Source organism: Phyllostomus hastatus, unplaced genomic scaffold (genome assembly GCF_019186645.2).
Source record: "Phyllostomus hastatus isolate PE091 unplaced genomic scaffold, TTU_PhHast_1.1 phas_contig_17, whole genome shotgun sequence".
Taxonomy (NCBI): Eukaryota; Metazoa; Chordata; class Mammalia; order Chiroptera; family Phyllostomidae; genus Phyllostomus; species Phyllostomus hastatus.
The window spans coordinates 24,826,508-24,896,402 of record NW_025333664.1 but is presented as its reverse complement, the minus strand read 5'-3'; the positions used below and the strand labels follow the sequence as shown (position 1 = coordinate 24,896,402).

Sequence of the window (69,895 nt, the reverse complement as noted above, 5' to 3'; positions counted from 1 at the left end):
TCCCTTGTCTCAAGGGTTTTTAAAAGCAGGAATTTTAGGAGAGGTCCCAGGAGAGGATCTCAACAGACTGTTCATCTGCTTTCCAGGTGTGTTCTTTCAGGGTTGTGGTCTCCACTGATTGGTTGACACTAGGGTAGGGGGTCATTAGTCATGGCAGCTGGTCCTGGTGTCAGCCATGCATAGCATTGTTTCATCTGTTTTTGTTGTTCTTCTGGGCCTGGAGCTGAAACACAACTGAGGCCTAGATGTCATCCCTAGTTTGACTAAAAATCTGTCTCTGTGGTCAACAGACCCAAGGCTCTGTTCCTAAGATTATTTGATGTGGGTCAGACCCTCATTGTCCTGAGCGCCCAATGCTGGAGGGAGTGGTCATATGAGGGCTTGCATGGGAGTCATCTGAGGCTATTCTGCAGCCCCCTTGCTCCTCCTCTAAAGGGTCTAAACCACATGACTAGTGATAGGCCAGGTGAGAAGCAGTCACTCTGGGGTAAGGTCCTAGCCCATCATACTTGTTTTCCCAGTTTTGCCCATTGCTAGACACCTGGGACTTCCTTCCCTGGTGACATTGCCTGTCTGTCCTATTGTTTCTGCTCTGCTCATGCCTGTCTAACTGCAGACTCTAAAACTTCCAGGATTCTCCATTCACATGACTCCACCATGCTGTCTGCCACCTATTTCTAAACCAAAGGGGTCCCATATCTCATTCCTGAGAGAGACTCAGATAGGCCTCACTCATCTTTTGAACCAAGCCACATAGGCTGGTCAGTGACCAACCAATGGATTGACTGATTTGGGGACAAATCTGAATAGCTGGGCAGGCAGATGGGAATGGGACAGATCACATGGCACAAAACACAGCTCACTGGGTACCAGTGTCTGTGGATACAGTGATTCTCCCAGATGGGGTAGCAGAGGAGCAGGTAATGATTGGCATCTCCAGCACACTGGATCTGTTGAGAATGCAGCTGCAAGTCATCAGGAAGCTGATCAATAGCTGACTAAACATGGGCTATTAAACATGGAGAGAGATCTATCATGGAAACAGAGGCAGGACACACAGGGAGGTGGAGCCCTGGCCTGGGGACCGAGCCCCATGCCTGGGGCACTCCCTCCTTCCATCTAAAAGGCTCATGCTTCAATCCCAGCCTTTTGCAGTCAGAGAAGACCAGGCAGAGTGGGGGAGTATGAGATGAAGAAGGTGATGGCAGCCTTCACCTGGGTCCACTGGGCTGTGTAAACCATGGCAGGACTCTAGGTTTCCCTCCGAGTGAGGTGGGGCCATAAGAGGGCTTGGGGAGAGAAGTAACAGGACCTTACCTTGGGTGAACAGGGCCACTCTAGCTTTTGTGTTGAGGGAAGGAAAGAGAAAGAGACCAGAGCAGAAGCAGGAGAGCAGTTAGAGGGAGGGTGGCAACCACAGCAGTCCAGGCAAGAGATGATGGATATTTGGCCTTTGGCCACAGGGAGGGACATAAATGATGAGAAGAGGTCAATTCTGGAGATTCTGAAGATGGCATTTCCATATGACACACCGATGTCCACCAGTCCCAATCAACCGTCAAGACCTGCTCACCTTATTAGGAACCCTTAACATGTCAGGAAAGATGGATTTCCTGCCCCTCCCTCATCTCCCCCTAAATTTAAGCATTTCCTAAAGTTCTACTTGGTTTCTTGTCTTTACTTCTTTTTTTTCATTTCTTTCCTCAGTGCCACCCATAGGACCATCCATGTCCCAAATCCACCTTTCCAGCCCCAGCAATGTCTTCACTACCTCATATTTACTTTGGTAAAACATACAAGGTTGACTCTGATTGTCCATGCACAGCTTTTCTCCCGACTCCAGTACTGAAGCTTGTGCACACAGACAATGTTGGAAAGATTTGTTTTAAGTCACAGATAGAGACTTCCTAACTTAAGGTGGCATCCTACCAAGCCCTTTATAAGACCCCTCCCCTTAAAACACCAATGAAAACCTAAAAAGAGGATAAAAATTCCAAACAGGTCAGAAAAGTAAGGATATCTATCAGTCAACCATTTGCAAACAGTGGGGACTCCAAAGCTGAAGAAGCTGCATTGACAAGCTCAGGGGCCCTGCCAGGGTTTTGCCTCCCCATTTAAGGCTCCACCCATTCCCCTGCATATCCCCCACTCCCCACCCCTAACTCCAAGAAGAGCCTTCCCAGTCATCTGATCTCTAGCCCCTGTCCTACTGCCCAACAGCTGCTTTCTGAGTAACTGAGGAGACAGTGACCCTCCCCCATCTTCCCAGTCCCCTGCTGGAACTCTCTACCTGCTCTCTGGACTATCCAGGCTTGTGGGTCTGAGGTCAGAAGGGACCTTGAGAGCAGAGCAGAACAGTATAGTTCTCAGGTGATCCATTTGATGGAAAAGGAATAGACAGCAGCTCTGAATTTTTAGAACAAAGTTCTTCCTCATTAGCTGAGGATTGGGCAGTGAGGAGTCGAAGATTTTCCTCAGTCTGATAGAACAGAACTAGAAAAATGCCCACTGGCTTCTGTACCCTCCAGCTCCTTGAGCCAGAGTCAAGCCATGAAATGTATCCTCCAGGGACCTAAATCCCTTTGCCCTTTCCTGCAAGGCCCTTTGCTGGGACAGAACCCCCCATAAATTCTAGGTGGCTTCCTTGTCTATAGGTCTATTGCTTACTCTATCACTAATGCCTAGAAATGTCCCTTTGGGGCTGGATGACTCCCCCAAGCAGAGGTGTATCAGTCAGCTAGTGCCATGATAGTGCCTCAAAACAACCCACCTCAAAATTCACAGGTTACAGGAGCAAGCATTTGCTCTCTTGCCTATGCTTCTGTCTGCAGGTCCCAGGTTTAGCTTCAGGCTTCTATGGGCTCAGTCACACCTACTCCCCTTCTCTCTATATTCTCCCCAAAACATCAGCTATCAAGGTATGTTATTCTCAAGGCAAATAGTAAGTACACATGGTGCCAAGCCTGTTCAAAGCTTCTGCTCATACGGCATCATGACTGTTCACATTCCGTTGACCAAACAAGTAAGATGGCCAAGCTCAACGTCAGTGGGCCAAGAAAATAGACTCTGCTTCCAGAAGGAGAGGAAAGCTATAGAATATTTGCTGAATAATCTTTCAGTCTAGCTCAGAAAGCTGGGTTAGGACTTCAACACATGAATGGGGGTATTGCTTAATGCAGCTCCTAACAACCTCTTTAGTAGGAGGAGATGCAAGGTCACAAGGCAAAGGGACCCCCTGACAAAGCCCAGTCAATGCAAATACAATACAAAACAACAAATCTGAAACAAAAAGGGAATATAACTAAAGTCACAAGAGAGACTTGTGTACTTGAGACAGAATACATACTTGAACAAATTTTTAAAAAATTTTATGTATTTTATTTTTAGAGAGAGGGAGGGAGGGAGGGAGAAAGAGAGAGAGAGGAACATCAGTGTGTGGTTACCTCTCATGCACCCCCTACAGAGAACCTGGCTTGCAACCCAGGCCTGTGCCCTGACTGGGAATCGAACAGGACCTTGAGGCCAGCGCTCAATCCACCAGCCAGAGATACTTGAAAAATTTTAGACCGGTAAATGTTTAAACTAACACAAAAAGGACAATTTTCTAATAAAATATAAATTGCCAAAATTGCATCTCACTTCCAAAAGTAGAAAATCTTAACAGAACATTAACCGTAAAAGAAATTAAAACAATAGTCAAAGATCTATTTCCAAAAAAAATGAACTGAGTCCAGCGAGTTTTCCAGATAAGCACTTTAAATTTCCAGGAAACGGGTAATTAACATTTTGCACATATTTTCCCAATGTATATAGTAATATGTAAAACTACCCAAATTGTTTTAAAAGCCCAAGAGGGAGGGGAAAAGGCTCTGGAAAACCCAGGGAGGGAAGTCTTAGGTCACTTGTGAACATAGATGCAAAGGCCTAAATAAACATGAAATCCAGCAAGACCAGTGTAGTGGGTTGTGTCGACAAAACATTCGCTGCCCCAACTTGCTGGATACTTTTTGAAAGAAGATTATGTGCCTGTTCACTGACCTCAAGCTCAGGCACTGGCTTGATCTGGCCGATGAGATGTGGCTAGAAGTAACACACACTACTTCTGATCAGAAACATTAAGATGTTCCATTACCTCTCTTTTTCATCTACCGTAAGATGCTCCATCAATGTGGTAGAATTAAAAGGATGTAAAATTAATCCTCTGGGCTCATGTGAGATGAATAAGAAATAAACTTCTGTTGTAATTTACTAAGATTTAGGAGTTGTCTGTTAACAGAGCAGAACTTAGCCTAAGCTGACTAATAGAACAAGGCAAAAAATGTCCCCAAAATACAAGAAAAACATTAAAAATTTCATCAATGTAATTAACACATTAACAGATAATAGGAGAAAATTCTATGATCGTCTCAACAGATGCAGAAAACATAGTTGATAACATTCAATATTCATTCAAAATAAAAATTCACAAACTAATACAGAAGGAAATTTTTTTAACCTGATAAAAGGCTTCCAGAACCAGTGCAAACAGGATACTTATTAGAAATGTTATAGATATTCCCATTAAGTCAGGAATAAGGCTGCAATCCCTATATCATTCTTTCATTCCACATGGTACTGGTAGTTACACTTAATGCAATAAGAAAAAGGGAAAACAAACAACAGGCGTATTGACAGTAAAGGAACTTGACTATCAAACTTTGCAGGTAATGTGATCTACCTAGAGAACCAAAGAAAAGTGATTGATAAATAATCCAAACTAATAAAAGAGTATGCAAGTTAGCCACATCTAAAGCAAAAACTAAATTCTTCCTATTCCCCACCAGTTATCGTAGATGCCATTTTCAATCAATGGGGAAAGGGTGAATCATCCAACAAGTAACATTGGGATGAACGGCCCTGCCTGGTGTGGCTCAGTGGATTGAGCGCCGGCCTGCAAAACCAAAGGGTCTCCAGTTCAATTCCCAGTCAGGGCACATGCCTTGGTGCAGACCTAGACCCCAGTGGGACATGCGTGAGAGGTAACCACACACTGATGTTTCTCTCCCTCTCTTTCTCTCTCCTTTCCCCTCTCTCTAAAAATGAATAAATAAGTAATCTTTTAAAAATAAAACAAAACAAGGAGAGTCAGAGAAAATGTCACAACCAAGAGGGAACAAACCTAAGGAAATAATAACTAAATATAACATGGTTTCCTGGTTGGAATTCTGGAACAGAAAAGGAACATTAAGTAAAAACTAAGGAAATATGAATAAACCGTGGACTCAGCTAATCATAATGTTCCAATATTGGTGTTTTTCTTAAAATATTTAAGTATTTATTTTTAGACAGAGGGGGAGGGAGGGAGAAGAGAGGGAGGGAAACATCACTGCGTGGTTGCCTCTCACGCGCGCCCTGCAGAGGACCTGGCCTGCAACCCAGGGTTGTACCCTGACTAGGAATCGAACCAGGGACCCTTTGGTGAACAGGCAGGCACTCAATCCACTGAACAACACCAGCCAGGGCCCAATATTGGTTTATTAGTTCTAACAAATGTACCATATTAATGTAAGATGTTAATAATAGGGAAAATGAGAGAGACTCTATATACTTACTTTTTCTGTAAGTCTGAAGCTATTCTAAAAAAAATCTATTGGTGCAAAAAAAAACTGACAGAGCTGAAAGGATAAATAAACAAGTACACAATTATAGTTGGACACTTCAACACTATTCTCTTAACAGTTGATAAAACTAGGCAGAAAATTGGCATGGATATAGAAGAAATCAATAACACCACCAACAAACAGGATCTACTCACCTTCTATACAGCACTCCACCCAACAACATCAGAATGTACACTCTTTGCAAGCACCATATATCATCTACCAAGACAGACCATATCTGGGCCATAAAACAAACATCAACAAATTTAAAAGAAATCATACAGTAAAGCTTCACTTGGGAAACGAAATAAATAAGTTCATAATCTTTATTCATTTACTTAATTACTTAGTGAAATTATTTATTAGAGCATAATTAAACTTTAATAGCACAGAAGCTGGCATACAAAACGAAACCACTAAAATCTGGTGAATGAATGAATGATCAAACATTCTTATCTTAACTGTTTTTGCTGTTGAAATGAAAAAAAAGGATACTCTAGAATAAGTTACAATCTTATTTTGTTCATTTATTTAATATTAATTTAAGGTACTTTCTGTGATTTTTTGTTTTATTGTTTGTTTGCTTTTTAATTCAGAAAAGCTCACAGAAGCCTAAAAACATTCTCCAAGCAGCAAGAGAGCTATAGTTCAGTTTGGACAGCAGATGGCAGCAGAGAACATGGCTCGGGGCACGAAGTTGTTCTTGCTCAGAGATCAGGGCACCTTCTCCCAACCCGTCCCAGCCATGGTGAGAGGGGGAGCTAGCCCAGCCCTTCCTGTCTTCCTCAGCAACCTGAGACTGCCCCCTACAATATCGAGGATGAAGACAGTGAGGATGCAGAGAGAGCATGTGTAAAAAATGCTAGTGTGAAGCTTGACTCTGAAGGGGAGGCCAGGGAAGGTGGTAGCACGAGCGGGGCGGGTGAAGGGAAAGACACAACAAATACGTTGACACGAGGATGGGAAGGACATCCTAGAGAGCAGGGGGAGAGGAACAGATGAGGCGAGTCCCTGCGTTTGGGACATGGGACACACAAGGAGGGCCACAGGCTTCCTTTATATGGCAGTGAGGGGTGAGGGGAGACTGAAAGGACCCGTGTGAAGGCTGGCTGTTTGTGGACTTGGTGAGGAAGTTGCCTCCAGTTGGTTTCTGTTCTGTCTGGGACGCAGGAGACCAGGTCGCCTGCTGACAGTGAAGAGGCAGGAGAGTCAGAGGTGGACAAGGGAAACCCAGGCAGGTTGCCAGCCAGCACCAAGCGTGGGAGCAGAGGCTGGCGCCATTTGGTTTGACTTCTTTCTTCGTTTGTTCATTCATTCTGCAAATATCTGATTACCTACTATCACACTGGGTACTATTTTGGACACAGCATCTTACATTTAGCAGGGTGTGGAGTGCAGACAAATAAACGTATAAATAAACAAACAAACAATGACAAAAGAGAAAGAGAAGGGCTATGAAGAAACAGGCAGAGGGAGGGGGTGGGGTACCAGACATGCCATGAAAATGGGGCACTTAGTCTTCCCAAGGAAGTGACAGCTGAATAGAGATCTGAACACAGTGAGGGAAAGAGACTTGCAAATACCCGGGAACGAGCATTCCAGACCAAGGGGACAACCAGAGCCAAGGGCAGGGGGCAGGAAATGGGAGCCAGGAGATCACATAAGGTGCCGGAAATTACCTTTTATGCTCAGAGTGGTGGGAGTCCTTGGAAACCAGGGGAGCACATGACTGGATTCATATTTTTAAGGGATTGCACTGGCTGCCGGGTAGAGACCAGGCTAAGTGGTGAGTGTGGGAGAAGGAACGCCATGCAGGAGGCTACTGCAGGCATCGATGGCAGAGATGAAAGGAGCAGGGGAGAAGGTTTCAGGTGAGCATATTCAGGATGTCTTGTAGATAGAGCCAACGCTTGCTAAGGGCAAATCTGGTGATCAGATGTGGAGTATGAAAGGAAAAGGGGCATCACTGTCTCTGGTGTTTGTCCTGAGCCAGCGCTGGGACCACTCACTCAAATCAAGTGGAGTAGATAGGGAAGGAGCAGATCAAGAGTTCTGCTTTGGACATGGGAGTCCATGGAAAGCTCCTGTAGGTGGTGGTGTGTTTGCTCTGCTGTGCTGTGTTTCTGGCCAGCAGGTGTGGCTTCGTGTTTTTCTCCAGCAGTTCCTCCTGGTGACTCAGACATAACTGTGGAAAAAGCAAACAAGAGATCCATACCTGGGCTTTAACAGAGCAAATGGCACAAGAATTAGGATATTGGAAAGAGATCTAGTGAAATGATACAGAATTGAAAAGTCCCCCGCCCTGGAACCACTTTTAAATTAGTCAGGACTAATTAAGTTAATTTAACACTAGTTATAAAAGCCTAAACCAAGCCAATTAACCAAGAAGGGAACTAATGACTTGTGTAGTTGGGAAAGGCAGTGAGTAGCCCAGAAATGGGAAGGAAGAGCTATAAGGCATCCGGTCTCAATCATGGCCTTGAACTAGGCCTAGACAGATAACTATGTGACCCCATGTGCCCCATATACAAGAGGGGAAGGTGACAGATCCAAGACAAAAAGTAGTAATGGGCTCTGCAGTGAAATGGAGGGAAATGCCCAGTCCAACAGATCAAATACTGAGCTCACTGAAATAAAATATGCCTGACATGATCGCCTAACAGAGGTCCAGGTTTTGAACACTCCTGCGAAACCGGTGTCCAACAACCACCCTCAGAACCACGGGGGCGCGAAGAGCCTTTGTGTCCATCACCTCCAGTGAAGCGGGGCTGTGACTGGCCTTTTGTTTCTTATGTGAAATAGCTCACATGAGCTCACTGTCCCCGATGCCACCTTGGTAGGGCCACAAATCCTTCTGTTTGTTGACATTTGATTATCCTACACAAATCACGAGTACCCCCCACAAAGAGCCCAGCCAGTCATTATGAGAAAGCATGGCTTCATGTGAACGCTACCATTATGTTTAGCAGACCGTTCATTAGACAGGCCTCGCTCTAGAACTGAACCCGCCGCCTACCTCATTCTGAGCCTCAGGGTTACCCTTGGGCTCATCCCAACGGGCCCAAGGGAATGCAGGGTGACTCAAACCAGAGACGCTTACTCCTGCACTTGTGGGCAGGCAGGGCAGACATTCCAAGTGGCTCCCAGGACGTGGGAGCTCACATACTGCTCACCTGTCCAGTAGCAGCAAAGGTAAAAAGAGATAGTACCTGCCAAGTACTCCAGGCCCCTTGAGAGAACATCTCTGAGGCTTCCACAAAACCACAACTGAACACCTTGCCCGAGGATCCACTGATGCCGACAGCACAAGAAACAATGCAAACAATTCTACCTAGAATCCGGTGCCAGGAAAAAACTTTCCTCTCAAGTGACCTTCCGCAGGTGATAGGAATTGGATAGCAGTGGTTGGCCCGCTGTGGGCCTGAGCATGCCACATTTTCCACCCCTGATCGAGTCCTTTGGGTTTCAATCAATGTCAAGGCTGTTTCAGAAATAGCCGCAGCAAGGACCTTATGCTGGCTTCCTGGTACATCTAGTCTCTCCCCGCTCCTGAATGACTCCTGCTTTTCTTTATCTGGTTTGAATCTGCTTTTGAAGCTGAAACTCGTAAGTGCTACCCACATTCCACAATTGCTCAGTATGGAGGCAGTGCACTGGAGAGCTGACTGCTTTGGCACACTCTCCAGGGCCACCCCTCCTATACCTGTCCCCACCTGGGTCCCCGAGGCTCCCCCCACCCCCATTCCAGGGTTGCTCTCTTCCCCTTGAGGTGGCACAGCCCCACACATGTCCTTCTGGAAACCTGGATTCCCTCGGCTGGGAAACCATCCCTGCCTCCTTCATGCGCTACAGATGCCCAGATGAGGGGACACAGGTGAGGGATCTGGTGAACAGTGGCTTCTATGCAAATGCAGGCCAATCCTTATCACCGGAGAGGCAGCAGAGCATAAGTAGGTCATTCCTCCCTTCACCTGCTCACCTCTGTGGCAAGGAAGAAATCCACTGGGCCAACACAGCCCTGTTTGGAGATGGGCGGGTCAGGGGAAGGGCAACCTCAGGCTCTTTTTTGGACTTTTTAAACTGAGTATATGACACCCAGAGAAAAGTGCATACATCTTCAGACCCACTGCGTTTAGACTGACATATATGCCCATGCTATCCATGCGACCACATCTGGGTCAAGCAGTGGAACATCCCCTAACCCAGAAATTACCTCTACACACACCCCTGCCCCAGGCACGACCCCACCCCCTCATCTCTAACGCCATGGATTAGGTCTGCATGTTCTTGAACTTCATACAAAATGATATAGTATATATGAACACACCTCCTAGGAGATGTTACAATTTGGTTCAGACCACCACAATAAAGCAAATATTGCAATAACACAAGACACAATCTTTTTGCTCGTGGGGGCTTGCCTTCAATTTGTGAAAATTTGAATTGCAATCCAGTGGGGCGCAACACAACAAGGCATGCCTACAGCCTTGTGTCTGGCTTCTTTCACTCAACGTAATATTTTTGAGATTAATAGATGTTGCAAATATTAACACATTTTATTCTGTTGGTACATTAGCATTCCACTGTATGAGTGCACTGGTTTGTCCTTTCTGCTGATGGACATCGGAGCTGTTTCCAGTTTTTAGCTATTGCAAACTGTTGCTATGAACGTTCTAGTGCGTATTTTTGGTGGGTGGGCACATGCACGTGTTTCTCTGGGCTGGGCACATACAGGAGCAGAAGTGCTGGCAGGCATGTGACCAACTGTAGTCAAACCTGCCACACAGTCTCTCAGTGTCGCTGTACCTATTTCCACTCTTTCCAGCAACGACCTTGGGTTTTTTGTTTGTTTGGTTGGTTTTTGTGGGTGGTGTTTTTTGTTTGTTTTTCGGTGGGGGGTGGAACAAGCCTCTTTTTATTGTGCAGACGAATGAGCCTGCACTGTGAGGTCGGACAGACTGCAGTTCAAGTCCCAGCATCACCATCTGAGCGACACTGGGTGGGCTACCTAACTCTGGGGGCTTCCGTTCCCCCATGGGGATGAACGGCCCCCCCCCCAGCCTGCGTTTCATCCACATCCAATCCAAAGTGCCCAGCATTTACAACTGGCATCTTGCCTGGCAGGTGGTCAGCACTAAGCAAACAGTCTCTCCCTCCCTCTGGCCCACACCTGAAGCGCCCAACATGCAGATAGCAGATACACATTTCTGGCCTTTTCATTCTCATGGAGTCCTTTAAAATTCCCACACCGGAGATCCCGAGAATCTACTTAATGACTTTCTTCCCCATTACTTGCGTGCTGGGCCACTCCCGTCCGTCCCATCACAGTGAGTGGGGGAAATCCAGGATGTGGGGAGGGTTCACGCCGGACCAGAGCCTCCCAAGGTGAAATTAATAAAAGGTGCTTCCCACAAAGTGACTTGGGGCCAGGAAATAGACGAGTCCAAATTTACATTGTCTGTTTACGTAATTATGGAAAGAGCTCCACCATACCTTGACTAAAACAAGCAAAATGAGGACAGGAGGAAGGGTTTGTCACTTTTGTATAAAAAGGGCAGTGCAGGGTATGTATTTCTGTTGAGTGACATCTAGAAATGGACACACGGACTCCCACCATGGGGCTGTGAGGAGCAGCAACGGCACTGCGGGCCAGCCTCCGGGGAGATGCTTCAGAGCAACCTTTGTGACTTTCGAGCTTAAAGAACCACATCTATAGATCCTCTATTCAAAATAGCTTTAATGTGTATACTTATATATTCTCAAGATATGCACCAGGTGAATATAAATTCCTGACATAAACCCCATGGAGATGTCCGGTGGATCTGCCCTGGCAAAGCAAGCTGCCTGGCAGATGGGCACGTGCAGGTGAGTGTGCAGGTGAGTGTGCAGGCCAGGACATGCAGCAGGCATGTGCACAGCTGCGCTTGCACGTTGGGCAGTTCTGTCATATCAAAGGCAGTGCCCTGATGTCCGGGCAGGAGAGCCAGCTAAGCCATACCGAGTTAGAGCAGGGGGCCCACCTGGCTTTTCACAACCTCCTCTGCCACCTAACCCCTCAATTCTATAGAATTCAAACTCTGACAGTAGAAATCTTGAATTTAAAAAAAATTGACTAAATATCCTTCCAGGTCCAATGCACATGTGTGTAAATGTGACTGTGTGTAGGCGGAAGGGTTTGAGGTATGTGTCTGTGGGAGTGTACACGTGTTTGTGGGTAAATGTACCTAAGGGGTGTGTTTATGTGGGTGTGTGTGTGTGCACTCAGCATAAGGAGCAGAAAAGACCACTCTCCAATAAAGGGTAGGCCCTTGAAACACAACAGTGGGCAACACTTAGGGATATACATTAAAGTGGTCAAAAATATATATATACAAAAAATGGTCAATTATCCACTTTCCCAAAATCAACAGCAGCCACCCAAGGGCCTGACCTAGGGCCCCAAGGCCAGGTGATATGATTAATAATTAACATAGCTGAGTCTGGCATGGAGTCACAACAGGTGTCCCCTACCATGGAATTCCCCTTTCACTCCCCTTTCACTCCAGGTGGCCACGTCACTCAATTAGGCTCTTAAAAGTCCAGGAAAGGGCCAGCAGGCACTTCCAGGCCTGTCCTGAAGGAGCTGTGGCTGGAGAGCAAGGAGCCCCTATCTCTGAGGGGTCTCTCTAGCAGGAGGGCAAACCCCCACACACAGAATAGGGTGAGGAAACGTCTCTTCCAGTAAAGGCAAGCACCTTCCTTTCCAGGGGCACAGCCAGGCCACAGCTCCCCCTGCCCACCCCCGCCCTCATTACCCCCTCAAAGGAACCGTCACACACACACACACACACACACACACACACACACACACCTGAGAAAAACAAGAGAGAAGCTGAAGAGCACAGGAAGGACAACCCTTTTTTATTATCCCAAAATGCAAAGTGTTGAAGGCACTTACAATAACAAGGCAGGAGGGGAGGGAAGAAGAGGGGATGGGAGAGGGGGGAGCATGGGAGGTCGGAGGTCAGAGCACAGAGGTAAATCAACAGGCCCCACCCTGGTCACCACTGGACATGGGGGAAAGGAAAAGCTACAGGGCCAGGTCTGAAGCCAGTCAGGGTGTCTAGCTCTACCAAAGATACAAATCCATTCTACAGAGGATTAGGAAATTAGGAGCACAGGGCATCAAGGGTCAGGGCTGGCAGTCACGAGTTAGTGGTTCTTCAAGGAACACGCTCAGCAGCAACACGGGCCCTCAGGGCCCCTGCTGGAAGAGGTCTCTGTACATCTCGATGAGACGAGCGGCTTCACGCTGTCCAGAGAGCAGAGCACCATGGGTGGTTGAGTAGTACTTGCGGTGGGTGGCCTCACCCGAGAACAGCACCTGCATGGGCTGGGCAGGAGATAGAGAGGTTGAGGGTGGAGGAGCAAGACAGGCCAAGAGGCTACCTGTCTGCCCCAGAAACCCCCATCCATACTATAAGTCAGAGGACTGAGCAGGCATCTGAGATGCAGGTATTGCTGCTTGCACAGGATGAAGGGTTGCCCACCCCACCTGGCCACCTTCCCCTGCTTCTGCCCCAACACCAGGCCTCAGTTCTGTCCGCTCCAAGGCTTTTAGGGGTCCTGGCTCTGCAGTCACAGAGGCTCACTGTGCCTCTTTAGCAGTGAACTCAGGGAAAGCAGTTTAACCTCCCTAAGCCTTGGTGTTCTCATCTGCAAAATGGATTTATACCACCTGCTTCCAAGGGTGGTAGGAGGATTAAGTGAAATAACGAATCTAAAGCACTTAGAACCTGGAAGAACATAAGCACTCAATAAAGTTAGGCGGCAATTTAACAAACCTTTATGGAGCCCCTGTTAGGATCCAGGGACTGTTCTGGGCACTTGGAAGATAAAAGGTGACCAGGCTGCTGCTTTGAGGAGCTTCCTTGCTGGTGGGGAAGCCAGACACGAAACCCAATTATTAATAGTGTCATATGTGACGTGATGGGTGTTTGGGTGAAGTGCTGAGAGCCCAGAAAAGAGGTTCATGGTTGGGGGGACACACTAAGCTTCCCAGAGGACAGGACCTTGGGCTGCTTCCTGGAAGACGGTAGATAACTAGGCAAAGAATGTTTCAGAAGTGGGGGCAAAAATGCACCAAGGCAGGCCTTGCTCAGGGCACAGTGGTAATTCTGGTACAGCCAGATCTCAACCTTGAGAACACAGGCTATCTAGCTGGGGTCCAGGCAAAGCATAAGCACTCGTGTTTTCAGCTTGAGTTCAGACTTGACCCCAAGGCATCTCGAACTGAATGTGCAAAGGCGCCAACTGGGGTCCCTGGCAGGTCTGGAGTGGGCTGGAGTCTGTATTTCTAACACGTTCCCATGTGATGCTGGAGCTGCTGGTCCACGGACCTCCCACGCTGAGTAGGGAGGCTTTAACCCACCAAAAAGGAGCACACAGAAGTGGTAAAACTGAAAGGGGGAACTCACATTATGGCACAGGGCAAGGCTGCCTCCTCCCACATCCATTCTCCTTTCTCCTCAGTAACAGAGCCCTGCTTTTAAACTGGGCCCACGGCCACCCAGAATAAAAATGATGTATCCTCGCCTCTCCCACAGCTGGAATAGTCATGTGACTGAGTTCATGCCAGTCAGCTTCGAGGGCACTGCTGCTCAGAAACACTGATGCAGCCCCGAGGGTCCCCTTCCTTCCAGCCTAAAATACGAACACGAGAGCAGCAGCCTCTGCAGCCCCCTGGGACCACACAGAGGCCTTGAAGATGGCGCAGGGTGCCCGTGATGTGAGGTCCTGACACCTGCCCTGGATGTCCCTTGCTGTGACACAAGTAACCTTCTGCCTGGTTTAAGCCACAGTTGATTTGGTTTGGTTTTGCTGTTTAAGAGGATGGCTGCAGCAGCAGTGAGGGCCTTCTCCTCTCTCCACCCGGGCACAGGGCACCTTGCTGGCTGTTGACTCCACACCCGCAGATGGAGAGAGGCTGGTGGAAGCACCAATTCCACACACAAAAAAAACTGTTTTAAATGTAATTTTGTTGGGGTTTTAACATTTATTGTATGTGCATGCTTACACGGAGGGATTCGAAATCTACTTTATGGGAGCAGAAATATACTTAATTATTTCTCTCATATTTAATATTTACCTTACATATTATTTATTATATAGTTGACATAATTTGGGGGAGGATAGGTATTTTCAATTTTATATTTTAAAACATTGAGGGCAAAATGGGAAAACACATCAGGAAAACTTGGTTGCCCCGGGCCGATGCTGCCCAGTGGAACTTTTCATGAGGACAGAAACGCTTGCTCCAGAGCCACACAACCTAACGTGGCAGCCACCAGCCACTGGTGGCTATGGACCCTGAAATGCAGCCAGTGCAGCTGAGAAACTACAATTTTAATTTATTAATTCGTATTTTAATTGACTTAAATGAAATGTGACTAATGGCCACCAACTGGCCCGCACAGCACTAAATGGCTCAGTTTTCATAACCTCAAGAAAGTGTTTAAGGTCTCAGGCCGATCCCATTTTTTCTTCCAGATGTTAAGTGCGCAAATTTGTCTTCTCTTCCATTCTAGGAGGCCCTCCACCCATCTCACCTTGCCCGCCCTCGGTGGATGCCACCCTTCTCCCTCCTCCTCCCCCGGGGCCAGCACATGTGCAGGCATGCACACCCACCCCTCCCAGACCATCCTCACCCTCCCCCCCACCCGCCCCACCACAGACAGCGCACACCCACACTCACCGCTGTCTTGGAGCTCTCCGTGTACGGCAGGGGCTTGGCCAGCTTCTCCACGTCGGCCCCGCTCGAGCCCACCTGCGTGTACGAATAGGAGCCTCGGAAGTAGGGGTTGCTGCCCCAGGCCGAGCGCAGGATTCGCCGAGGTTTGGGAATGTTGGGGTTCCCTGTTGGGGAGTCAGGAGAGCCAAGAGGAAGGAGGATAAGAAATGGCCATACGTTGAAGACGCCCTGAACAGAGCACCCCCATCCACCTCCAGGCTCCCACGAGGGCCAGGCTGCTGTGGGCAGGCTGGGCAGATGGAGGAGGGGGAGGCTGAGGTTCAAGCTGGGTACCCCTCACGCCCCCTTGTGACCCCAGAAAACCACCGCATCTCCCTGGGCCTTAATTTTCCTATCCGAAAAACATTCTAGAGAATCACGTTTCCTTCCAGCTTCAGGGGTTCTTGTGGGACTTCCCAGGGATAGTGGATGAACGATGTTCAACCAAAAGAATCCAACAATAAAACACAAATCCATCTCTTAGCAGGGCAATGAGGGAGATATGGGCAATCTGAGGTTTGGCGGTGACATCTCAGTCAGGACCATCAGCCCTCAGGGAAGAGAAGACAGAGCCTATGGTTTTGAGCGTCTGGAGCTCCAGCCAGGCGAGAGCCCGCAATTTAAGAGCCTGAGGCTGAGACGTGGCACCGGGTGGCAGCTCTCCCAGCGGCGGCGCCACCCCCAGTTTCACAATCCGTGCAGAGGAGAGCTACCCCAGGGCTCACGGGATTCGGAGGCTCTGGCAGGGGATGGCGGGTGGCTGCAGAGACGCGGGTGGCTGCAGAGACGCGGGTGGGAACGGGCAGCGGCGGCGCAGGCCCGCACCTGTGAACTGCCGCAGCATCTCCGTGCAGATCTCGGCCACCGCCTCGTCGTCACACTTCTCCATGACGAGGGCCTCCTCCCCGCAGATCCAGCCACTGAGCACGTGGCCGTAGCGCTCGGGCGGGTAGAGGACGTCGAAGCCGCAGATCTTGCGGTACCACAGCTCGGGAGGGTAGGTGAGGGGGCGGCTCTCCGCCTCGTCCTCCCACACAAACTGTAGGCTATTGCACTCAGGGCCCCAGAAGGGCTCCTCAAATTCCAGAAAGATCTTGTCGGTGGTGCCGATGCCCAGACGGTGGATGGCAGCCACCTTCTCGGCGGGCAGGCCCGGCCGGAAGAAGCTGGCGTGCTGCTTCTTGAGCACGCCCAGAGACACGGTCACGATCACGTGGTCCGCCGGGATCACCTCGCAGTCCTCGCACTCCACCAGCACCGGCCACTGCTCGTCTTCATCCCGCCCGTCTCCCAGGGGCTCCCCTCCACCTTGGCCACCCTCCCCGGCGTTGTGGTTGTGGTCACCCCTGCCCCGGGGCTCGATCTCAGGACCCCGGGGACGGCCCGAGGCCTGGTCCCAGTGCACGCAGCGGACAGGTTTCCCCAGCTGGATGACGTGGGCCGGGATGCCCTCGGCCAGCAGCTCCACAACACGCATGAAGCCTGAGGGGATGATGTGGTGAGCCCCGGGGATCTCCGTCCACTCCCCAAAGGCGCTCAGGGACACCTCGTCCATGCTGTGCGAACTACTCTCACAGCTCTCCACCTGCGGAAAGAGCCAGAGAGAAGCCAGGTAACTCCCAGGGCTGGCCAGGAGTCCGAGCTGGACTTCAGAACAGCGTGCCCTCCTCGGACCCACATTCCCCAGAATGTCTTCCTCACTCTGGCACCTATACTCAAATAAGCTCCCCCACACAGAAAGATACCTTCAGGTACTGCTGGATCATGGCGAGCTTTAGGCGCTTGGTGTCCTCCGGGTCGTCAGGGTCATCCCTGATGCGGTTGCGCACCTCCTCCCGGGTGAACACCCCCACGCTGTTCTGACTCTCAGCGTTGACTGGTTTACCATGCCGGAAGAACTCCTGGGTCAAGTTATAGACCTGCCAGAGAGACCCGGGGAGACTGAAAACATATGCCCTCATCTCACCTCCACCTCAGACCTAAGGGCCCCGATACTCCCCAGGTGTCCCCAGATACACCAAGCCAGCGGCCCCTCTTCTCGTGGTGCTCAATGCCGCAGTGGGACTCAACAGGGTCATGGTTGGAGGGTGGCAAGCTCCCCAGGGCAACCAGCCTCCTCCAGGCACCAGCCTCCAAGGCCGCCTGGGCTGTGAGGGAGGTGGGATGGGCCCTGGAGGCCGTGTTGCTGAGCCCATGCTTAGAAAAGTGAAGTATTTGGTGCCTGTACAGTTTGTGGGAAAGGAATCACCCCTCGTGGGTTCTACATGGCCAAGCGGACCGCCGCTTTAGCGCCCAGGTTTCCCTTTTCCAAGAACCGAATGCACAAACCCCGTCCCCGCCACCTCTGCCCAGGCATGTCTGCTTCACTCTCACCCAAGAGGGCAGTCTGGAATGGTGACCTGGCCAGTATGTTTGGGTTGTTTTTTTTTAAACCCTTACCCGAGGACATTTTTTCACTGCTTTACGGGAGACAGAAGGGGAGGAGGGAGACAGAGAGAGAGAAACACTGATGTGAAAGAACACTGATCAGTTGCCTCTCATACGCACCCCAACCAGTGACTGAACCTGCAACCTGGGTATGTGCTCGGACCGGAAATCAAACCTGCAACCTTTCAGTCTATGGGACAACACTCCAACCAATGGAGCCACAGTGACCAGGGCCTGACCAGTGTCTTGAGGGAGGGGGAGCGGCAGGGGCTCTGAAGTCTGACTCCCAGCAGATGCTGCCTAGCCCTGCTCACATCCACATGGGCTGCTCCCTTTACTGGGGACTCAGACTCAGGTGAAAAAGAGGGCTGTGCAGGGGCAGGCACGTGGAGGGCAGGGATGCCCCAGTGTGCCAAAGAATGGAAGTGCATTCCACAGGCATATCTTGGGAAGAACTTCAACCCACATCTCATCAGTAGAGAGAAATGAACAACCCCTTGGGTAGGTCTCACTGCCTTTCCTGCCTACCTGGTACATCACCCCCACCGAACACTGGGCAGGTCTTCCTGAGGAAAGGAAGCCAGCCCTGGGTCAGACATGGGATTCCCCAAAGGCAACATCCAGGCCCTAACACTCATCAACAAATGTCTACCAGGCCCTTTGCCAGACACAGGTTGTAAAAGTGAACCAGACAGACTTAGTCCTGAACGTCTGCCCTCACTCCAGCTGGGGAGACAGCATAAAACATGCCACAGCAGGAAAGCACCTGGGGGTTGTGAGATCAGCCCCGGCAGCCTTGGACAGTCAGGAGACAGCCAGGTTGGCAGTGGGAGGAGAGGAAGAGTGTTTCAGGCACAAGGAGCAGCATACTCAAAGACGAAAGGGAGGGAGAAGGGGAAAGAGAGAATGTAAGATGCACTGTGTTCAAAGTGGTTCAGTGTTGCTGACGTGAGCAGCTAGGAAAGAGAAAGTTGCAAGAGATGACTTTGGAAAGGCAGGCAGGGGCTGGGGCAGGAAGGACCAAGGGTCTGGTCCAGCACTCTGGCATCCCTGAAGGGTTGTGAGCATGACCACATGCCCACTCTCCCTCCCTGAACACTGGCAAATGCAGGCTCCTTGGCCAAACACTGGTGGCTAGTGCCGATTACTGGTGTGTTTCCCTTCCTAAAGCACTCATTCGTGGGAATGACTTCTGCCCTTTAACCCAGTCCTGGCATGGACACTCAGGCTGCAGAGTGGAGGAAGGAAGGTGGCACTGACCACCCCCAACCATTCCACTTGAGGGAAAGGCCACCACATGAGGCAGAAAAATGAATTAAACACGCCTCTGAAGTATAAAATATAAAGAAGTAAATGAGTTCAATTGTTTATTTTTCTTCCCTTCAGTCACAGATGCTTATGTTGACTAGAGGCCAAAATGCCCGGCTGAGAAATAACAAACTGAGTAACAAATTTAGTGCACCTACATGACTCTCTGTGTCAGTCACCAACCATGACAGACATAACTGAACACAGGTTTTTCATATGGGTACCATCTCCTGACCCGGGTTAAGTGACATCTTCCCAATGTGACCCTAAGGAAATGGGACAAGCCTATAACAGCTAATACTCACCCCAATTCTCATTAAGCATGATTCATCAGAATCTCATCTAATCCTCATGACACTCTAGTAGGTATAACTAAGTCCATTTTACAGATGAGGAAAGTAAGGCTCAGAGAGGCTAAATAACTTAATCGAGATTATACAGCTAATAAATGGTAGAGACTGGTATTTGAGTCAAGGTTAGCCTCGCTCCAGAGAGTAAACTCCATGATACTATTGCAACTCATTTATTTGTTAACAAATATAATGCATTCAAATGAGAAGCCCTTCAAAGTCACCACCTTTGGAGGGAGACTGCATATCTGTTATGAAACCACCCTCAGGCAGGGCTTCACATGCTCAGAGCCCACTTCTCTAGAATGGCCTCCAGTACGGGTTAATGGCCACACAGGGAACTGTGTCTCTGGACCTCATCGTTAACACCTTTGCCCTCAGACCCAAGGCATCACCACCCAGGCTGATAACCCACCTTATCCATCGTACTTTCTACAACTCACACTCTTGGATTTCAAAAATCAAAACCACAAGCACAAGTTCATGACGATCTACTTTTAAGAACATTTAAAAGAATAAGTAAGTTGTGGACCCTAAAGGTAATTCTCAAGAGGCATTCATGCTCAAAACACTCACAACCTGAGAATCAAAGCATTACTGACTCCCAGTAGACCAGGAAGTCGCATATTAAAGAATACTGGTTCTTATCTACTCATTAATAATTTAGTCTCATACTGGCTGGGGTGGCTCAATGGACTGAGTGTCAGCCTGAGAACCAAAGGGTTGCCAGTTCAATTCCCAGTCAGGACACATACCTGGATTGCAGGCCAGGTCCCCAGTAGGGGGCGCTCAAGAGGCAACCACACATTGATGTTTCTCTCCCTCTCTTTCTCCCTCCCTTCTCCTCTTTCTAAAAATAAATAAATAAAATCTTTTAAAAAATAAGAAATAAAAAATAAAAATAAATAATTCAGTATCTTTGCACATGTGTGAAAACACACAATACCAAGGGATTATACACAACATACCTTGTGGGTTCGCACACATTAAGCCAGTCTCAGCGAGCAGGGATTACCCCAAAACTAGGGTCATTTCTCCATTCCCATGCCCAAGAGACAGAGAAAATGTAAAATTGGTGTTTTTTGGCCAATTTACGGACCTGGAATAAAGGATTTTTATGGTATAAATGACAAGGTATCAGAGGGCAGAGCCTACATGTTACCTTGCTTGTCCAGTGCAGTTCACAGCACCACTGAAAGATACTAAAAATATTAACATTTTAAAAACCTGAATAAGACAAGGATATATGCCACTTCTATCCAGCATTGTATTGTCAATACTGGCCAATGCAATAAGGCAAGAAAAATAAATAGTCTTAGGCTGTGCTGTCCAATACCGTAGCCACTAGACACCTGTAGCAACTTAAAATTAAATTAAATTAAGTTAAATTAAATATTTACTTACTCAGTTTACTAGCTACACATTTCAAGAGCTCAAGAGCCACGAGTGGCTAGTGACTACAATACTGGGTAGTACAGGTATAAGACATCTCCGTTACAGTGGAACGTTCTATTAGACAATGCTGGTCTGAGGATCAGAAAGGAAAAAAAACAGAATTCTCATTTTTTGAATAGAATTATAGACATAAAATTCCAAAATATAACTAGAATATAAATTAACATATTAATAGATACAGTATTAGAATTACAATAATAATTTACCAAGGTAGCTAAAATCAGTATTATAAAAAATCAATTACAGTTCTATATACCAGGAACAACTGGAAAATAAAGTTTTTTTAAATTATCATTTATAAAAGTATCCAAAAGCAAAAACAACAATCACTACCTAAGTATCTAGTAATAAATCTAATAAAAGATGTTTACAGCCTTTCTGCAGAAATATGTAATCATATGTACCAATAATCTCTTATCTAGTACTTCTCCACTTATCATCATTCTATCCACAAATTGTCCCCATGTTCCAAGTGCAGGATCCAGGGAGTGCGCAAGGACATGACCAGGACCTTAGAAGGCCCCAGCAGGTTACTTGACTCCCTCCACACTGCCAAGGTACTCCCTGCCCCGATATTCTATGCCTAGCTGCCCTCCTAACATCTCACCTCGTTGTATAAATCGCTGAATTCCTCAACCACGTCCTTGGGGATCCTGCGGCCACGGTTGGTAAGGTAGCAAGCCACGCCATTCTTGGAGTAGAAGCTGATGCGGCCCACACTGCGCTCCCCATCAGTTGTCTCTTCCAGAAGGCCGTTGGCTTCTGCTAGATGATAGATGGGATTCCCCTGGGAGCCATGGATCCAGGTGGCTCCCAGCTCAAAGGTGGTGTGTCCTGATGATGACAGCAATAGGCTCTTAGAGGTGTGTAAACTTCTTCAGAGAGGGCTAGAACACTGCCTCACCCTCCTTCCTCTAGAAGGATCATTCCACCCCCACAATAGAGCAAAACAGGTATTAGGGTTACCCTCTAGCAACCACCAAGGTTTTCAGTGAATGAATTACACTTTACAGCTGAGGTAACTGCCACCCTGAATGACTCAGTGATTTGCCCCAGAGTCACCACACCAGAATAATTAGAAGTGGCCAAACCAGAGGGCTCCAAAAGCTGAGAACCCAATGCCATCTCCAGTGAGTTCCTCATGAGCACTGGGAGCATTTATTACTAGTCCTTCTTTAGAGCCTCCAGCTTGGGGCTCCCCAAAGAATCTTGTCTGGTTTGTACTCCCAACAGGAGCAGAAGGCCAGCATCCTGGAGACCCTAGTAAACCCCAGGGCACAGTAGGGAGCTCCAAGTCACACAGCCACTGGGAAGTGATATCCAGGCATGTGGTATCCTTCCTGGGTCCGACCACTCAGCAAAGCAGGAACAAGGGAAGCCCTGCAAGGTCAGTGTCCTACCCCTATCCCCAGGCTCTGCCAGGAGGTGGGGCAACCCAGAACAGGCCCCAACCTGAGGATACTTCCTGCCCTCCCCCACATGCTTCTCTGCCTGTGTCATCCTTGCTACATCCCTGCATGCAAAGGGTACTAGATACTATCTCCAGGCCTACACCCCCCAGTGTCCTTGGGGCCTCTCACTCTTGACCCCTGCTCTTACTACTGAGATTCACAGCTACCATCTCACACTGCAACAAGTCCAACTGCAGCCTGGGCTGTAAGCCCCAGGTGTCTCATACACATCACACGCATGTATGGCCTTGCCTAGACATGTTCTCCCCTCTCCTGGCAGGTCTGCCTTGGTGTTCCTCACATACATCGTTGTACAAGTACTGCCTCAGCCTTCTCACTACTACCCAGCTCCCACCATCACTTGAGACCCACGCACCTCCCTCCCCCGGGTCAGTCTTCCTTCTGGATTGCACATCCTCACAACCTCCTGAAGCCCCATCTCTTCCCCCTGGCTGCCCCTACCCTCATTTCACTGCACAGCATGTCTCACAGTCAGCTACCACTGAAACTGGGCTATTTGTCCTCATGTGTTCTGCTTCTATGTGAGACTAAATGTCTTGTCAAGACTCAAAAACCACAAAGACAGCAGCCGCTTCTCTAAGACCCCAGGCCAGCCAATCAGGTGTAAAGCAAAGAATCCCACGCTTCCCTGCTGGCTTTCTCTAGGTTTACAAATGCCTTGGATGGCGCCTCCATCCTTACTGCTGACACACTCTCCTGTGTGTGCTGTGTGCCAGGTGAAGACGGGTGCAACTTCACATACGCCATCCAGTAAATTCTATAGGGGAAGACTCCTAGCATGATCAAAGTCTCTGAAAGAAGAGAGAAGGGCCCCATGTATCTTTGACCTTGCTTAGTCTAAGTCTGACCACCTATTTCTCTTGCCTCATTCATCAAAAATGGGCACACAGAATCTGCTTGGCCGTGCTGCCCATGAGGGAACAGACACAAATCCTACAGTCAATGCAGCCCAGAGTGCATGGTTCCTACCTACTCGACCTCTCAATGGTTAGAGCCCCTGGCTGGGAAGCCCTGGCCTCCAGCTGCATTTCAGGCAATTCCCCACCTTCTAGGACCCTGGCATAACGTGCTCACTCCTGGGGTAAGTCTCTTCACCTGGTTCCTCTCTCCAGAGTCCTCATTACTCTGCAGCCTGGACAGACCCTCTTCCTAGGCAATCCTAAGACCTGTCCATCACCCACAGGGAGGCTTCAAATCCCCTTCCACCTCCACTGCCCCGAGCTTCTGTTGTCCCAGTTAACTCTCAGTCAACATACATTAATTCACACCCCAAAGTTAATGACTAATAGAAGCTCACAGAATTCCTTCTTGTGAAATAGAAACTGGTCCGTCCACAACGAAGAGTTTGATTCTGGCTGTCCCCTCCCTTCTAAACATTGTGAATCCCAGGTCGTGTTCCAAAACTGGAGGCCAAAACCTTACCCTGCCTACCTCAGAGGGCTCCTGCGAGGGGCAGAGGAAGCTTACAGAAAACATCCAGGCAACATGCACGATGGAACACTTACCTGAGAGAAGCAGCTAAAAAATGAGGCTTCACACAGGGTCAAGGCACTGGGGGACAAGAGGTGGCACTCACCGAGTTTCACGCTCTCCACGCGGCCCCCGATGCGGCTAGAAGCCTCAAGCACAGTGACATCCGTGAAGCCCTGCTCCAGAAGCGCTTTGGCTGCAGCCAGGCCAGCCAAGCCGGCACCGATCACCACCACACGAGGCTGTCCCCTTCTCCGAAGGCCACGACTGAGAGGGTCATCCGCACTGTCGCCACTGGATTCACAACTTTGCATACCGTCCGCACTCGCCTCCTAGAAACCTGCAGGGAGCAGGGATGTCACGGCTCCCCCACGATGCCTTCACTTCCCATCTGCCCCAAAGGGCACTCAGGGGCTCTGCCCTCAAGGGGAGACCTTGAGCCCTCCCTGTCTTCCTCAAGGCCCTGGAAATAAGAGCCATCTCCAAAAAATGTGGGAGGGGAGAAGAGACACAGGGAAGGAGAACGGAAGGAAGGGATGCATTATGGGCCCCCATCAGCAAGCTGGAGAGCTAGGGGCCCACTTTGAGCCCCTGAAAGCCATCAATCCCATCCAAAACCTGTTAGGCACTACTCCTTCCCCAAGGCTGAGAGACAAAAGCCAGCCAGGAAGAGGGTGACCAAGAAGGCCAAAGTCAAGAGACTCCGGCAATACTGACCCTGGACCAGCTGGGCCCAGCACAGCTGCCATGGTTCAGTTCACACCAACCCAAGGATGCTCACGCCAACCCCAGATACTTACACACACAGCACTGGACCCTCTGCTCTCTCTCCCTTGCCTAGCTCTTGCCTAGCACTCTCTCTTCTTTGCCCCTTCTCCTCTCCTCTGGCTTTCTATTGGTCTTTCTCAGCCTCAATGAGGTGGCAATTTGGTAGGAAGGACACAATACTGCCCTCCCCCCAGAAATGCCACAAGGCCAGTATTGGATGAGCCTTTGCTATTCCGGGTAGACCTCTGGTTGTTTTCCCCAGCCATCCAGCCCCTCAGCCACCACAAAGCAGCAAGGAGCCCAGGAAACAGTGGACCGTGAGGACCCGCGGCACCAGAGGCCAGACATCAAATTGACAGTTACACTAAGCCAGCTTGCTCAGAGACGCCAGGCTAGGGAGCTGATAGCTAGGAGGCCAAGAGGGTCCCTGCATCTGGCCCAAGGGCTGGGAGAGGCCACCCTCCTACTCCCAGAGTGACCACAAAAATCTGAAGGTGTCCATGGGTAACCCCCGGGGGCCACTCAGCTCCGATTCTGTCCCTGTTCCTTTCCTGACCCAAGCAACTTAGATTCCAGTTGCCTTTGCTGAGGTTTCAGTGGCAGAAGCTGCAGATTCTAACAGCATCCAGGACCTAACAACAGGGAGCAAATACGGGTGGGAGGTGGCTGCTGGGTGGCAGACGGGGGGTGGAATCTAAAAAGCTGTCATCTGTACCTAATATGGCATATTCTGCCAACTAGCCATGCTCAAGAATGTTCATAGCAGGTTTATTCATAACAGCCACAGCCTAGAAACAACTTAAAGATTCATCCACAGGACAATGGATAAATTTATTGTGCTATGTATCACAATCTATGCAAGGGAATGTTCTCAGCAATAACCTCAACATTACACTGGGCAAAAGAAGGCAGAGATAAAAGAGCTCATACTCTATGACTCCATGCACTTAAAGTTGGCGAAGAGGTCAAATCAATCCGTGATGACAGAGGAGAGATGGCGGGAGGGAGCCTGCAAAGGATGAGGAGGGAACTTTCTGGGGTGGAGGAATATACACCTCGGTCTGGGTGGCGGTTACAACGTATGTATGAGGACCCACAGAGCTGGACTTTTAGCGTGGGTGCCATTCCCTGCGTGCAGGTGTATGCTCAGTGACCACTCAGATACCCATTCCTGGCTCCCTGTAAAAAAAATAAAAGCTGGCACACTGACTTCCTTCTCCACACATTTCAAGGTCTGGTAAAGGGGTCTTTTTCCCCAAACACTCAGGCTGAGAACTGCTCCTCATGCCTCCCCCCATCCACTCCACCTGCCCACACCACATCGGGGGAGGAGCTGCCCCCAAATGCCCTCCAAAGCCCCAGGCCCAGGGCAACTCGCAGCAGAAATGATCTCCCAGAAGGCCAGAAGGTGGTGCCCAAGGCCCAGAGCTCCAAGGAGGGGCTGGGCAACTCTGACCGGTGCCCTGCCCCCTCCGGGACAGCTGGTATCTCCGCCTTCCCACACCCCCTCCCTCCTCCTTCAGACCTTCTGTCCCTCCACCACCCCCTGCTCCCCGCCAGCCCCTCCTGATGTTCCGTCCATGCCACAAGGGGGTCAAGGCTGGCTCCAGTCCATTTCTGCCCTCCCCTTTTCCTCCCCCAGGTTCTCTCTCCAAAGGGAAGTAGATCTAGAAGTGAGGGTGTGGCTGCCTGCACCCCCTGCCAGGGCGGCCAGCAGGTCAGTAAACACACGGAGTGGGGGTGCCAGGAGCTGCTGGTGACGCCACCACTGCTGGGCACCCAGCGACGACGCAATAGGATGTGGCTCTGCTGGCCTCCCTGCTCCCACACCCAGGTCCCCAGGGCTAGGGTTGGGGGGGGGGGGTGTTCTGTCTACATGCTTGTTTCTGGGCCTCCATTCCTAACCCAGCCCAGCCCTAGGCCACAGCCCCAAAAAATCTCTTTTATACAATAAAGGGGTGGGACCAATGCAGTGCTTCTCAAATGTTATTGGTGGAACCTCTTCTCAGAAAGCTCCTATGGGGCCCAGAGTATGGCTGGGATGAAACTGGGGGAACTACCCCCACTGAAGTCCCATCACAGAACCCCCCAGGCTCCCAGGGCACTACACCTAAACACCCAGGCCTGAATGAGCTGCCACCTTGGGCAGCAGGTCTCGGGAAAGGCCTGGGGCGGCAGCACCTTCCCAGCCGGCTCCCTGAACTTCCTTCTCTCCGCAGTGGCCAGCTGTCCTCACTCACTACATTGTTGTGACCACCAAATAAGGCCCTAGTGGATGTCACAGCACTGCCATCATGCTCATGATCTACTCACACGTGAAAATCATGTGTAAAGTTCTGTAGCTAAATTATGAGCAAGCTGTCTCTGGGACCCAGTTCAGGAATGGACTGGGGGAAGTGCAGGCAGGCAGCTTGCCTTTAAAATGAACACAGAAAGAGCCCTGGCGGGTGTGGCTCAGTTGTTTGGAACGTCCAGTATACCAAAAGACTGAGGGTTCAATACCCAGTCACGGCACATACCCAGATTGTGGGTTCAGTTCCCACGAGGGGAGACTACCAGAAGCAGCCAGCCGATGTTTCCGATGTTTCTCTGTTACACCAATGTTTCTTTCTCTCTCTCCCCCCGCCCCCTCGAAAAACAATAAAAAATATCCTCTGGTGTCCTCTAGTGAGGGTAACAAATACACCAATAAATAAATGAACACAGAAAGAATCCTGAGTTCCCAGGACCAGAGACCTTGAACTCAGGCAGGCATGACACGTGGGGTGCCACCGCGGGACAGGGAAGTGGGGTCCCCTGACACTCACAGCTAACTCCAGACGGCCAGCCCGTCAACCCCTGGGCCCCCCAAGAAGCCAGAGAGGCCCTTCACACAGCCCACAGAGAGCAGAGAGATAAGGACTTGGTGGCCCGTTCCCCATATCAGCCTTTGGTGCCAACACGCCCCAGGGTCCGAACTGAAAGGGCGAGAGAAAACCAGGCGCAGGGGACACCTACTGAGTGCTGGCCCCTCAGCTGACTGCTGAACTGGGCCTTCGGGTGCTCTGTTATCTGGCTGGGGGTGGGGAGAGCAACCTGCTTGCCACTGGTTTGTATCATCTTTCCCTTTCAAATTATGTTTTAGCTTTATGAGAAAATGCCTTGCTGAAGAGGAAGAATCACTTAGTGCCCCTCAGTGCCTGCCTGCCCTTCTGTAGACTTGGAGGCATAAATAAATAAATAAATAGCATCCGCTCCTTGATCTGTATGCGCAGGAGAAACAGGACACCCTGTACTTTTCGAGCAGATAAAGGAGAGAAGAAAAAAGTGCTGGCTCAGCCAGGCAGGGAGGAGGAGAAAGAGGAGGAGGAGTGGTGGGGAGGGGAGAGGCAGGAGGCACAGGGCAACGGTGCTGGCCTTCTTGTTTCTGCTTCTATGGCAAAGTGGGGGTGGGAGCCTGGGGACCCCATGTCCCCAAGCAGGCCAAGCCTGGTCAGCTTCAAGAAATCAGGCCAGACTCTGCAGGAACGTCTCACCACCATTCAAGATGCTCCCGCGCCCCTCCCCCCACCCTTCTTCCCATTCTGGCCTTCGGGCCACCACTCCCCGCACTGCCCAGAGCCAACACTGCCCCGACGGACCTCCCCGGACTGCCCAGAGCCAACACTGCCCCGACGGACCTACCCGAGGAGCCCAGAAGGAAAGAGGGCAACAGGGGGAGGAGAGAAGAAACAGGGAAGAAAAACCCTGCCCCGTGGCAGGGTCACGGAACAAGGATGGATGAAGACTAGGAGGCCACCCAGTGGGAACAGGCTCCAGCAGCCAAGCATGTGTCCACTCCCCCTCCACCCCTTTCTCTCAGTACCCTCACCAGTTGCATTTGTTACCCTGAGATTTACCCTCCAAGAACTGCCTCCTAATTGTCAATTACTAGAGACATGTTTTAGTCCTGGGCTCCCGCATCCGACCCTGCCCATCCCCCCTTTTGGAAATGCCCAGAACTGAGCTGGGGGCACCACACACCTCCTGACCCTTTCCCCACGGCGGTTAAAAGCACTGGAGGGCCAAGCACTCCCAGGTTCGAAACTGAAGGCATCCTTCATAGAAGACCCACTCTTATCCATCGGGTCAAGCCACGTCAACCCCACAGCCCAAAAAACTATTACCTCTACCTTCAACTTCCCCGGGCGGCGGCCTGCCCCCTCCACCTGAACCACGCTCCTGCAGAATTGCTCAGCCATCCCCTCAAAGACAAGCGCGGCCAGGCCTCTCGTTGACCAGGAATAAATTCTAGCCTTTCGCTGAGCATCTACAATGTACCAGGCATGAGGAAGGCCTTAGCCCTTGACCCTCTGGTCCCAGCTGACCTTTCTGGCTTCAGTTTTCACTCACACCCCTCGAACACACACACACAGCCCAGCTTCACCAAAGCCCTGAGCATCCCCAGTGCGGCCCAGCTGAAGGCCCGTGGGAAACACCCCTGCCGCACACGTCAGCGAAGCTGGCTCCCGGATCTTTACGTGCTCACCTCTGTGCAGGCTGCTGTGGATGTGCGGCCGTGTGGCCGCATGGTTGTCTGTTACCCTGACAGTACACCAGCAAGGCCTAGTCCACTGATGTTTCCTACAGCAGCAGACACCCTGCAAAGGTGAGTTTCTTGTACCGATTCTGCTCTGCAACCACCTGGCCCCTGCCTATTCTCAAAGCATGAGCATCTCACCCCCCGCAAATCCTGTTGCCTATTATTCCAGAGGGAGGCTACAGCCCCACAATCACCAAGCAGGGCCATGGTCCCAGGCTAGCCTGATGACCCCTCTCCAAGCCTAGGAGTCAACTGCATGGAGAGTCAGTGGTCCAGCTCAGAACGGGGTGCCCCTTCCTCCTCAGTGTTGGAGTCCACTTACCCCTCCCCCAACAGTGGCCACTACAACAAAGGGCCAGTTACCCAGGTGCCCTTCCAAATTCACGCCTCAGAAGAAACAAAAGACATCTACACTTCCTTGGCTTCCCTCTGAACACAGGCTACTCCCAAACGTGTCTTCTTCCTGGCCTTTTCTCAAGGTCACCCAAGTGAAAGCCCCAAAGGAGAAGAGCATGCCAAGGCAGCTGGCCCACCTGACTCACCCTTCAGGGTCCAGCCTCCACCAGCTGAAGCCCTCCAAAACAAGCCCACCCCTTCCAGCCAGCAGGCTCCTCCCCTCCCCTAAGCCCCAGGACTGCTGGTGTGAGCCCTCCCAGGGGCGTCCCCCCCCCAGGCACCTGCACCCCTCCCAACCAACATTGGGGAATTCCAAGTCTCTCCTCCCAACCCATACTCCTAGTGCTTAAGGGCAGCAGCCCTACCTCAGTTTCCCTGGAGGGACCCCTCTGCCTCAGGCTTCCAACAGGAGGGGAGGGGTGGGGGTCTTTCAAGGGAAATCTCTTTGGGCTGCCTGGCAGGTCTGGGGAGGGATTTGGATTCTCTAGGGGCCCCCCAGACAATGCAATTATTCTTCAGATAAAAAAACACCCAGAAATCCCAGACCAGCTGCTTTGCACAGTGGCCCAGACAAAGGGGCTCTGTGTCTGCCTGCAGGGCTCCTCCCACCCCTCAACCCCGGGAAGGGGCTGGGCCTGAACTCCTCCCAGCCAGACCCTCCCCAGTCCTCCTTACCCAGGCTGGCCAGCCAGGAAGTGAAAGAGGCTGGATAGCTGGGCCAGGCCTGGCCAGTGACTGATGGCAGGGCGGGGGAGGGTCAGATACAGGGCAGGGGCAACTTGTGAGCCCAGGAGACACAAGGCAAGGGAGAAAACACTGGCCTGGGAGCCCAGAGACCTGGGTCCCAGCTCAGTCTCTCCCTTGCCAGGTGACCTCTTCTCTGGGCCCCACCTGGCCAACACATCTGGACTCACCCCATGGACACAGCACATCTGTACCCCTAGACACACGTGTCTAAGTCCCATCAGATGCTTGACTGCCTCCTTTAGCCTTCAAGCTTTCCCATCTGTAAAATGGGCTCAGGTACAGCTACCTGGCAGGACTGCAAGGGCCACCTCAGAGAGGGAAAGAGAGGGAGGAGGGTCCCAAGAGACTAGTATAGATGTGGGAGCACCTCTCCTAGGGCCCAGAGCTTCATCGCAGTCAAGAAACCCCAGCTTTCACATGACCCTGGCCGGGGCCTGGGCCCCAACCCTAATCCCAGACTGGACCTTGAGTCTGACATCAATCAGGCTCCACACTGTCCCCACCTCCAACCCTGCCCTTGCCCCCAACCCTGTCCCCACCCCAACCCTATCCCCACCCCCCCAACTCTGTCTCCACCCCCAACCCTGTCTCCTCCCCCAACCCCGTCTCCACCCCCAACCCTGTCTCCACCCCCAACCCTGTCCCCTCCCCCCAACCCTGCCCCCGCCCCCAACCCTGTCCCCTCCCCCCAACCTGTCCCCACACCCAACCCTGTCTCACCTACCCAGTTTTGGGGATCCAGCCAGGTCTCAGAGATGGGGGCCATTGGCCAAGCCCAAGCTCATACAAGGGAGAAGGCATGGGTGCCTCATCCCACAGAGGCCTCCTTTGAGTAGCCCTCCCTCACAGGCCGAGGTGAGGAAGGGCTCCGGGGGCGCCCTTCATCCTTCCTGGCATTTAAACTTCTTTCCAAGCACAGTGTCTTTGTTGGCCACATCTCTTCCCCACAACCAGATGCATCAAGTCCCTAAAACACATCTTTAAAAGCCCTTGTAAGTCTTTTCAGAAGTGGGGAGCCTGCACTACATGGAGAGAGGCAGCCCTACACGGGGTGTTCGGGGGAGGCGGGGGACAGACCCAACATCACGGCCTGCACAGCACTGGTGGCAGGGGACCGTCATCCTCGGAGAGGTGAACCCTCGGGGCCAGCCTGCGCTTCCCAGGATGTTCTGCAAGGCCAGAGACTCAGATGGACTGTCCAAGGGACCTCAGCTTATAGTTACCTGCAGGGATAGACCCTGAAGACCACCCTCCTCTGGCTAGAAGCCTAGTTGTGGACGGAGGGGAAGCAAACACAGAAAGAAGCCCGAGAAAGGGCAGGGTGTCTCTGGTGGGCATAACGCTCAGCTGGCAGCCTTGATGACTGTGCAGCCGGAGAGAAAAGCAAGCGGAGATGGGCCAGGACAGAGCCGAGGACTGAATTTCTGGCCCCACGCCCACCCCCAAACAGCTTTACCCCACGCTCCATCCTAGAGATCCCACCTTCAGCAAAAACACATGAGTGGATCACACCCTGACAACAGATCAGATCAAGCGCTGGTCTTGATGGCTTCTGAACGTCTGTGAACCTTTCAAAACTGGGGCTAGCCCCCTGGCTCAGCTTCCGTCTCCCACCCCAGCTCCTCTCACCCCAGGCCCTTCTTCCCATCTGCGTGTGTGTCTGCCTGCAGACGTCGTGCTGGCAGAGGAGGCAGTCACCTCTCTGACAGCAGGGCCCACGTTCGTCCACTCAGACCCCAGGTCCTAACAGAGGCAGGGAAACCCTGTTCCCCCTCGGCCCAGAGAAAAGTCAGGGTCTTAGAAGATGACCATGCCGACCCTGGACAGGCCTGGAGGAAAAGAAGTTGCCCAGACCATAACTTCTGCTCCTAACCAGGGTAGACTTTGGAAAGTCCACTGGTTTAAGCCTCGGTTTCCCCATCTATAAAGTGGGAATAATCACTCCTACCCTGATCAAGGCCAGCACTGACCCCAGACCTGATTAGCCAGCCTTCTATACCCCCTATAAAAATCCTAAAGGCTCCCTTTAGTCACTGTGGCTCCCTTTAGCAACCCTTAGGGTGAGACCTCATAGCCTGCATTCCCTTCCTCCAAGCAGAACCTGACACCTCGGCTCAAACCCGCCCCCCCAGGAAGTCAGCAACCACAGAACTGTAAGAGACCGCAAAGTTGGTCACTGTCCTAGTTGACGGTGTTATTGCGAAACTGCCTGGGGCGTGGGCAGGAGAAGGAGGACGGTCAGTGGTACTCAGGCATCACTCCCTGGGAGGAAGTTCTCCTAAAAGGGCTGAACCTAGAGAAAAACCAAAGCGCCAGCCATGTTCTGAACTCCTTAAGTCACCAAGGCCCTTGAGGACCCTCAGACACACACACATAATCACAAAGACACACTTTGCTATGTTTCACTTGATGACACAACTTGATAAATAGTCCCGTTCCCCCCCCCCCCACCCCCCGTCGGGACACCTTATAAAGCCATGGTTTCCATACAGGCTCCAGGGCCAGGTCACTTGGTGAATACCAGCGGTGTGAGTCTCTGCCACTGATTAGGTGAGTGACCTGAGCTTCGGTCTCCTCATCAGCAGAGTGGGGATAAAAGGGTGCCTGCCTCCCAGGGTTCAGTGTGGCGATGCAGAGTGCTTAGCTCACAGCCGGGCACAAAACAGCGATGGTTCTTATATTTGTATTCCTACAGGCCCAGGTCCACACACCAGGCGGGTGACCATGGGGAGGGCTGGGCCAGGACACCGAGTGTGGTGGGGACAGGGTGAAGTCCAGTCAACAGAGAGGTCATAGACCCTACTGCATGATGATGCCATGACCTCTAGGCCTCAGAGACCACCACCCACCCTACAGTGACACTGCTACGATCTGATGACAGGGGAGGCACAGAGGACTAAAAGAGAAGCCCCCCACCCCAACTTCCTGGGACCATGCGGCCCTCCCCGGAAGGTCCAGGAGGCTGCAAGTGTAATGGCAGAGCATCTGTCAGAGCAATCGGGGTGGGCATGTCACCAGCCTCCAAGACGGCCCTCAACGCCTCTTGGCTCCTAGTGCCTGTGCCCTAATCGAGTGCCCTCCCAAACTGACCTGTGTAACCAATGGGATGTTGTAGAAGTGATGGGGCACGGCTTCTGAAACGAGGTCATAAACACATTGTGCAAGTACCATGTGATTTAACTTACATGTGGAATCTGATGAACAAAATAAACTGGCACACAAAACAGAAGCAGACTCACAGATGCAGAGAACAGACTGGCAGCTGTCAGAGGGAAGAGGGGCTGGGGGGCTGGGTGGAAAAGGTGATGGGATTAAGGAAAAAATTCAGACTCAGACAACAGTATGGTGATCACCAGAGAGGGGGTGGGGGAGGTAGAAGAGGGTGAAGGGGGGATAAATGGTGATGGAAGGAGACTTGACTTTGGGTGGTGAACACACACTAACTACATACACAGATAGTGTGTTATAGAAGTGTATGCCTGAAGCCTACATAGTTTTATTTACCAACATCGCCTCAATGAATTAAATAAATTAAATGTATAAATAAAAACACATTGTGGCTTCCACCTTGCTCTCTTGGACTGATTCCTCAAGAAGCCAGTCACTTTGTCCCAAGGCCACTAACACAACCCTGCAACCCCACGGAGAAGCCCGTGAGTCACGGTGCGGAGCCAGACCGTGCCGCCAAGCTCGTGAGCGTGAACCACCGTGGAAGCACACCCCCCACCCCAGTCGAGCCTTCAGATGGCTGCAGCCCCGGGCACACGGCCACGGCCACCTCCTCAGGGGCCTCAAGCCAGAAACACCCAACAAAACCGCTCCCAAGTTTCTGACCCACAGGAAGTGTGAGGATGTTTCTTGCTGTTTTACACTACTAAGTTTTGGGATGGCTTGTTACACAGCAAGAAGGGACTGACAGAGTCATTAGTTCTTTCTCCCAGGGAACCCCTCAGGGTGGGGACACTAGGCAAACTCGCCATTCCCTCAGGGCCTCAGCTCTCCCTCTGCTGTGAAATTCAGGGCTGGGGTGGAGGGAGTAGAGAGCCTGGCCTAGGCACCACCCCATACGAGGCCCAGGAGATAGGAACCCCTTCCCAGCCGGTGCATTCGACTCACCTGGGGATTTGTATAAAAGACTGATACCCAGCCCCCACACTGGGTCATCTAATCAGACTGTTGGGGTTGGGGTCCCCGCATGGACATATTTCTAAGGGCCCTACATGACGCTAATGTAGAGCTAAGGTGGAGAATTACCTCTGTAGCAGACTCCAAAGGCAGACTCCAGGCCAGCCCGGGGACATCGTGTCTGCCTGCGCAGAACAGGAGGAAGCAGAGAGAACCGCAAGATCCACTCCCCTTCCCCAGCTTAAGCTGGGGGTCTCCCTCTACCCCCACTTCCTCACAGCTGCCCAGCTCCCCAGGTCCGTAATGTACCTCAAGCTAGACAGGGCCAACCTCTGCCCTTGGGAACTGCTCCCTTCAAGAGGACCCAGGGTGCAGGACAGGGTCTAGCTGAGTGATCTTGGGGAAGACTGTGTTCCTTCATCTGAAAAGCGAGAATCAGCACCACACCTGCTCTGCCCTCTAAGGGGCCCTAGGCTCCTGCTCAGACACCTCAGAAAGATTTACATGTTTTGTCTCCCCTAAGGCACAGCCCTGGGGAAAACACAGCAGTGGATTCAACAAACAGGTACACAGCCAGTTAACTCCCACGTACAACCTGCAGTGATAAGAATTTGATCAGGATTGTAATGAAGAATGTGGGAGGGGCACCTAACAGGGGCAGGGAGAGGGCTCAGAGATTTCTAGGAGGGACATTAGAAGTGAGCTCCAGGCAGGGGAGACTGTGTGTGCAAATTCTCAACGCTGCTTTTCCCTCCCTCCGGGAATCACCCTGCAAACCCCAGCCCCACTTTTTTCAGGTGGCCACTCACCTGGCCCGAGCCACAGTGCAAGCATGGCGGGCTTTCCATCAGACACACGTAAGCTTACCCCCACGGGGACACCCAGGAGAAAGGGCAGAGCAGCCCCAGCTCCCCAGATGGCACAAGACCCCCACAGGTAGTGGGGTGTGCAGAGAGGCCCCTCTCCCAGCCCCACTTCATCAGGCATCACCTGCAGTCCCCACCATCCAGAGGAAGTGGGGGGAGGTGGGCAGAAGGGTCACGCGGTCACTCAGTGACAGTACAGGCATGCGGGGCCAGTACGCAGTGTGGTGAGAAGTCTGGGTGGGCACAGGACATCCTGGGGGTCCCCCTTTACCACAGTCAACTGTGATCAAAAAATATTAAATGAAAAATTCCCAAAATAAACAATTCATAAGTTTTAAATTGTGTACCACTCTGAGTAGCGTGGCGGAAACCTCACACCATTCCATTCCATCCTGCCGGGGATGTGAATCACCCCTTTGTCCAGCATGTCCTAATACAGGACAATAGGATATTTGACCAGGAGAAAGACCACATTCATATAACTTTTATTACAGTACATTGTTGTAATTATCCTATTTTATTATAAGTTTTTGTCACTAATCTTACTGTGTCTAATTTACAACTTAATCTTTATCATAGGTATATATATGTTCAAAAAACACAGTCTATACAGGGTCTGGTACCATCCACAGTTTCAGGCAAACACCAGGGTTCTTAGAACATGTCCCCTGTGGATAAGTGGGGGCTACTGCACGTTTAAAAATGGTTAAATGGTAAATCGTGTGTTATGTATATTTTGCCACAATAAAACAAGAACAAAAAGTTGAGTGAGCACTACTTAGTGCCAGGCGCTCAGGACGTAGCAGCAGCCAGAGCTTCCCCTTTGAGGATCTAACAGATTGGGGTACCAGGTGCCACAAGACAGGAAAATCAGGGCGAAGGGAGAGACAGCTGCTCTGCATGGGGAGGTGAGGGGAGCCTCGCTGGTGAGGGGACAAGGGAGCAAAGAAGTGACAGGCAGGAGGGGATCAGAAAGTAAAAGTGCTATGGTGACTTCCCAGGAACTTGCTGAATGACAGGATGTGGGGGTAAGGGCAAGGGTGGGGTCAGGATGACTTGGGTGACCAGTCCTGACTCTGTAGGGACAAACCTTGACACGTTCTGTGCCACTGGTTCCCCCCTCTCCCCTCGACAAGAAGCCTGTGGGGCAAGAAAGATGAGAAACTGAGGCCAAATAACTTGGTCCAAGACCTACAGGGGGGAGGAGAGCCCTGGGGGTCCAACCAGAAGCCGGTTCTCCCCTCGAGGCTCTCACCAGCATCGCAGACCTTCTCCAGGCCACCTCGACCTCCCACTGCAGGGCCCAGCACATCCCCACACGCAGCCCCGGGCCCCTCTTCCAACACCGCCTCATCAGACATCACCTGCAGCACCACCCTGACCAGCCCCTGGGTTCGTGTCCCCACACACAGAGCCACCCACTCTGCACCTGGGGCACTGGAGGCCCTGGAGGTGTGAGCTGGCACACGAAGAGGTGGCTTCCCTGCCAGGTTCCTCCCCTTCCCAGCCGGGAGCGCAGCCCCACCGTTCTGGGGCGAAGGAGGACTGCCCAGTCAGCGCTTTCCACCGACTCTTTCAAAACCACCGACAAAAACCGGGGCCTGTGAAACCAGCTCCAGCCCAGGCAGGCGGGAGGGCATAGTTCCCCCTTGCCGGCCCCTCGTGACTCCGCACAAAGCCTGACTGTGCTTCAGCACCAGCCCCCAGGAGGAGGGGGCTTGAAAAGGGGGGTCTCCGGCAAGCCCATCCTCTCTCCAAAGCCACAGGGTCCCCACTCTGGCCGGCCTGCGACCCGTGCTCTCCGCCTCCAGAGACACTGCAGCCCCAATGGCAGAGCTGAGTGTTCAAGGCTTGCAGGGTCCAGGCAGCATTTGTGGTGTGCACTCTTCGCTGTGTGTGCACTCTCTTCCCACAAAGCTCCCTCTCCTATGGCCCCCACCCAGCACAGTTAATCACAGGATGAAGGTGGCATGCATGATCCCAAAATGAAAAAAGAGAAACACACCCCCAAATCCAGCCACCAGGTGAACTACACAAACAAACCCCTACTCATTGTGTCCGTCGTGGGCCAGGCCCCGAGCCCGGCACACTCCGAACACCCAGGGGCCCGTGTTACGGGTGGCGGACCAGGTTCAGAGAGGGTCACAGGTGTGATGGAGGCCCCCCAGATGAAGTGAGGGCAGAGCAGCGCTCAGCAACACTGAGCTCGTCCCTTTCTGCCCAGCGCTTGCTTGCTCGGCTCTCAGGCCCAAGCCAGCCTCCAGGGCAGCAGGCCTGAGGACAGCCCCAGCCTGGCCCTTCTCCTGTCCCCCGTCCCCCCCCCCCCACCCCACAGACTGACACTGCACGCATTGTGCCAGGCCCTTGGGGCTGCCCGGCAGGAGTCGTCCCCAAGCCTGGCGGCTCAACCTGGCTGCGGTGCCAAAACTTAGGGCTGCCATTGGGAGGCCACCTGCCTCCTGCCTGGGGTGATGGTGGGTGGGCTTCAGGCCATTCGAGTCTCCCTGCCCCCAGGGAGCTGGCTCCACGCTCGCCAGGCACCATGTTATGCCAGGCCACAGCGCTCTGCCCCAATTCTCATCCTCCAGAAACAGGGACAGGGACTCTGGTCCAATTGCTCTGCCTGCACACACACAAGAAAAATTCAAGGAACAGCTAACATACCTCCCTGCAGACAGCCACCTCCTCTCTCAGTGACCCAAGACTCTTCCTACCCGGTAACTGCAGGGTGGTGTAACTGCTCTTCTAACGAGCCAAACACAGGATCACGAGAGCCCTGCAAAAAGGGCTCTCCGTGAGTTCAACACCGAAGCGGGACCCCAGCAGGAACTGAACCCGGGTCTGCAAAGCCGACGGTCTTCATTTCCAAATGCACACGTGGGCCCTGAGCCCGGGATTTAATCCATGAAACACCGATGGAGTTAAGACAATAAGCTTGGACGAGGAAGATGTTCTTCAAGTCCTTTTGTTGAGTTCAAAGAGAGACTTAATAATCCACCAGCTTTTAAAATCAAGAAATGCTTATTCTTATAATCCTGTCATCATCGTTATCACTATTTTTCACTGAGCCTGTGTGAGGTACAGAGCACAGTGCTAAGCATTTCGCATAGCAGCGAACCCGCAAGTCAATATCCCCATTCTGCAGAGGTGGAAACTGAGGTCCGGAGAGGTTCCACACCTGCCGACTGACAAAAGGCAGTCCAGAATTCACTTAGGCCCTGGCAGGGTAGCTCAGTTGGTGAGTGTCAACCTGATACACCAAGACTGAGGGTTTGATCCCTGGTCAGGGCACATACAAGAAAATCAGTGAATGCATCAATAAGTTGAACAAATCAATATTTCTTTTTCTCTCTCTCTGTCTCTCTTTCCCTCCTTCCTGAACCTTCCTCTCTCTCCCTGCCCTCAAATCAATAAATTTCAAAAAAGAAAGAAAGGAGGAGGAGAGAGAGAGAGAGAAAGGAAGGAAGGAAGGAAGGAAAGAAGGGTTCCCTTAGTAAAATACTAAGTCCCCGGCTTTACTCTTTTTTAAAACCAAGGAATGAATTGAGTTTGTCTTGAGTTACTTTTTCACATTAAGTCCAAAGCTTTCTATTAATTGTGTATGATTTTTTAAATTAAAATTTTCAATAAAAAAAGAGAGAGTAAAAGGGACCTGTATGTTTAACATTTGCAGACCTCATTTAAAAATCTTTCTCAAGAATGTTTGTCCATTGGTGGTCCTGAGTGTCTCTGCTTAAGTCATCTTAAAAATCTAGCTGACTCTAGGTCTAGTCTTTTTACCAGTCCAAAAACACCCACCCGCCCCCACTCCTTGGGGTCAGGAGTTCAGGAAGCTGGCCTGGCTTGGGGTGGGGGGAGGGGATCTGGTTGTGGTTGGGAGGCCTGGTTGAAGTTTTGGGGACGGGCTCTGGGGGGCCTGGGAGGGTGAAGAATGGGCATCAGACCAGATGTCCAGGAACCCAGGTAAGAGACCCAGTCACATCATTTTCTGCAGCTGCTGCGTCTCCCTCTGTCTGTGAAATGGGCTAACAGCTCACGTGTCTCGTGAAGCCGAGAGGGGAGGGCGGGCACTGTGGGTGTGCCAGGACCTGGCACCAAGTTGGCAGACAGTGGCTAGGCTCTTTGTTCTGTTTTCGAATAAATTACAACTTATTTCCAAGTACTTCTGGGCTTCAGTCACACCTTCCAGTACACCCTCCTCCAAGTGGCCTAGGGTACAGGAATCTGGACGGGGGTGTGTGTGTGGGGGGGGGGGGGGTGCCGCACTGCCCCAGCCAAGCCACTCTGCTCTGTCTGAACCCAAATGCTTTTCGTTCTCCCCCCTCCTCCCAGCCTGTTTAGCGAGATCAGGAAAAGCACCTCCCCCCACCCCCGACTTGTTTGAGGAAGAAAGAGGAGGGCAAGGCAGGACAGGAGAGTGTAGCCGGGCTGGGTAAGCAAGCTCGCTGAGCATCCTCTGCCAGGGCCCTCCTGTCTGCCCGATTTTGTCTGCCCATTAAAGCGACTTCCCCTGGGTCACTGTCTGAAATGCCGCACCCCGTCACCCCCACCTGAGCTGCTGAACAAAGAGTCCTCACAGTTCAGAGGAAATGAGTCGTGGCAAGGGGCAAGGCAGAGTGGCCTCACTGACCACCCCCACCAACCACAGGGGAGGACAGGGAGAAGGGAGCGAGGGGCCTGGAACTCCCCCTTCTCCCTTCCTGCACTTGCAACACCCCTTCCAGGATGGTGACAAGATGAGATTCTCAACCTTTTGGGGAAAATGACTCAGAACTCTGAGAATCTGAGGATAAGAGTCATATCAGCAACCTGACCTCTCCCCATGCTTTGAGTTGTGAAGGGTCATAGCTACTCAGTGAGGAAGCCCACTGCTGGGGGTGGGGAGGAGTGACCTGCACTTTCAAGCCTCTGTCACACCCCTGCCACGTTCCTCACTCAAACACTGCCCTGCTCAAAAGCCTTCGATGGCTCCCGGTGGTCCAATGAATGGAGGCAGGCGTCGGGCACCCCCTTCCTGCCCTCAGCTCCCATCCTCCACTCCCACCCACCAGATCCCCTGACTCGCACACCCAGACTGCTTCCCGGGGCCCGACACGGCCTGTGACATCTCCTCATTCTGCCCACACCTACCCACCTGCTGGCCGCTCCTCCAGGAAGTTAGTCCTGGCCCCCCTCACCCTCACTCTTTCCTCTGCTCCACCGAAGATCACTCCTCTGATCTAATCAGGGCCTCAGCCCAGGCCTCACCATGCTCTCTGCTGGCCTTTGTGCCGCTTGCTTCTCTGACCACTGTCCCCTTCCCTGGGACCCTCCTGGAGACGCCACCTGCAGCCATGTCAATCACACTAAGAGCGGCCAACAGGTACTCAATTATCACAGCAACCCTACGAGGGAAATACTGTTATTCCCACAGGACAAATGAGGAAAGTGAGGCACCAAGAGGGTTAGCTTCTTGCCCAGAGGTCCCGACCCCACCTGTGAGATGAACCACTGGGAGAGAACTTCTAGAGCGAGGAGATGGCAGGGGCGGTGGGGTGGGAGGCACTCCCGGGACCCGAACACCCAGGCCCAGCTATCCCTGGGTCCTAGGCACCCGACAGGCCGTCCCAGGTCTCTCCCCCTCCCACCCAGGGAAGCAGGACTGTTGCCACGAGAACTCAGAGCTGGCTCTGGGCCCCAGTCCTCTCCAGGCTGCCCCTCCCTCTGCAGTTCCCTTCTCTTCCTCTGACTGTCCAAATGGCACCCATCCCACCAAGTCCACCTCCCCCAGGAAGTCGCCCTCCAGCCTTCCTTCCCTGGCCGGCACTTCTGGGCCTGGGTGCTACCCACGTGTGCAGTGCTTCATGGAGCAACGGCGCCACCCCGCATCAGCCTCCGCCCGGCTGGTCTGCCTGGTCAGCGGGATATTATTAGGAAGTCTTCAAAAACCAGATTTCCATAGTCAGATTGTTGGTCAGGTTTAGTGTTCTGGGAAACACTAAACGGTTCCTTTGCTGCTGGACTTGTCAGAACCTTTAATTCTCTTAAAAGGTATTCTGAATCTCCCACATGGCAGTCGAGTAAAGTTGCCAGTTTTTTACCTTATTTATCCCCTGAACCCTTGAAATTGCTCAGAACAGTCTTTGAGAAATGCCACCCGCTCCCACCTCCTCAGAACAGCCTGGCAAAGCAGAGGGCACAAGGCAGACACTGGGCTCTACCTTCCTTAGGAGGTGTGGGGACATCTGGGGAACTCAGCTTGAAAGCCACTCTGGGCATTGCCCAGGCCGCAGAACCATCCCACCTTCCTTTGGGTGAGGTGACTGATGACCGTCCTCCCAGGGTCTGAAGGAACCCCCTCTGAGCAGTGCCCTCCGACACTGCACCCCACACCGTGCCAAGTCCAGAAGGCAAAGGGCCTGAGAGACCCCCAAAGCGCACTGGGTAGCAGTGTACAGTTCTACATAAACTGCTCATTCTACTCCGTCATTAGCACGCAAGTTTTAATATTAAACCAGAGTTAAAATGCATTCGGCTGCCATTCTGGGAAGAAGCAGTGCCCCACCCAACACACCCTGTGATCCTCTCCCCTGCTCCCCAGAGACAGAACAGAATCCCTCAACTGACAGGAAAATATGCCCTCAAAGGGGAGCAGACACTTGCCTGTAGTGGCCCAGCCAAGGGCACAGCAGAGAGAAGCATCTAGGCCCCCCCACTCCGGACGCACCCGGAAGGGGGCCCAGTGAGAGAAGGCCTCAACAGAAGTGGCTCCTGTCACCATTGGCGGTAGCTACGAGGACTCACGCAGGCCAGGGTAAGGGACGCTGCCCTCTTGGGAGGGATGGCTCAGCAGCCGGGAAGATTCTGGGGGCTTTTAGAAGACGTTATGTCTGGGGCTGCAGTCAGCTGTTACCCCAATCTCCTTGGGCCAACCCTGGACGGAGGAAGAATGCTTGCCCCAGATTGGCTACCCACAGGGCCCATCTGTGGGAAAAGATAAGAGGCTGCCCGCATGTCACTCTGCCCTGGGGCAGTCAGCTAAGACACCCTCTTGTGGTCTCGGGAGTTCATCACTGCCAAACACCCTGGAAGTCAGGCCTGCTTCCTGGCCTGACACCCAGGACCCTAAAGACCCCTCACCCAGCCCCATGTCCCAACACCCTGCATCTGGTACCTCTACCCTGCCATCTCAGCCCTCACTCAGACAGTCCCCACACCTCCCAACACAGTCCACAGGAGCCTGGACAGCCCCCCTTTACCCGTTCCAGGTCTCACCCGACCTGCACGCATCCCTGCACCTGCCTGGCCCAAGTGCTCAACCTCAACCCCTCGCTCCGCAAAGATGGCCCTCAGACCTGCTGCATTGCAACACCCAGGGGCCTGTTAGACGTGCAGAATCTCAGGCCCCACCACAGACCTGTTGAATTAAAACCTACATTTTACCATACTCCCCCAGCAAGCCACTGTCTGCTGGAGCTTCAGACGCACTTTTACAGACCACTGTTCTCATTGAGTCACCGCACCCGGGACCTATAACCTTCAGTGGCTCCCGGGGGCGCCAGGTGAATCAAGTCCAGACTCAGCAGCTTGGCAGTCAAGGCCTTCTCCAACCTGCCTGCAACCCACTTCTCCAGGCTTGGGCCTCCCCCGCCCACATTAGAAATGCCACCCCTCCTCTGGTGGCCCCAGCCACTCGGGACTTCAGGGCCCTGTAAAAGCACTGCCTCCTCGAGGAAGCTGGTCTGAACTGCACCTCGTTTCATCACACCTGGCAGGGCTCACCCCCACTGCCCGGAGAGAGGGAATCCTGCCCTGGGTTCCCAGTGGTTGTGAGCACTGGGCTGGGGCACCAGTGATGCCAAATGATGCCCGAAGTAACAAAGGCCCGCATCCAGTTGTCCAGAAGCCCACCCTCAGCCCCCGCCTGCCAGCCTCTGGCTCTGCCACAGCTTTCACCTCAACCCAGCAGACAGGACTTGGGCAGCGTGGAAAAGCCTCCAGCACACTCCCTGCCAAAGGAAGAGCACTCCCCAGAGCTAGCAGCAATGTGCTTGCTCTGTGCCTCAGTTTCCCAAAATACAGAAGAGAATGCCACCAGCTCCACCTCCGTCCTTTCCTGGCGGCCTAGCAGAATCTGCCAAGAGAGATGAGCAGATCCCTTAACTCTGGGCCTCAGACATTGGAGCAAAGGGACTCCATGCCTGTGCGGTCAGCAAATCCCTGCCTGGCCAGCTAGCCAAGCCCCTGGGAGGCCGGCTCACCTGCCCAGAGGCATCCTTTCCTGACCGAACAGGAAAGCCTGGCAGGACAGGGCTGCCACACCCTCCTCCCGGCTCCCTCCTTCCTGGCCCAGTTCCTGCGGACTGGTGTCCCACGGGAAGTCCTCCTTCACACGGGTCTGCAGGAAGGCACTCACACCCAGGACCTTGAGGAGTTCCCGGCTTCTACGACCCCTGAGGGGCAAAGGCAGAAAGCCTCTCTAGGCCCCTTTTACAGACAGACAAAAAGAAAGGCAGGCCCAGCACTGAAGTGAACTAGGCTCTTTTCAGTTCCCGTTTCTCTGTGCACCCAGCTCAGCTCGCACCTTCAACCCAGCCCTACTCTGCCCCCATCCAGGTTTCCCAAGGCCATGTCAGAAGCTCTCACTCACAACATTCTAGACGGAATCCAAAACAGGCCAGTTTATCTGCAGAGCCCCTTCCTGACCTCCCTGGGCTCTCCAGAGGCAGATGAAGAGAGCAGTGGGGCAATGCTAAACCCAGAGGGTCAAATGGTGGCATCTCAAGCAGGGAGCTGTTTTTGTGCCAAAAGAAGGTGACCTCCCCAGCACCCTAAAATCACAGTGTGTATGATGCCCAACTCTGCCCCTGCTGAGAAAAGGTGGGACACGCAGCAGAGAACCTCACTGAGCGAGGGTCCCTTCTACCTTAGGGTTGTGACTTCTTTCCCACCTCACCAGTCCCCAAGACATGCTCCCTGCATGTCACCTGCATGTCTGGAAGCCTGGACAAACCACTTATTTGTTAAGAAGTCTTCAGCGGAGACCCTCTGAGAGGCATGAGAGGAGAGGCAGGGTAGGGGCAGTTTAGACATAGATTCTGGTTGCCTGGGTTCAAATCCTTACTCTGACACTATTGCATCCTGTGACTGTGCCTCAGTCTTCCCATCTGTTAAGTGGGATAAGACCTACCTTACAGAGCTGTTAGAGAATTAAAGGAGTTAATATCTGAGAAGCTGTTAGAACATTACCTGACACACAGTAAGTATAGGAGGGCCCTGGCCCAGCCTCTTGGCCTCTCTCTGACTTCCCACCCAGGATACTGTCCTTGCTCCCATCTATCCCAGGTCAAGGCCTTTCTTAGTCTTGCCAGCCCAACTCTAGCTCTGGACCCCTAGCCCCTAGTTCCAGCACCCACCTCACAGTGTCACCCGGTCCATCACCAGTCTGCCTGTCCAGGGCCCAGCTTCCCTCCCTCCCGGATCTGAGGCCCCCTGGCTCTTGGCTCTCCATTCTGGGAACACCGGCCACACAATTCAGTTCTCAGCCGGCTGCTCTGTGCAAAGCGGGGAGCTACAGAAGGAAGGACAGGGTCTAATAGAGAGACCTCCAACCCCAGTTTGTCCCATCCTTTCAACTCCCTGCCCTCCGGGGATGGGCACCCATCTGTCACCCAAGGGAGTGGCCTGAAATAAATTCCCAGCTGCCCAGACCATGCCCAGCTCCTGAGCTAGAGAACACACACACACACACCCCTCTGTTAACCCAGCCTGGATTTCCACCAAAGAGAGCAGAGGAAGTCATGTATCCCCAACCCACAGCGACCCCCACTGACTCCACATCCCTCAGGCCTCCCAGTCACGCCCCCAGACACACAGGCCTGCTTTCGAGACACTTGTACCTTCTCCACTTCCCTTTTTCACATCCCACTGGCCCCCTCAGATTCTTGCAGCCATTTATTTGCACAACTTCTTTTGTGGAAAGAAAATAAAAATCTGTGGTGTTACTTGAGGCTTAAAGGGGGCTCCTGCGCTAATTGCAAAACCCACCTCCTCCTGCCTAGCCCAGCCCCAACCTTCCACCTGGCTCAAGATCTCCTGAGCAGCCATGAGCCAGGCACTGTGGAGATGCTCCAGATACATACAGCAGTGGGCCATTCAGTCAAGGTTCCAGCCAGACAAAGTAAAAAGAGAAACGTAACAAATGGTTACAGGCTGTGATAAATATAATGAAGAAAGTAAAACAGGACTGATGATGAATTTGGGGGTGGGGAGGGGCCCTCTCCCAAGGCTGGGAAGGCATGTGAAAAAGGCAGACTTAAGCTAAGACATGGAAAATAAAAAGGAGCCACGCCAGCCCAGAAGGAAACCCTGGAGGAACTCTCCAGGCAGAGAAAACAGTACAAGCAGAGACTCGAGGGCAGAAAAAACTTTGGGATGCTCAGGGGCAAAGTGAGCCAGGTGCAGCTATCAGGACGAATACAAAGGGACAGGGCTGGAGGGAGTCTGAGAAGGCCAGATCATGAAGGAGCTCATAGGCCAGGGGAAAAGCTTTGAAGTTGTATTCCAAGTGCAATAGGGAGCTCTGGAGGGTTTTAGAGAATGAGGTTATCTAATGTATATTTTTTCTGAATACTTTCTGTTATAAGAGATTAGAAGAAAGCAAGTGAGGATTTGGGAAACAAATAGTAACTACTCTAACACTCAGATAAGACAGAAAGGGGGGCTTGCCCTGAGGCAGTAGACTGGGGTGGTTGCAGTGAAGGCAGAGCCTGAGACAGATTTTGCAGAAAGAACCAAAAGGATTTGCTGTTGGTCAGACTGGGTGTGCGGAGGGAGGCGAAGGGAGGAGTTGACGCCACCTGGTTTCCTGTCTTTAAAGCCAGGTGGGTTCCCCGAGATGGGAAGGCTGAGGAGGGTCTGGGGAGTGCAATCAGGTTCTGTCTCGGCCACATGCAGACCACCCGGGAGTTTTTCATACCTGTGACATGTCCAGGACACTATAACTCATCCCATGGGTGGCTAGAGATAAAATCTGCTACTTAAAATCATGAGGATGAAAATGATGTACATTTAAAATCTGTGTGTTTGTCAGCTAGAACACAAACAGAATCATAGAAATGGAGATCCCATGGAGGATTATCAGCGGGGGAGTGGGAGGAGAGACAGGGGGAAAAGGTACAGAGAATAAGTAGCATAGATGGTAGGCAGAAAACAGACAGGGGGAGGGCAAGAATAGTATGGGAAACGTAGAAGCCAAAGAACTTAGATTTATGACCCATGGACATGAACTAAAGGCGGGGAATGCAGGTGGGAGGCGTGTGCAGGGCAGAGGGGAATAAAGGGGGAAAATGGGACAACTGTAATAGCATAATCAATAAAACATATTTTTAAAAATAAGGCAAACTTAAGATGACAATTATAAATTGAGATTAAATACATAAATAAAATCTGTGTGTTTGTAAATTAACGCTTGATTTTAGAAGTCCTAAGAAAGAAGGAGAGCTCTGGGGGAGGGGCCTGTGTAAACAGAAGGGAGTCAAGAGAGAGGAAGGGGCTGAGGACAGAGCCTCGACATTCAAAGTTGAGTGTAGCTGTCCCCACAGATGACCAAGGAAGGGCTAGGCTAGCCAGGGAAAGAGGAGAGAAGCAAAAGAAGCCAAGAGAGGTAACTGGTCCTAGAAGGAAAAAATGATCAACAAGGCCACGGGTGGTCAAGGAAGGCCTACTTGTGGGGATATGGAAGTCACTGGAGACCCTGATGGGGGGCGGGGCAGGACAGGGGCAGAGGGGCAGTTTCAGTGAAGTAGTGGGCAGAAGCCAGATCAAGGGGGCTGAGGAACCAAAGGGATGTGCTCCAGAGGGGCAGGCACAGACAGCTCTCTGGAGAAGCTTTGTGGCAAGAAGTGGGCCTGTTGCTGAAATGTGGGGTGGGATGGAGGAGGGTGCCAAAGCATGAATGAACACTGCAATGAATGATCCCAGAGAAAGCCACTTCAAACAAGAGAGAAGGGGAAGGAATTGAAGAATGGGGGTCCGGGAGCAGAGCACCTTAGAGCCCAAGTGGAGGCACGGCCTGTGGCAGGAATTGGAATGCTTCATGCCCCTTACACGAGAGAAAGGGAAAAGGGGGAAAGGCAGCAGAATACAGATGTGGGGACTTCACTGCACATACTTTCAGATGGCATCCCTACCCATCCCTCCATTCAGGCCCACTCAAATGACCCCTGGGGCACCTGTCTTGTTTCGCTGTTTGGACAGGCGGCTCTCCCGCGGACTGGCACCGGATGTGCCACCGCCAGCAGGTTCTGCAAACAACCTGTGGACACATCTTACCATACGTGTCACCCACAGGGCTTACCTCATCAGGCGGTTCCCTTTCCTGGTGCAACTTCGGAGGGGGTCCACGGACTCCTCACCGGCTCCACCAAAGCCCCAGCCCCTACCCAGGACAGAGGCCTCCCCCAGCCCCTTCCCCAAAGTGAGCCCTCCAACTCTCTACCCCTTCCGCAGCCTGGCTCTCGCCAAGCTCAGCGCAGCCTAGTTGGCCCATCGGAAAGACCTGCTCCCCACCCTTGTCCAACGCCCCTCGAGGAGACCACCAATACGCCCGCAGGGAGGGCAGCCCAGCCTCTCCCCTCGTCTCCGCAGTCGCCCGGGAGCTTTCTCTTCTCTCCCCAGCGACCACCCTCTGGGCGGCCCCAGTGCTCGCGGGGCGTCAGCGCCCGGCTTTGTCTGAGCCCACGGAGCGCGCCCGCCAAGAGCCCCGGGCGCTCCCCAGCTGCACGCACCCCGCAGAGTCCGGCCTGCCCTCCACCTCGGAACTCTCGCCCGGCCCGCGCAGCCCCCTCTCGAAATGACCGGACCCCGGGCCCAGCCACCGCCTCCCCCAACGCGGGCGAAGGGGGCGCGGCGCCCACCGCTCTCCCTGAGCCTCGGGGAACGCCGCACTCTCAGCCCGAGCGCCCGAGCGCCCGAGCGCGTGCGGGCTGCCGGAGTCCAGGACCCGCCGAACCCTCGGGACTGCTCCGTGCCCCTCACCCTCCCGCGGCGGCCGCAGCCTCTGGCAACCCCAGAGCGAGGACCGCGCGCCCGGGGCCGGAGCCGGAGAGCGAGCGTACCATACCTTTCCCTGCTGAGCCGGGGAAATGAGTCTGCGGCGAACAGCGCTCCAGCCTCGGCCTCCTTCGCCTCCCCTCCTTCCTCAGCCGCCTGGCTTCCTCCTCCAGCCGCCACCGGGACCGTAGGGGCCCGAGCCAGCCGCCGCGGCCTGTGTGGGGCCCCGCTCCGCCTCGCGTCCCCGGCCCACCCCGCCCGGTCTGCTCCGGCCCGGCCCCCGATCCGCCTGCGGGCGGGGACGCGCCCAGCTCCTCCCCGGCCCCGCCCCTCGGGGGGCGGGGAAACTGGAGTTCGCCCGCGACCTGGACCACCTTGCAGCTGCTCGAGCTCCCCAGCCCAGCGCTCCCCACCCGGGCCCCAAGCCTCCTCCCCGGGTCAAACCTGGTGTCAAACGCCCCCATCCATCCCCGAAAGAAAAGTGGCTAGTCCAGCACTGCCAGTCCTGGGCTGGGTAGAGCGTGGGGCCGAGGCTGCCTGCTGAAAGACCGGCAGAGCCAGGACGTCGACCTCAGTTTCCCCGCGGAGTTTGGAACCGCCCTTTCGAAAGGAAAAGGCACCTCTCTTTTCTCCTGGAGCTACCTTCCCTCCCGCAAACCCTCTTCCCGGGTCGGACGGTTCGTCCCCAAGGACCACCCCCAATCTCATTTTCTCCCCAACACCGCTGGCACATCCTCGACCCCATCCCCCAGCCTCTGAGAATCTATCTCAGACTCCCAACAGCAGTGGATGGTGGGACACTCAGAACGCTACCGCCTGTCCCTTTGCAGCCCACGACCGTGAGTGGAAGTGGCTTCTTTAAGAAAATGTTCTATACTGGTACCCACTGCCTCGTCTTTAATTTAACAAAAACCGAAGCTAATACAAGTGTGAAGGTCACTTTTGTGTTTCTTTTTTTAAAATCACAATTACTTGAAAATTATTTGTTTCCTGAGATTCTGCAAGCACTGCTCTAGTTCCTTGTACAGTTTTTCGTTTGCTCTAGTTTAAGCAGGGAGCCCTTGGTCTCTGAGAATTCCATTCTCTTTAGCTCTGCACGCATCTTCAGGGCCTTCTGGGGCTGACAGAGAACCAATCTGAGAGGTGCAAGCCCTCAGTGGAATCCAGGCCCCTGCCCTGAACCGCCTTTCAGACTGAGGAGGGTGCCTCACCTAACCCAGACCCCACGGTGAACCCACCAGGCCCAAGGCAGAGCAAAAGCCCTCATGGGTCCAGAGGTCAGGAGGACAGAGCTGTCCCTGCAGTGAGGGGTTTTCATGCTCCCTTGCAGGAGGAACCTGAGTGGGCAGAGGTGTTGGGAAATTTTCCCAGGCAAGAATAAGGGAACTTATGAAGCTGATCTTGGTCTGCAGCAAGATGTGGATATCCTCCAAACCCATGGCAGGCCCTAAAGAATTATATAGAATCTAGCGGGATGGATAAGGGTACTGGTTCTTGACTCACTCCAGGTAGTGGAAAAATGCCTTACGTGCTTGCTAGGGCAAGGGCCTGTTCCACGAACCAGTACATCCCAGCACAACTGGGGACGGGTGGATTAAAGTCTTTGAGGGGATTTTTGGGAAGCGATCCCTGTTCTGGCTGGGACCTAACTGGTGGCTGTGGCAGTAGTCACACCAGGGCACAGTCTGTCCTCCACAATAGGCTGCAGGGTGTGTACGTGGTAGATTTCAGGTGAGGTTTCTTCTTAGCAAAAAAAAAAGTCTTATAATTGTCCAAGCTGGCCCCTTCACTGAGAAGCCTTTCTTCCGGCCCCTGACAAACCCCTATGTCCCCTTGGAGTTACATGTTCGGTTGAATGTCACTCATTCCTCTGTGAATCCTTTCCCAACACCAAGGCGAACACAGTATTTATGAGTGGGCTCTCAGGATTAGATTTCCTGGTTTCCTGAGATGGCTTCTCTGTGCTTCAGTTTCCTCATCTGTAAAATGGGGCTAATAAAAAAATACCTATTAAGCCCTGGCTGGCATAGCTCAGTGGATTGAGCGTGGGCTGCGAATCAAAGCATCGCAGGTTCGATTCCCAGTCAGGGCACATGCCTGGGTTGCAGGCCATGGTCCCCAGCAACCACACATTAATGTTTCTTTCTCTCTCTCTCTCTCTCTCTCTCTCTCTCTCTTTCTCCCTCCCTTCTCTCTCTAAAAATAAATAAATAAAATCTTTTAAAAAAATACCTATTCATTCCAAAGAGTTGTTATGAATATTAAATAAGACCATTAACATATATGGACTTGACAACTTATAAATAATAAAAATCTATTCAAATCGGCTTGGTGTAAGCAAATAGAAAATTTATATGCTTACATAACAGAAGACTCCAATGGTATGACTTATCTAGGTACCAGGAAGCTCAGAAAATACCATCGCGACTCAGTCTTCTCCAATTTCTGCTCCTTTCAGCAGCAAGATGGCTGCCAGCAACCCGAGTCTTCATTTCTTTCAGCTGTCCCAGCAAAAATTCAAAATTATATCAAATTAGCTCTTATTGGGTCACATAGCATTGTTCGGGCCTGAATCACACGCCCAGCCCCAGCATTGATCCCATCCAAACCACAGGGATGGAGACTGAAGAAGGGTGATGTCAGAACGCTGTTTACAATTAGAAGGTGAATGGACCCAGAGCTCTGTGCCAAGCACACAGTAAGTTCACACCTTGCCCCCCAAAAGAAATACATATATATATATATATATATATATATATATATATGCCATTGTTGAAGACTTTCATCAGGTCTCTGGAATGCATAGTGTCCTTTGAACATCCTTCCGTGTTGAGGGAATTTGCTATGTCACACATCTTGCATCCCTGCTACAAAGCCAGAAACTCCCTTTCCCAGTCTCCTTTGCAGGTGGGCCCTGGCATCATCCAGGCCTGAAGACAGAGGAACCACTGAGGATTTTTATGTGGAAGTAAGCAATATGAGGAGAAAGGTGCCACCCAGAATCCATTCCGGAGGATGGTGGCAAGGATGGTTTTAGGGACAACAGTGGCAGAGGGTCTAGAGTACTTGCCGGAATACATTTCAGTTGTCTGTTGCTGCCCAACAAACCATCCTCAAAACTTAGTAGCTTAAAACAATGATTTCTTATTTCCCATGACTCTTTGTGGTGACTGGGCTCAGCTAGACAGTTCTGCTGCTGCATTTGAGATCACTAGGGACATCAGCTGGAAGCTGGGCTGGGCCTGGAACAATATAAATGGCTTCTCTCTCCATGTGACCTCTCCAGCAGGATAGTCTAGGCTTCCTTATTATAACACAGCAGCCTGGCCTCTCAGAGGGTAAAAATGGAAGCTGTGGAACATCTGAAGACCTGGGCCCAGAACTGCCAATTCATGATTTCTGCCACATTCTATTGGCTACAGAAAGTCGAAAAGCCAGCACGGATTCAAGGAGAGGGTAAACTGACCCCACCCCTTTCTAGGAAGAGTGGAATGGTACATGAGTTTGCTAGGGCTGCTACGACAAAGCCCTGTCCCGAGGTACTGGATGTGAGGACTCTAACGTATCTCCAACACATCCGACCTGTCTGTGAGGGTGGAACCTGATTCAACCCATGAAAGGACGCGCATACAGGAACAGAAGGACTCCTCTACAATCATCTTTGCAGAGAATGCACCACAGAGCACAAACTCCAAATAATACCTCTCTCTTAATTTTAAGAACAGATTTCTGGGATAGGCAGTTTCAACAAGGGCCTGGAATTTAAACACTTCTTACAAATCACCAGCGTCAGCAGCCTCGGGTCTAACCTGTTTTCCTGTTGCCTCAAGGTGGCCTGAGGAGCCTTGTTGGTACAGAATATATTAGAGCTAAAACAATTCTGCATTGTTTACTCCCAGAACAGCAAGGGGGAAAAGGTCAGGCTTGGGCACCTGATCAGTTGTGAGGCCTTGAGCAAGTTTGGCCTGTTCCCTTCTGCCATCCTTAAAATGAACATAAAGATAAGGGTCTGTCTGTCTCTCGGGGTTGTGGTAAGGATTAAAAGGAATGAAGGGTGTGAAAAGCAATGTCTAAGCCATCAGGACCCTCTAGATGCCAGTAATTATTAGCATCAGTCTCAGCCACATTGATACAGCTGACTTAGACCCTTTTGTGTCAAAACATTAGTAAAGCACTGATCCGTCAGCATAGAGCACTGCACGGTTTAGGAAGCACTTCTGCATCCCCATCACAGGGAGCAGGTTGCCCTGGGCTATGAGGGCAGAGTAACAAAGAAGGTTGTTTTTTGGATTTTTTTAAGGTTCTATTTATTACATTTTAAAGAGAGGGGAAGGGAGGGAGAAAGAGAGGAGAGAAATATTACTGTGTGGTTGCCTCTTATGCACCCCCTACTGAGGACCTGGCCCAAAACCCAGGCATATTCCCTGACTGGGAATTGAACTGGCAACCCTTTGGTTTGTGGGCCAGCACTCAATCCACTGAGCCACACCAGCCCAGGGTAACAGATAAGGGCTTTAAAAAGTGTTAGTTATAGTCATGTTGGCTGCTGTAATGAAGAGACCCAAGAATACAGTGGTTCAAACACAATACATATTCGTATCTTGCTCACATAATAAAGAGACATTCCTACTGCGTGATGGCTTTCCTCTGCATTCAGCAATCTGGGTTCATTCCAACCTCTGCCTCCAGCAATCGCTAGCGGCAACAAAGCCATCAACAGAGGAAAGCCTTACCTTGAAAAAAGACATGACTTTTACTCACACACCATTGACCAAAACCAGTCACATAGTCACACTTTACTACAAGGAAAGCTGGGAAATGAATTTGAGCTGCGTGCCCAGGAAGGTGGGGGGAGGGGGTGTGATCTGGGGACAACAGGCAGCAGTGTCTGCCATTGGGAATTTATTAGGTTCTAGAAGGAAGGGGTCACATGTGCCCAAGGAAGTGGTTTTTCCTGGCTGGAGGATGTAATTTCTCTATTTGACTGATAAAGAAACGTAAATGAAGAGCGTCTTTGCTCACCCAGAATTTTTATAAGTTATGTCAAGTCCATCTGATTGGGAAAAGTTAGAAAACAAGAGAATACATGACTCAAAACCAGACCTGCATGGCCATGCAGTAAATAAAGATTAAATCTGAATCCAAGGCCTCACTGTATACTTCTCTTGTCCTCTCCACACATCCTGACTGGGGTCCTTAGGTTTCTCCACCAGGACAGGACGCCCTGATCTTCAACCAGCATCCTTGGTTACTGTATGGCTGTCCTGATGGAACAATGATGTATTGATGAAAAGATGCTAATGGACACAGACAAAGGATACAAGTTCCATTACTGTGGCAGGGTTCCAAATTCTCACACCCAGGAGTGGAAGATACTACAGCAGACTCTGATGGACAGAGACGCCAGCACCTGTGGCCTACAGGTCCCCACTGAAGGAGGCCAGGCCCTGCTGAGACCACCCCATCAAGATGAGGCTCCTGACAGGTCCACTAAAGCAGGGCTTCTCAGAATGTACATGAAGCACCTGGGGACCTTGATAAAATGCAGGTCCTGATTCCACGGGTCTGGGGTGGGGCCTGAGATTCTACATTTCTAATAAACTCCCAGGGGAGACTGATACCTCTCGTCCTCAGGCCAGGCTTTGAGTAGCAAAGCTCCAAAGCAATGGTATCAACATCAGCTGCACATTGGAACAACCTGAGAAGCTTTAAAAGCACTTCTGCCTGGTATCATCCACCAAGGTTCTGAGGGATCTCGGATGCTACTTGGGCCTCCTGGTTATTCCAGGGTGTAGCCACAGCTCTGAAAGTGCCTTTTGCTGTTTTTGGGGATTTGGACCCTCCTGCCTGCTCCCCACTTTCCCAGATGCTCTGACTCTCTCTGCCTGCTCAGCCTTTATTTTACTGAGTAAGGGAGTTTGCTTTTTTTTTTCTAAAATAATCATCATTTTGTGAAAGAAGAGACAATTAAATACATATCAAAAAGGCAAATAGAAGGCAAGAATGGAGTCCTTTAAATTGAGCAAATGTGACCTTTGAAAAATCTCACTCTTGTTCTTCCTTTCCTCTTTCACTGGTCCCTGGTGCAAACATCCCTGGAAAGCTGGCCATCGAGATAAGCAAGGCTTAACTAATCCACAACTGGGTATAAATAGGTGGGAAATGTTTGCCTTTTAAAAAGGATAATTTGCTCTGGCTGGTATAGCTAAGTGGATTGAGTGCTGGCCTGTGAACCAAAGGGTCACTGGTTTGATTCCCAAGCAGGGCACATGCCTGGGTTGCAGGCCAGGTCCCAAATAGGGGGCACATGAGAGGCAACTACACACTGATGTTTCCCTCCCTCTCTTTCTCCTTCCCTTCCCCTGTCTAAAAATAAAAAATAATAAAATAAAAAGCATAATTTATTACCTGCTTTACATCAAAACAAAGACAGAAACATGGAGAAAACCTTAAAGTTTATGTGAGTTTTTGAGGTGAAATCCCAGACTTCAAAGTAATTCAGGGTTTGCTGCAATGGCCTCAGGTTGGGGGTGGGGGTTGACCTTCGGAGGGCTTAGAAGGGTTGCCAGATTTAATAAATAAAAAATGCAGGACACCCAGTTCAATCTGAATTTCAGACAATGAATAATTTCCTGGTGCAAGCATGGGTGCCTGTGATTCAGCCATGAATGGCAGAGCTGCCCCCACCAAGCCCTGGTCTCCCTGGCTCTTCACACCCCAGCTGGTGTGCGGTCAGGCCATGCGGCAAACCATGGCAAGTTCAAGATGACCACAGCAATTATGAGAACCCCCTCGAACCATCAGAGGGCATCCACCTAGACTTTCAGCTTATGTAGGTTTTCTGTATTCTTGGTCTGCTTTTGTTTTTTAAGATTTTATTTATTTATTTTTAGAGAGAGGGGAAGGAAGAGAGAAAGAGGGGGAGAGAAACATCAATGTGAGAAACATAGATCGGTTGCCCGACTTGGGGCTGAACCTGAAACCCAGGCACGTGCCCTGACCAGGAATTGAACCAGCAACCTTTCGATTTGCAGGGTGACACCCTACCAACTGAGTCACACCAGTCGGGGCCCTTGGTCTCTTGATTGTCAGTCTTTGCCCTCTTGGGCCCTTAAGCTCTGAGTTTAGAAGTCAGGTCCTAGTCAAGAGCACCATTTTCTCAGCCTTGGTTCTTCACCTCTGCTGAAGTATCCATCAACACCACCATCTGTTCCCCCACAGATTCTGGCCTTGCTCACACCACTTTGCCCACTCATACTACCAACCCCTGGAAATCTCGTCAATCTCCAGCCCAGCTCTGAACAGCAGCAACTGCACAAAATTTGGGAAAACCAAGTAAAAGCAACTGAGAAGTGTCTCAGAACACATAAATTAAAGAGGGAGGAGCCCAGCACTGAGAGGCGGAGCAGAAAGAGGATGTGGTGAAGGGTAACCGATTCCACAAGCCCTTTGCTTACTCTGTGGTCCTAACTCCCTTATGTAGAAAAGGGAACTCTGAGCAGAATGCCTTCTAAAATTTTGTCCCCAGATACTGCACTTCTCACTTCTGAGACCCCCCCATCCTCCGAGGAGCTATGCTCTGTGCACTCGTCTTCAGTCAGGGGATCTTCCCTGAGTCACTGCTAAGTATGCTGGGCCATCAACGTCAGCAGCAGAAGAGGTGACCTCACCCCAGCATCCTAGACAACAGAGCAGGGCAGCCCAGGACCTGTGGATTCTGTGGGGCAGACTGACCTGGTCATGGCTCAGTGTGTGTGCCTGTGTGTCAGCATCCTGGTCCCCACCCCACCTCGGGAGGCTGTGGTGGACAGCGTCACTGACCACAACCTGCTGTGTCAGCAATAAGTAAACAGGATGAGTTAACTGCTGCCTCCATAAGCAGATGCCAGTCGCCACCTAAACAGGAAAGTAAATGCTTGACCCATGAGGAGGCTGGGGGGTGCCTCACTACTTTCTGTGATGTAGGAGAGAGGGGAGGAGACAAATAGAGAAAAACAGAGATGCGCAGAGAGAGGCCATGAAGGAGACAAAAAAGAAAGCCAGAGCTGGCAACTCAGACAATACTGAAACCAAAGCCTTGGGCTGCTGTGTTTCCACCATTGTTCTACGTCCCAAAGGTGGCCCACTGGTGCCCCTCCTTGCCAAGCTCCCCTGCCTCAGGCCAGCCTCCCCACATTTGGCCTCCTGGCTCTCCTCCTACGGCTCCTCCTGGCTCTCTCCCCACCCTCCTGCAGATCCTGCTCAGGCTACAGCTTACCCTAGAAATCCTCAAGGATGAAACTTCCTTTGGCATAGAAAACTTCCAGTGTGTCTCAAGGTACATATATTCCCAGAGGACTCATCTTCTCTCCTGCCAGGCCACTATTGGGTCTACTCACATTGTAATATACACAATTTCTCCCATTTTCAAAAAAGGACACTGAGCCCTGTGTGGGTTCACCCAAGGCCACCAGCAAATGAAGAACAAACTTAGCTTTCTGCCTGCTAGCCTTTCAGCTCCGTCCTCTTTTCTGGTCCACTTATCGCTGATCTTTCTTGGCCTACCTCCCCAAGTTTTCGTGGCAATGAATGGGGATGAGCACCCAGGGCCGATGACTCAGGTAGGGGGAGGCTGGAGCTGCCAACTTCCTGGGAGGAGCTCTTATCCCTTAAACAGACCGTCTGAGTCACTGGGAGATCCTGGAGGTTGGGAGAGGCTGACTCATCCTCCTCTTTATTTCAATTCAGGAGAACAGTCCTCACACGTAACAGAATGACCAGTTCAACCTTGTTCCCCCACGCACTTGAAAACTGGAAGTGAGCCGTGTGGAAAGATGGAGAGGCCTCAGGAAGGGTCTTTGTGACAACCCTGGAAAACATGGCCCCAGAAGGCAAGGAAAGTGCAGGGTCCTCTCACAACACTGTGGACAGGAGCTATGATCAAGACACAGGAAACTCAATATTCAAATTCAAACTCAGGGGAGAGAAGTATATTTGAAAGGTGGTGTTTGCCTTGCAAAATAATCTTTCATTAGAAAGCTTAAAGTTCCTTTAAGTGGCATTCCACTCTGGGCAGTCTCCAGGGTTTGCTTATAGATTCTGTCGCTAGTCAAGAGAGAGGACACTCCCAGAGCTCATAGCACTAGGAACTTCTGCCCCTCAGAATGGTACCTGTTGGCACCTGCAACTTACAGACCATATCATTCCCGATGTCTCTGGTTCTGTCACTGTAGTTCAGAGCCTCACAAACTTTTCAAATCACCTGGAGAGCTTGTGAAAAACACAAACGGATGGGTCCCACCCAAGAGTTTCTGATTCAATAGGTTTAGGGTGGTAAACTGATCATTTGCATTTTGAACAAGTTCCCAGGTGAATCTCATACCACTGGTCCTTGAACCACACTTTAGAATCACAGTTGACTTAGTCCCACCTGCCTGTGCCCGCTGCGAGGTAAAGTCACTCAACCTTGTCACTGGCCTCTTTTTACATCCAGGGCCACAGAGCTCAACACACCCACTGCATTTCCTGTGGGTGTAGCCTTTCCCACTCTTTGTTGTGACTTGTTTGCAGCTCCTTCTCTGTCCCCAGACCTCTGACACCCCCTCTGGTGCCCAGCTCAGCTGGTGAGGAAACAAAAGCTGTCTTTCACACTCCTCACTGAGGAAACAGATGCTGTTAGCTTCTCACCACCAAATCTTCAGGCCCACCGGCCTGGGGCCCACTCTCTCTCCCTGTCCTCCTTGGATGGAGGAGGTGTCCTGCTCCCGTCCAAGGTGCTCACGCCACTTGTGTCTCTCTCCTTCAGCTCTTCTTTCTCTCCTATTTCTGCCCTCGCTCCCTCTCTTATGGGAACAGTGGACCATTCCCACAAGCATACAAACTTTTGGTATTTCTTGTCAAACGAAAAAGGCTGTCCTAGACCTCTTTATCTGCCTCCCACTACCACCCCATTCCTCATCTAATATTCACCCAAAAACTTCTCCAAAGTATGTGGATAGTTCCCATCACCGCTTCCCCACCCACCCCAGTCTGCCTTTCTTCCTTAGCACGCTGCTAAAACACTAACAGCTCTCTTGCTGCCAAACCCAGCGGTGCTCTCCTCAGTCAGTCTCTCAGAAAGAGTCTACACTGCTCACCACTGCCTCCTGCCGAGAAGGCTTTCTCTTGTGAGCTTCCTCTGCCCCACCTCTCCTGGTTCACCCCCTACCTCACTGGATGTGCCTTGTCTGAGTGCTGGAAGTCCCTGGTCTTGAAACCCACCACCTCCCCTTCCCCAGACTCTCTCTGGCCTCTTGGCTCCAACATGGTGTCTGCTAACGCTGCATCTACGGCCCATGACCACCTCCCTGAGTTTGGATTTTTATCCAACTGCCTTTGAGCACCTCAAACTCAACATGCCCAAAATAAGACTTTTGATTTCCCCTGCCCAGCTTGTGTGTGTGTGTGTGTGTGTGTGTGTGTGTGTGTGTGAAAATATACTTAACAGATATTTATCATTTTAACCACGTTTAATGTACAGTTCACAATGACATTAAGTACATTCACAGTGGTGGGCAACCAATCAATTACCACTATGCATTTCCAGAACTTTGTCATCACCCCCAACTGAAATGCTGTACCCATTCAATAAAAACCCCTGTGCCCTCACCCCAGCCCTCAGCCCCCGGTAACCACTGTTGTGCTTTTTGTCTTTATGAACTTCACTGTTGTAGGTGCCTCATATAACTAGAATCATGTGGTATTTGTCCTTTTGTGTCTGCCTACCCCAATTTTTCCTCCCTCAAGTTCCACTGTCCTCCAGTTGCCCAAGAATACTCCCTAGCAAATAAGTTTCCGAGGTATTTTTTCTTCAATTTTATTTTTTCAGTTATTTCTGCTTTGTTGTTTAAAAATTTATGTAAATGTGGAAAATAAAGTAGCCAAAAAAAAGATAACACCGTGTTCCTACTTCTCAGATTTAATCAAGGTTAATATTTTATGTCAGTGGCTTTATCATTTTAAATACAAGAAATAAATCATTAATTCAAGTTGCCATCCCCTTTTAATCCCTGTCACCAGAGACAACATTATCTCAATTAAATATTTATCACCTAGCCAATTTTATAGTATACACCTATATTACATATCATCTAATCAGAGAGACACATCAGTTGTAAAATGCACTATTATTTTAAGCTCCATTTAAAAATAAAAACTTGACCAATTAAACTGTGGCACAATACTTTCTAATCTTAGATCTTATTTAATGCTTATTGAAAGAACTCCTTTAGACTTATTTAGACATATATATTGTCATACTATATGTCATCAAATCTAAAATTCCATCTATTTTAAGATGCATCCTACTCAGAGAATTTTTTCAAGTGTGTCTTAGACTCAATGAGTTATGACTTAACACTTGTGTGCATACATAAGGAAATTTCAAGCAAAACAAAATTGGTTGAGTATTACCAAACTTCTCATCTAAAGTTCAACTCCTCTGCATAACTGTTTACATTAATAATCTTTTTAATACAGTTTCATGTTTACAGAAAAATTTGATAAAAATGTACAGAGTTCTTACGTACTCTCTCACCCTCCCTTTCAATTTTCCCAATTTTTAACTTCTTGTATTATTGTAGTACACTTGTTATAATTGATGAGCCAATATTATGTCAATATTTTTTAAAGATTTTATTTATTTAGCATTTTTAGACAGAGGGAAAGGGAGGGAGAAAGAGAGGGAGAGAAACATCAATGTGTGGTTACCTCACACACCCCCGACCAGTGACCTGGCCTCCAACCCAGGCATGTGCCCTGACTTGGAATTGAACCACCGACCTTTTGGTTTGCAGGCCGGCACTCAGTCCACTGAGCCACACCAGCCAGTCAATATTTTTTTTATTTCAGTTTCCATTTATTTTTATAGCATTTTCATTTTTATCATATTTTTAATCTTAAATTTAAATTTCTTATTTTTCAATTACAGTTGACATACAATATTATATTAGTTTCAGGTGTACAATGCAGTGATTAGACATTATGTAACTTACTAAATTATTATCCTGATAAATCTCATACCCACCTGACACCATGCTTAGTTATCAGAATGTAACTGACTACATCCCCTATGCTGTACTTTACACCCCAGGATTATTCTGTAATAACCAACTTGTATTTCTTAATCCATGAAACTTTTTCACCCAACTCTCCAACACCATTCTCCCATCAGGCAACTGTCAAAGTGTTCTTTATGTCTATGAGTCTGTTTCTGTTCTGCTTGTTTATTTATTTTGTTTTTTAGATTCAGTGTTGATAGATATATTATTTATTGCCATTTTATTGTTCATATTTTTTATATTTCTTCTTCTTCTTAAAAAAGACTCTGACATTCTATATAATACTGGTTTGGTGGTCATGAACTCCTGTAGCTCTTTCTTGTCTGAGGAGCACTTTATCTGCCCTTCCATTCTAAATGACAGCTTTTCTGGGTAGTGTAATCTTGGATGTAGGTCCTTGCTTTTCGCCACTTTTAATATGTCTTGCCAATACCTTCTGGCCTGCAAAGTTTCTATTAAGAAATCATCTGACAGCCTTGGGAGAGCTCCCTTGCAGGTAACGAACTGCTTTTCTCTTACTGATTTTAAGATTTTCTCTTTAACTTTAGGCATTTTAATTATGAAATGTCTTGGTGCAGGCCTCTTTGTGTTCAACTTGTTTGGGACTCTCTGTGCTTCCTGGGCTTACATTGCTATTTCCTTTACTGGGTTAAGGAAGTTTTCTGTCATTATTTTTTCGAATAGGTTTTCAATCTCCTGCTCTCTCTCTTCTCACCCCCATGATGTGAATGTTGGTACCCCTGAAGTTGTCCCAGAGGCTCCTAGCACCCTCCTAGTTCTTTTGGATTCTTTTCTTCTTTTTGCTGTTCTGTCTGCGTGTTTTTTGCTTGATTATATTCCAAATCACTAATTTGAATCTCAGCTTCACCTACTCTTCTGTTGATGTCCTGTAAATTATTCTCCATTTCAGTTAGTGTATCCTTCATTTCTGACAGTCTTTTTTTATGGTTTCTATGTCCTTTCTTATGCTGTTGAAATTCTAAGTTCATCTACTCTTCCCCTAAGTTTATTGAACATCCTTTTAACAAGCATTCTGAACTCTGCATCTAGTAGATTGCTTGTCTCCCCTTCATTTGCTTTTTCCCATTAAAACTTGAATTTTTATTAATAATATATTTTCAGATGTCCCCATATCAGCACACACAGAGCTATCACATTATTTTAACAGTTGCATAATAGTTCATTACACAGTATACTGTAAGTATTTAACCAATCTCCTTACTGATTCATATTTAAGTTGTTTTTAGTTTATGTGACTATATCTGTAAAGATGTGGCAGTTTAACAGCTTGTGAAAAAATGACTACATATTTTGTTGGGTATTGCCTAATTTATTAAATCAATTTTATCTTCCACCAACATTTGAGAGTTACACTTTTGTTTAGTTCTTTTTCTGAAGTTTTTTTTGGTTCTTTCATTCAGGACATGTTTCTTTGCTTCCTCATCTTGGCAGCCTCCCTGTGTTTATTTCTGTGTATTAGGTAGAGCTGCTATATCTCCCAGGCTTCGCAGAGTAGCCTAATATAGTAGGTATCCTGTTGGGTTCAGTGGCACAGCCTTCCTATTCTCCTGAGCTGGTCACTCCAGGTGTGACCCACCTTCCCACCCCCATGGGCTGTATACACCCTACTGTTATATATAGTTGAGCATTGATTGCTGTTGGGAAGTGTCTGTTCAAATCCTTTGTCCATTTTTACTGGTTTCTTTGTTTTATCATTGAATTAAAACTTCTTATTATACCCCACCTGTTTAAACAGAGGAGCCTTGAAATGATTTCATTATGTGTTGCCTTTCAGCCATATTTTTGTCTGTGGTTTTTATCACGTATTTCAAAATAGACATAGTCTTTCTGATGACAGCCAATACCCTGGCATTGAAATTACTTTTTTCTCAACCCCCTAAAGCATTTGGTAACACTGGTTTTATTTTCCACTTTAGAAGCTCCTAAGAACTGGGCAAATGGCAGAGCCATAACAAAGGAGTGTTGTCTAGGGCTAGGAAATAAATGCAATGGAAAAATACATGAAAATATTGTTTTCAATGGAAAGATGTTTTAGTTGGGTATAGAAGCCTATGAGTTTTTTTCCAACAAAATGAAAATATCATTCCGCTTTCTTCTCACTGCCGTTGTCATCTAGCTAAATGTAATCTTTCTTTTTTTTTTCCTCCAGCTGCTCTTAAGATTGTTCTCCATGTCTTTGGTCCTCTGTAGTTTCACTATAATGTATTTAGGTACAGATTTCTTTTTAGGTAGATTGTTTGGAATTGAGCTTCCATAATCCATAAACTGGCATCTTTCAATAGTTTCAGAAACTTTTCAGCTATTCTTTCTTGAAATATTGCCTCTGTGCCTATCTTTTCTCTTGTTCTTCAGTTTCTGGAACTTTGATTAAATATATAATAGAACTTCTTGCTGTGTTCTCTCTGCCTCTAGCCCTCTAATCTGTGTTTTCCTTCTTTTTGTCTCTTGAGCTTATTGTCTCATTGTTCAAATGAATGCCCACAAAAGACATCAAGACAATTGTCCTAGGTGGATTGGTTGCCCATGGTTCTTGCACAACTATTCTATGTGTTCTTCAGCGAATCCTCCACTGACCCAGCTGGCATCCGTACATTGTATTATACAGCCACAGTAACTTCTTTGAGGAAAATGTCATTCTCAGAAATTGCTTTGTAATTGAAAATTAGGGTGACCTGGGTTTACTTGGAACAATCCCTGCTATCCTTACACAGATATCCATGGCTCCCTCTTTCACCCCCGTAAGTATTCTGTTTTAGAAATTAAACTGTATAAAGAGCAGCTACACATAACATAACAGGGATTTGCTTCCTTTGGTAACATGTTTACTATATTAACTTATTTAGTGTTTTTAGAATTGACAGTACAATTTTTAGGCATTGAAAGAATACCTAATGATTTTGTCATCATTCTCTGTTTGCCTAAACGTATGGTTTTATTTTTTCCCCAATATAATTACAACACTAGAAATGAAACTGTTCCTATTCCAAGTCAGTGGAAAGTTTCTGGGAAACCAATTTTCAAAGCTTCAGCAATGGTTCCCATGTGACACATCAGTTACACCAGCTTCTCAATGTTTTAAAATACCTTTCATCCAATTTAAGGGGCTTGGAGATTTCTTCAGCTTTTAGTTATATCACTTGGTGAGTGGCAGGCTAGCTTTTTAGCCATAACACAGCTTCAACTCTTTATGGGGTTTTTAAATTTTATTTCCTAAAATCTCTGCTATTTGTGCTGTAAAACAAATTAAAAAAAGAATTACAGTAATTCCTTCAACACTACCTAGCTTCTTTGCTTTGCTGTTCTTTTTCAATACATAGAATACACACAACCTTCATTTCAATGCTGAATTAATGTAATAGTGTCAGATAATTTAAAGTGGTCATTAAATTCCACACATGATGTCCCCACATCACTCAAATGAAATGATGACAGTATTATAACTATAACCAAGTTCATCCAGGCTCCAGCAATGACAACTTCATCGTGACCTTCATCTGGCTAAAGCAATCATAAGGTACCTTCACTTATGAAACGTATTCCAATAAAAAATGTGAAAATGTGAAAAAATAAATATAAAAAATAAAATGTGAAAAAATGTGCATCTTAAAATTGATGAAATATAGTAAAAACAAAATTTGATAGCATTATGAGAAGAAATTGACAGATCCATGACCTTCGCATAAATTTTCAACAAGCATCTTTCAATAATGGAGAAACAAAGTAGACTAAACATTTTTAAGGAGTATAGATGATTTGAACAACAGTATTAGTAAGTTTGGTCTAAAAGATATATATAGACCAGCCAAATCACAACAGCAATAACAACAAAATTGGGGTGGGAGGGGAGACAGAGACAGAGAGACACACACATACACAAAGACAGAGACAGAGAGAAAAAGGTGTCCAGAAACAAGAACAAGAGGTTAGTAACTGTTAAAGCTGGTAATGGATATATGAAGGTTCATTCGATGTTTAAAAATGTCCATCATACAAAGTAAAAAAAAATGGATGGGCTGGGTTCTTCTGGCTGCTGTGTGGCGAATACCCTGAGGAGGGCAAGGATGAAAACAGAGAGACCAGTGAGACTGCTAAAATGACCGAGGTGTGAAAGACTGGCTAAAAGTCATGTTCATTATGATGTGCTTATAGTGAGTGGCCTCAACAACTACTCATTGACTACAGGCCACATTAACTTTGTAAGTATCTTGTAATTACAATAGTAAAACCTACATGTGAATGGTCAGTCTTCAGAATTTGGCAATAATTTGAGGTTTATGCATAAAGTGGGTGATTAGACAAGTCAGGTTCTCAAACATTTTTACCCCAACTATGGCAACCTCAAGAGGTCCCGTAATAAGCCTTGTCTTCTGGTAGTCACACCCCGTAGAGTCTTTTCCAACATTATATTAATGTTGGTCTGTATCACCAGCCAAATATGGCAGAAGTGATGGCATGTGATTTCTGAAGCTAGGTCATAAAAGACATTGCCATTCCTGCCTTGTTCTCTTGGGTTGCTTCCTTTGGGGAAAGCCAGCAACCATATTGCAAGGACACTCAAGTGACCCTATAGAGAGGTCGACACAGTAAAGAACTGAGGACGTCAACTGATAGCCAGCACCAACTTTCTAGCCGTGTGAGTGAGACATCTCGGAAACAGACCCCCCAGTCCCAGTACAGCTTTCAGATGACTACAGCAGCCCTGGCTGGCATCTTGACTGCAGCCTGGTGAGAGACCCTGAACTGGAACAATCTAGCTAAGCTTCTCTTGATGACCCTCAGAAATGGCGAAATAACAAATGTTTGTCATGTTAAGTAAATTTTGAAGTAATTGTTATGCAGCAATAAATAACTAATACACCAGCTCACAGTAAGAAATAAATAGTATATCATGACCCAACACACACACATACACATGTATGTAGAAATATAGTAAATTTCATGAAAATGAAAAAATGCAAAGAGAGATGCCTGAAATTATGCTTACCATGAAATGAGGCAAAATAAAATTTAACTTAAAAATTATCCTTTTCTAACTGGAAAAAAAACAATAATAAATAGAAGGCATATATAGAACCTTGCACTCAGCAAGGGGAAAAAATTATTCTTCTCAAATACTTACATAATATTTACAAAAATTGACTATAGGATACTTACCTGGTAAGGGAGATATCATGATCATGAAGGTAGTTTTCCCAGAGCGAGGCTGATCCATTGCAATCCAGTTATGTTGACCCCTGTGATTTCCCCAAATGTGGAAAACTCAACTGCATAATTTGTGGTAGTGGGGGACTATGTTTGAGCTCTTCCCTGAGAGGGGAAAATTTGACCATAGAATAAGGGAGCTGAGAGAAGCTGGATAAGGCAGAGGAGTGGGTTCAGCAAGGATGTGTTCTCAGCTGGAGGACGTGTTCTTTGCCATTCACAACTCATGGCAAAGAATGGGTATCATTAATTTTCTCTTAATATAAAGCAGTTAACTTATAAATACCTTTTTGATTAGTTAACAAAAAGGTAACTAAAAAACTCACATTTATACATTACTTAAACATATTTCTAAATTAGTTACAGATAATAAATGTATATAAAATCATGAAATACTACAAATATGAAGTAATAAAAATACAATATATTAATGAGTGTAGTAGCTGGTTTTGGTGCCCCAACCATTTCCCTTTCTTTAACCACAGTTTTTTAACAGGTCAGTGTGTGCATCCCCAGCTTCTATGAGTGCCGCCTGCTAGCAGCTCATGGCTGCCCTTTTCCAGAGACCTGCCTTCAGTTCACAGGAGCCATCAGACCTGGAATATTATGCCCCAACCCATCGGTATAGACCGCCCCCACTCCATGGCAGTCTATAGCCAATATATGACTCAAGTAGGGGTGCCAAAGTCCAGCCCACTTGCCTCAAGGTGGGAACGATTCTACAGCCAGTGATGCTTCAGAGCTCCCACGGATCAGGCCCAAGTAGCCTCCAGCTGAGAACACATCCTTGCTGAACCCATTCCTCTACCTTATTCTGAGAGCCCTCTCTCAATAAATCATATACACAAGAATCCCCATTTTAGCCTTTACTTCCAGGAAACATGATATAAGAGTGACAGGTGGCCATAAATGATAATAACAGAAAAGAAGAAAGGCCAGAAAGGATTGGCTTTCATGTCTAATCAGCCAACATTAGACATAAAGAAAAGAATAATAGAATAAACCCAAAGAAATATAAGAAATTAAATAAAATGTATAAATTAAGTACATATACTATATATAAGAAAGAAGACATAACTTAGCAATATAAAAATGAAAAAAGATGCATAATGATAGAAAAAAACAGAAATTTAACTTACACACAATGATAAAGTATAAACAAATTCATGCTACTAAACCTAAAAACATAGATGAAATGGGTAACTTCCTGAAAAATATATCTATCCAAAACTGACTCAAGAAGAAATAGAAAAGCTAAATAATTTTGTAACCATTTGAGGAATTTAATCAAAAGTTTAAAAGTCTATGTTTTAAAAATAGTTTTGTGGATAGTTTCTTCAAAGCCTTCAAGAACAGATCATTCCAATCTCATGCAAATTGTTGCAGAAAATAGGAAGAGAACACGACCAATTCACTTAATGAGATTAGAAATACCTTGATACTCAAATCAAACAAGAACAAAAGGAGAAACAAATATCTCAGAGCAATATCACTTACAAACAGATATAAAAAATCAAAGCAAAATTGTAGAAACTGTATCAAGCAATTTATTTAAAGCAACAATAAGTCATATGCTAGTTGGATTTATGTCTAGAATCAGAAATGGTTCAACATTAAATATATTAAGTGTCCACTTCATTTTTAATTTTAGGATTTTATTTATTTATTTTTAGAGAGAGGGGAAAGGAGGAAGAAATGGAGAGAAACATTGCTGTGCAAGTTATACATCAATGGGTTGCCTCTCACACACTCCCAATGGAGGGCCTGGCGTGCAACCCAGGCATGTGCCCTGACTGGAAATTGAACTGGTGACCTCTTGGTTCATAGTCCAGTGCTCAATTCACTGAGCCACACCAGCCAGGGCCTCATTATTAATTTCAAAGTATACAAGATTGTGTTAATTTTAAAATAATTTTTAAAAAATCAAACTTATTGTAAACAAAACTTCTTAGGTATCTAGAAATAGGCTGGAACTTTCCAAACCTATAAAAGGCATCCACCAAAACTCTTTAAAAATCATATTTAATGGAGCAACATTAAATGTTTATCCTTAAATTCTAGAATAAGGAAAGGAAATCCAGTGTCACTGCTTCTATTCACCTTGTACTGAAAGTGATGACCAGCTTCCTTCTAAGAGTTCAAGAAAACTAACTCACATGGAAATATGCAATAGAAAATTATCAGAACTTCCAGTCAAGATGGAGGTGTAGGTAAACACGGATTGCATCCTTACACAACTGTAGCAAAAATACCCAGAATGATCAGAAAATCAAGCTGTATGAAAGTCCGAAAACCAAAGAATTAAATAAGTCATATTCATCTAGATGGGTAGGAGGGGTGGAGACACAGAGATATGCAGAGATGTGGAACTGGTGGTTCCACACCCACTTGTGGTAGATAAAACTTGGGAGGGATACCTGAGAAAAAGGGATCCCAGCCCCTCACTAGAGCATTCAGACCAGGGTTCCAGGCCTGGAAGATAAGTCCCCACAGCTTCTGGCTGTAAAAACCAGTAGGGGTTGGGGCAGTGAAAAAAACTAAGAGATTCTCAGGAATCTCATCTTAAAGAGATTGAAATGGACTTAGGACTTATGCAGACTCTCTCCTTCTGGGCTCCAAGACCAAGGCAGCAGCTGAAGGGCACCAGCAGCATAAAAGGAGAAACTGAAGTGTCTGGCATCAGGGTGAGTGCCAGGGGACAGCTTCCTCCCAGACAAAACTCCAGAGGCCAGACTAGCATTGTCCCCTTTCTGAGCCCTCCCTCACACAGAGCCACAGCGTGCTGACACCACATCTGAGACTCCATCAACCTTGTTCACGTGGGTTGCCCTGCCCCGGTAATTACAGAAAGCTCCACCCTTTCCAACTTACAGATGCACTTTTCTATGATAGGCTGTGATACTAAGACAAAGCTGCTCTACCTAATACATAGGAGCAAACACAGAGAGACTGCCAAAATGAGAAGACAAAGAAATATGGCCCAATTGAAAGAACAGGACAAAATTCCAGAAAAGGAACTAAACAAAATGGAGATAAGCAATCCATCAGAGGCAGAGTTCAAAACAACAGCTATCAAGATGCTCAAGGAACCCATTGCATACTTCAACAGCATAAAAAAGACCCAGGCAGAAATGAAGATTACACTAAGTGAAATCAAGAAAAATGTATAGGGAATCAACAGTGGAGTAGATGAAGCTGAGAATCAAATCAATGATTTGGAGCATAAGGAAGGGAAAAAAACATTCAATGAGAACAGCAAGAAGAAAATAGAATCCAAAAAAATGTGGATAGGCTAAGGAGCCTCTGGGACAACTTCAAACATACTAACATTCAAAATCATAGGGGTGCCAGGAGGGGAAGAGAAAGAGCAAGAAATGGAAAACTTATTTGAAAAAATAATGAAAGAAAACTTCCTTAATTTGGTGAAGGAAATACACATACAGGTCCAGGAAGCACAGAGAGTCCCAAATGAGATGGACCCAAAGAGAACCACTCCAAGACACATCATACTTAAAATGACAAAGGTTAAAGATAAAGAGAGAATCTTAAAAGCAGCAAGACAAAAGCAGAGAGTTACCTACAAAGGAGTTCCCATAAGACTGTCAGCTGATTTCTCAAAAGAAACTCTGTAGGCGAGAAGGGACTGACAAGAAGTATTCAAGTGATGAAAGGCAAGGACCTACAACCTAGATCACTCTATCCAGCAAAGCTATTATTTAGAATGGAAAGGCAGATAAAGTGCTTCCCAGACAAAGACAAGCTAAAGGAGTTCATCATCACCAAGCCATTATTACATGAAATATTAAAGGGACTTATTTAAGAAACAGAAGAAGATCAAAACTAGGAACATTAAAATGGCATAAACTTACAACTGTCAACAATTGGATCTAAAAAACAAACTAAGCAAACAAGCAGAACAGAAACAGAATCATAGATATGGAGATCACTTGAAGAGTTATCAGTTGGGAGGAGGAAGAGGTAGAATGGGGGGAAAAGGTTCAAGGATTAAGAAGGACAAATTGGTAAGTATGGAATAGATGGGGGGGAGTGTTAAGAACAGTATAGGAAATGGAGAAGCCAAAGAACTTATATGCATGACCCATGGACTTGAACTAAGGGGGATGGCAGATTGCCAGAGGGAATAGATGGTACTGGGTGAAAAGGGGAAAAATGGGGACAACTATAGTAGCATAATCAATAAAATATATCT

General features: G+C 49.3%; 1 protein-coding gene and 1 non-coding gene across 3 annotated transcripts; one reads left to right on the top strand and one right to left on the bottom strand.

The window, feature by feature from the left end:
- Positions 1-12,511: 12,511 nt before the first annotated feature.
- On the bottom strand, positions 12,512-48,652 carry SMOX (spermine oxidase). 2 transcript variants are annotated; one of them, XM_045833574.1, is made up of 8 exons: positions 48,456-48,652; positions 23,997-24,230; positions 21,556-21,782; positions 17,154-17,327; positions 16,234-16,993; positions 15,373-15,533; positions 13,463-13,552; positions 12,512-13,011 (listed from the first exon to the last, which is right to left on the bottom strand). In XM_045833574.1, exons 2-8 carry the CDS (start codon positions 24,202-24,204, stop codon positions 12,874-12,876), a joined length of 1,758 nt encoding a protein of 585 aa, XP_045689530.1. In that variant the 5' UTR covers positions 24,205-24,230; positions 48,456-48,652; the 3' UTR covers positions 12,512-12,873. The 2 variants fall into 2 exon arrangements, with proteins under 2 accessions (XP_045689530.1, XP_045689531.1); XM_045833575.1 differs by lacking the exon at positions 13,463-13,552.
- A 16,977-nt stretch (positions 48,653-65,629) lies between these two features.
- LOC123815417 lies at positions 65,630-65,793 on the top strand. Its single transcript, XR_006785083.1, has one exon. It is a non-coding gene; the product is annotated as a U1 spliceosomal RNA (small nuclear RNA).
- The last annotated feature ends 4,102 nt before the right edge of the window (positions 65,794-69,895 follow it).

What these genes read in the sequence shown, in the direction of transcription:
- SMOX (XM_045833574.1), bottom strand. Translation starts at nt 24,204, where the DNA reads ATGCAAAGTTGTGAATCCAGTGGCGACAGTGCGGATGACCCTCTCAGT. An exon ending in CGTGGAGAGCGTGAAACTCG is followed by an intron (nt 21,783 to 23,996) that starts GTGAGTGCCACC and finishes TGTCATCATCAG; the next exon opens with GACACACCACCTTTGAGCTG. An exon ending in CTAACAGGGGCTCCATAAAG is followed by an intron (nt 13,012 to 13,462) that starts GTTTGTTAAATT and finishes TCTCCTGCCCAG; the next exon opens with CCCATGCAGGTGCTGTTCTC.